This window comes from Macaca nemestrina, chromosome 11 (assembly GCF_043159975.1).
Source record: "Macaca nemestrina isolate mMacNem1 chromosome 11, mMacNem.hap1, whole genome shotgun sequence".
In the NCBI taxonomy this organism is placed as follows: Eukaryota; Metazoa; Chordata; class Mammalia; order Primates; family Cercopithecidae; genus Macaca; species Macaca nemestrina.
Window position 1 is genome coordinate 25,882,122 of NC_092135.1, and position 72,089 is coordinate 25,954,210.

A 72,089-nucleotide genomic window follows, 5' to 3' on the forward strand; every position below is an offset into this window, starting at 1 on the left:
GATCCTCGAAATACACATGTAACTCTGTGAGATGAATTCACAGAACACTAAGCAGTTTCTCAGAAAGCTTCTTTCCAGATTTCATCTGAGGATATTTCCTTTTACACCATAGCCCTCTAAGGGCTTCCAAATATCACTTTGCCAATTCCACAAGATCTGTCTTAGCGAAAGGCTTCTAGAGGGGAAAGCTGTAACTCTGTGAGATGATTTCACAGAACACAAAGAAGTTTCTCAGAAAGCTTCTTTCTCTTTGTTATCGGAGGATATTTCCTTTGGCCCTATAGTCTTCAAAGGGATCCGAAATATCTGTTCTCAGATTCCACAGAAAGAAGGCTAGCAAAGAGATCCTCGAAATACACATGTAACTCTGTGAGATGAATTAACAGAACACTAAGCAGTTTCTCAGAAAGCTTCTTTCCAGATTTCATCTGAGGTTATTTCCTTTTTCACCCTAGCCCTCTATGGGCTTCCAAATATCACTTTGCCTATTCCACAAGAACTGTCTTAGCGAAAGGCTTCTTCAGGGGAAAGCTGTAACTCTGTGAGATGATTTCACAGAACACAAAGAAGTTTCTCAGAAAGCTTCTTTCTCTTTGTTATCGGAGGATATTTCCTTTGGCCCTATAGTCTTCAAAGGGATCCGAAATATCTGTTCTCAGATTTCACAGAAATAGGGCTAGCAAAGAGATCCTCGAAATGCACATGTAACTCTGTGAGATGAATTAACAGAACACTAAGCAGTTTCTCAGAAAGCTTCTTTCCAGATTTCATCTGAGGATATTTCCTTTTTCACCAGAGCCCTCTATGGGCTTCCAAATATCACTTTGCCAATTCCACAAGAACTGTCTTAGCGAAAGGCTTCTTCAGGGGAAAGCTGTAACTCTGTGAGATGATTTCACAGAACACAAAGAAGTTTCTCAGAAAGCTTCTTTCTCTTTGTTATCGGAGGATATTTCCTTTGGCCCTATAGTCTTCAAAGGGATCCGACATATCTGTTCTCAGATTCCACAGAAAGAAGGCTAGCAAAGAGATCCTCGAAATACACATGTAACTCTGTGAGATGAATTAACAGAACACTAAGCAGTTTCTCAGAAAGCTTCTTTCCAGATTTCATCTGAGGATATTTCCTTTTTCACAATAGCCCTCTATGGGCTACCAAATACCACTTTGCCAATTCCACAAGAACTGTCTTAGCGAAAGTCTTCTTCAGGGGAAAGCTGTAACTCTGTGAGAAGATTTCACAGAACACAAAGAAGTTTCTCAGAAAGCTTCTTTCTCTTTGTTATCGGAGGATATTTCCTTTGGCCCAATAGTCTTCAAAGGGATCCGAAATATCTGTTCTCAGATTCCACAGAAATAAGGCTAGCAAAGAGATCCTCGAAATACACATGTAACTCTGTGAGATGAATTAACAGAACACTAAGCAGTTTCTCAGAAAGCTTCTTGCCAGATTTCATCTGAGGATATTTCCTTTTTCACCATAGCCCTCTATGGGCTTCCAAATATCACTTTGCCAATTCCACAAGACCTGTCTTAGCGAAAGGCTTCTTCAGGGGAAAGCTGTAACTCTGTGAGGTGATTTCACAGAACACAAAGAAGTTTCTCAGAAAGCTTCTTTCTCTTTGTTATCGGAGGATATTTCCTTTGGCCCTATAGTCTTGAAAGGGAACCGAAATAACTGTTCTCAGATTCCAGAGAAAGAAGGCTAGCAAAGAGATCCTCGAAATACACATGTAACTCTGTGAGATGAATTCACAGAACACCAAGCAGTTTCTCAGAAAGCTTCTTTGCCGATTTCATCTGAGGATATTTCCTTTTTCAACATAGCCCTCTATGGGCTTCCAAATATCACTTTGCCAATTCCACAAGAACTGTCTTTGCGAAAGGCTTCTTCAGGAGAAAGCTGTAACTCTGTGAGATGATTAAATAGAACACAAAGAAGTTTCTCAGAAAGCTTCTTTCTCTTTGTTATCGGAGAATATTTCCTTTGGCCCTATAGTCTTCAAAGGGATACGAAATATCTGTTCTCGGATTCCACAGAAATAAGGCTAGCAAAGAGATCCTCGAAATACACATGTAACTCTGTGAGATGAATTAACAAAACACTAAGCAGTTTCTCAGAAAGCTTCTTGCCAGATTTCATCTGACGATATTTCCTTTTTCACCATAGCCCTCTATGGGCTTCCAAATATCACTTTGCCAATTCCACAAGACCTGTCTTAGCGAAAGGCTTCTTCAGGGGAAAGCTGTAACTCTGTGAGATGATTTCACAGAACACAAAGAAGTTTCTCAGAAAGCTTCTTTCTCTTTGTTATCGGAGGATATTTTCTTTGGCCCTATAGTCTTCAAAGGGAACCGAAATAACTGTTCTCAGATTCCACAGAAAGAAGGCTAGAATAGAGATCCTGGAAATGCACATGTAACTCTGTGAGATGAATTCACAGAACACCAAGCAGTTTCTCAGAAAGCTTCTTTGCAGATTTCATCTGAGGATATTTCCTTTTTCAACATAGCCCTCTATGGGCTTCCAAATATCACTTTGCCAATTCCACAGGAACTGTCTTTGCGAAAGGCTTCTTCTGAAGAAAGCTGTAACTCTGTGAGATGATTAAATAGAACACAAAGAAGTTTCTCAGAAAGCTTCTTTCTCTGTGTTATCCGAGGATATTTCCTTTGGCCCTATTGCCTTCAAAGGGATCCAAAATATCTGTTCTCAGATTCCACAGAAATAGGGCTAGCAAAGAGATCCTCGAAATACACATGTAACTCTGTGAGTTGAAGTAACAGAACACTAAGCAGTTTCGCAGAAAGCTTCTTTCCAGATTTCATCTGACGATATTTCCTTTTTCACCATAGCCCTCTATGGGCTTCCAAATATCACTTTGCCAATTCCACAAGAACTGTCTTAGCGAAAGGCTTCTTGAGGGGAAAGCTGTAACTCTGTGAGATGATTTCACAGAACACAAAGAAGTTTCCCAGAAAGCTTCTTTCTCTTTTGTTATCGGAGGATATTTCCTTTCGCCCTGTAGTCTTCAAAGGGATCCGAAATATCTGTTCTCAGATTCCACAGAAATAAGGCTAGCAAAGAGATCCTCGAAATACACATGTAACTCTGTGAGATGAATTCACAGAACACTAAGCAGTTTCGCAGAAAGCTTCTTTCCAGATTTCATCTGAGGATATTTCCTTTTTCACCATAGCCCTCTATGGGCTTCCAAATATCACTTTGCCAATTCCACAAGACCTGTCTTAGCGAAAGGCTTCTTCAGGGGAAAGCTGTATCTCTGTGAGATGATTTCACAGAACACAAAGAAGTTTCTCAGAAAGCTTCTTTCTCTTTGTTATCGGAGGATATTTCCTTTGGCCCTATAGTCTTCAAAGGGAACCGAAATAACTCTTCTCAGATTCCAGAGAAAGAAGGCTAGCAAAGAGATTCTCGAAATACGCATGTAACTCTGTGAGATGAATTCACAGAACACTAAGCAGTTTCTCAGAAAGCTTCTTTACAGATTTCATCTGAGGATATTTCCTTTTTCACCATAGCCCTCTATGGGCTTCCAAATATCACTTTGCCATTCCACAAGAACTGTCTTAGCGAAAGGCTTCTTCAGGGGAAAGCTGTAACTCTGTGAGATGATTTCACAGAACACAAAGAAGTTTCTCAGAAAGCTTCTTTCTCTTTGTTATCAGAGGATATTTCCTTTGGACCTATAGTCTGCAAAGGGAACCGAAATATCTGTTCTCAGATTCCACAGAATGAAGGATAGCAAAGAGATCCTCGAAATACTCATGTAACTCTGTTAGATGAATTCACACAACACTAAGCGGTTTCTCAGAAAGCTTCTTTCCAGATTTCATCTGATGATATTTACTTTTTCACCGTGGCCCTCTATGGGCTTCCAAATATCACTTTGACAATTCCACAAGAACTGTCTTAGCGAAAGGCTTCTTGAGGGGAAAGCTGTAACTCTGTGAGATGTTTCAACAGAACACAAAGAAGTTTCTCAGAAAGCTTCTTTCTCCTTGTTATTGGAGGATATTTCCTTTGGCCCTATAGTCTTCAAAGGCATCGGAAATATCTGTTCTCAGATTCCACAGAAAGAAGGCTAGCAAAGAGATCCTCGAAATACACATGTAACTCAGTGAGATGAATTAACAGAACACTAAGCAGTTTCTCAGAAAGCTTCTTTCCAGATTTCATCTGAGAATATTTCCTTTTTCACCGTAGCCCTCTATGGGCTTCCAAATATCACTTTGCCAATTCCACAAGAACTGTCTTAGCGAAAGGCTTCTTTAGGGGAAAGCTGTAACTCAGTGAGATGATTTCACAGAACACAAAGAAGCTACTCATAAAGCTTCTTTCTCTTTGTTATCGGAGGATATTTCCTTTGGCCCTATAGTCTTCAAAGGGATCCGAAATATCTGTTCTCAGATTCCACAGAAATACGGCTAGCAAAGAGATCCTCGAAATACACATGTAACACTGTGAGATGAATTAACAGAACACTAAGTAGTTTCTCAGAAAGCTTCTTTCCAGAATTCATCTGAGGATATTTCCTTTTTCACCATAGCCCTCTATGGGCTTCCAAATATCACTTTTCCAATTCCGCAAGAACTGTCTTAGCGAAAGGCTTCTTGAGGGGAAAGCTGTAACTCTGTGAGATGATTTCACAGAACGCAAAGAAGTTTCTCAGAAAGCTTCTTTCTCTTTCTTATCGGAGGATATCTCCTTTGGCCCTATAGTCTTCAAAGGGAACCGAAATAACTGTTCTCAGATTCCAGAGAAAGAAGGCTAGCAAAGAGATCCTCGAAATACACATGTAACTCTGTGAGATGAATTCACAGAACACCAAGCAGTTTCTCAGAAAGCTTCTTTGCAGATTTCATCTGAGGATATTTCCTTTTTCAACAGAGCCCTCTATGGGCTTCCAAATATCACTTTTCCAATTCCACAAGAACTGTCTTTGCGAAAGGATTCTTCAGGGGAAAGCTGTAACTCTGTGAGACGATTAAATAGAACACAAAGAAGTTTCTTAGAAAGCTTCTTTCTCTTTGTTATCGGAGGGTATTTCCTTTGGCCCTATAGTCTTCACCGGGATCCGAAATATCTGTTCTCAGGTTCCACAGAAAGAAGGCTAGCAAAGAGATCCTCGAAATACACATGTAACTCTGTGACATGAATTAACAGAACACTAAGCAGTTTCTCAGAAAGCTTCTTTCCAGATTTCATCTGAGGATATTTCCTTTTTCACCATAGACCTCTATGGGCTTCCAAATATCACTTTGCCAATTCCACAAGAACTGTCTTAGCGAAAGGCTTCTTGAGGGGAAAGCTGTAACTCTCTGAGATGATTTCACAGGACACAAAGAAGTTTCTCAGAAAGCTTCTTTCTCTTTGTTATCCGAGGATATTTCCTTTGGCCCTATTGCCTTCAAAGGGATCCAAAATATCTCTTCTCAGATTCCACAGAAATAGGGCTAGCAAAGAGATCCTCGAAATACACATGTAACTCTGTGAGTTGAATTCACAGAACACTAAGCAGTTTCGCAGAAAGCTTCTTTCCAGATTTCATCTGACGATATTTCCTTTTTCACCATAGCCCTCTATGGCCTTCCAAATATCACTTTGCCAATTCCACAAGAACTGTCTTAGTGAAAGGCTTCTTGAGGGGAAAGCTGTAACTCTGTGAGATGATTTCACAGAACACTAAGAAGTTTCTCAGAAAGCTTCTTTCTCTTTTGTTAACGGAGGATATTTCCTTTCGCCCTATAGTCTTCAAAGGGATCCGAAATATCTGTTCTCAGATTCCACAGAAAGAAGGCTAGCAAAGAGATCCTCGAAATACACATGTAACTCTGTGAGATGAATTCACAGAACACTAAGCAGTTTCTCAGAAAGCTTCTTTCCAGATTTCATCTGAGGATATTTCCTTTTTCACCATAGCCCTCTATGGGCTTCCAAATATCACTTTGCCAATTCCACAAGACCTGTCTTAGCGAAAGGCTTCTTCAGGGGAAAGCTGTATCTCTGTGAGATGATTTCACAGAACACAAAGAAGTTTCTCCGAAAGCTTCTTTCTCTTTGTTATCGGAGGATATTTCCTTTGGCCCTATAGTCTTCAAAGGGAACCGAAATAACTGTTCTCAGATTCCAGAGAAAGAAGGCTAGCAAAGAGATCCTCGAAATACACATGTAACTCTGTGAGATGAATTCACAGAACACTAAGCAGTTTCTCAGAAAGCTTCTTTCCAGATTTCATCTGAGGATATTTCCTTTTTCACCATAGCCCTCTATGGGCTTCCAAATATCACTTTGCCAATTAAACAAGAACTGTCTTAGAGAAAGGCTTCTTCAGGGGAAAGCTGTAACTCTGTGAGATGATTTCCCAGAACACAAAGAAGTTTCTCAGAAAGCTTCTTTCTCTTTGTTATAAGAGGATATTTCCTTTGGCCCTATAGTCTTCAAAGGGAACCGAAATATCTGTTCTCAGATTCCACAGAAAGAAGGATAGCAAAGAGATCCTCGAAATACTCATGTTACTCTGTGAGATGAATTCACACAACACTAAGCAGTTTCTCAGAAAGCTTCTTTTCAGATTTCATCTGATGATATTTACTTTTTCACTGTAGCCCTCTATGGGCTTCCAAATATCACTTTGCCAATTCCACAAGAACTGTCTTAGCGAAAGGCTTCTTTAGGGGAAAGCTGTAACTCAGTGAGATGATTTCACAGAACACAAAGAAGCTTCTCAGAAAGCTTCTTTCTCTTTGTTATCGGAGGATATTTCCTTTGGCCCTATAGTCTTCAAAGGGATCCGAAATATCTGTTCTCAGATTCCACAGAAATACGGCCAGCAAAGAGATCCTCGAAATACACATGTAACTCTGTGAGATGAATTAACAGAACACTAAGTAGTTTCTCAGAAAGCTTCCTTCCAGAATTCATCTGAGGATATTTCCTTTTTCACCATAGCCCTCTATGGGCTTCCAAATATCACTTTGCCAATTCCACAAGAACTGTCTTAGCGAAAGGCTTCTTGAGGGGAAAGCTGTAACTCTGTGAGATGATTTCACAGAACACAAAGAAGTTTCTCTGAAAGCTTCTTTCTCTTTGTTATCGGAGGATATCTCCTTTGGCCCTATAGTCTTCAAAGGGAACCGAAATAACTGCTCTCAGATTCCAGAGAAAGAAGGCTAGCAAAGAGATCCTCGAAATACACATGTAACTCTGTGAGATGAATTCACAGAACACCAAGCAGTTTCTCAGAAAGCTTCTTTGCAGATTACATCTGAGGATATTTCCTTTTTCACCATAGCCCTCTATGGGCTTCCAAATATCACTATGCCAATTCCACAAGAAGTGTCTTTGCGAAAGGCTTCTTCAGGGGAAAGCTGTAACTCGTTGAGACGATTAAATAGAACACAAAGAAGTTTCTCAGAAAGCTTCTTTCTCTTTGTTATCGGAGGATATTTCCTTTGGCCCTATAGTTTTTTTCAAAGGGATCCGAAATATCTGCTCTCAGATTCCACAGAAAGAAGGCTAGCAAAGAGATCCTCGAAATACACATGTAACTCTGTGAGATGAATTCACAGAACACTAAGCAGTTTCTCAGAAAGCTTCTTTCCAGATTTCATCTGAGGATATTTCCTTTTACACCATAGCCCTCTAAGGGCTTCCAAATATCACTTTGCCAATTCCACAAGTTCTGTCTTAGCGAAAGGCTTCTAGAGGGGAAAGCTGTAACTCTGTGACATGATTTCACAGAACACAAAGAAGTTTCTCAGAAAGCTTCTTTCTCTTTGTTATCGGAGGATATTTCCTTTGGCCCTATAGTCTTCAAAGGGATCCGAAATATCTGTTTTCAGATTCCACAGAAATAAGGCTAGCAAAGAGATCCTCGAAATACACATGTAACTCTGTGAGATGAATTAACAGAACACTAAGCAGTTTCTCAGAAAGCTTCTTGCCAGATTTCATCTGACGATATTTCCTTTTTCACCATAGCCCTCTATGGGCTTCCAAATATCACTTTGCCAATTCCACAAGACCCGTCTTAGCGAAAGGCTTCCTCAGGGGAAAGCTGTAACTCTGTGAGATGATTTCACAGAACACAAAGAAGTTTCTCAGAAAGCTTCTTTCTCTTTGTTATCGGAGGATATTTCCTTTGGCCCTATAGTCTTCAAAGGGAACCGAAATAACTGTTCTCAGATTCCACAGAAAGAAGGCTGGCATAGAGATCCTGGAAATACACGTGTAACTCTGTGAGATGAATTCACAGAACACCAAGCAGTTTCTCAGAAAGCTTCTTTGCAGATTTCATCTGAGGATATTTCCTTTTTCAACATAGCCCTCTATGGGCTTCCAAATATCACTTTGCCAATTCCACAGGAACTGTCTTTGCGAAAGGCTTCTTCAGAAGAAAGCTGTAACTCTGCGAGATGATTAAATAGAACACAAAGAAGTTTCTCAGAAAGCTTCTTTCTCTTTGTTATCGGAGGATATTTCCTTTGGCCCTACAGTCTTCAACGGGATCCGAAATATCTGTTCTCAGATTCCACAGAAAGAAGGCTAGCAAAGAGATCCTCGAAATACACATGTAACTCTGTGACATGAATTAACAGAACACTAAGCAGTTTCTCAGAAAGCTTCTTTCCAGATTTCATCTGAGGATATTTCCTTTTTCACCATAGCCCTCTATGGGCTTCCAAATATCACTTTGCCAATTCCACAAGAACTGTCTTAGCGAAAGGCTTCTTGAGGGGAAAGCTGTAACTCTGTGAGATGATTTCACAGAACACAAAGAAGTTTCTCAGAAAGCTTCTTTCTCTTTGTTATCGGAGGATATTTCCATTGGCCCTATAGTCTTCAAAGGGATCCGAAATATCTGTTCTCAGATTTCACAGAAATAGGGCTAGCAAAGAGATCCTCGAAATGCACATGTAACTCTGTGAGATGAATTAACAGAACACTAAGCAGTTTCTCAGAAAGCTTCTTTCCAGATTTCATCTGAGGATATTTCCTTTTTCACCAGAGCCCTCTATGGGCTTCCAAATATCACTTTGCCAATTCCACAAGAACTGTCTTAGCGAAAGGCTTCTTCAGGGGAAAGCTGTAACTCTGTGAGATGATTTCACAGAACACAAAGAAGTTTCTCAGAAAGCTTCTTTCTCTTTTTTATCGGAGGATATTTCCTTTGGCCCTATAGTCTTCAAAGGGATCCGAAATATCTGTTCTCAGATTCCACAGAAAGAAGGCTAGCAAAGAGATCCGCGAAATACACATGTAACTCTGTGAGAAGAATTAACAGAACACTAAGCAGTTTCTCAGAAAGCTTCTTTCCAGATTTCATCTGAGGATATTTCCTTTTTCACAATAGCCCTCTTTGGGCTACCAAATATCACTTTGCCAATTCCACAAGAACTGTCTTAGCGAAAGGCTTCTTGAGGGGAAAGCTGTAACTCTGTGAGATGATTTCACAGAACACAAAGAAGTTTCTCAGAAAGCTTCTTTCTCTTTGTTATCGGAGGATATTTCCTTTGGCCCTATAGTCTTCAAAGGGATCCGAAATATCTCTTCTCAGATTCCACAGAAAGAAGGCTAGCAAAGAGATCCTCGAAATACACATGTAACTCTGTGAGAAGAATTAACAGAACACTAAGCAGTTTCTCAGAAAGCTTCTTTACAGATTTCATCTGAGGACATTTCCTTTTTCACAATAGCCCTCTATGGGCTACCAAATATCACTTTGCCAATTCCACAAGAACTGTCTTAGCGAAAGGCTTCCTCAGGGGAAAGCTGTAACTCTGTGAGATGATTTCACAGAACACAAAGAAGTTTCTCAGAAAGCTTCTTTCTCTTTGTTATCGGAGGATATTTCCTTTGGCCCTATAGTCTTCAAAGGGATCCGAAATATCTGCTCTCAGATTCCACAGAAATAAGGCTAGCAAAGAGATCCTCGAAATACACATGTAACTCTGTGAGATGAATTCACAGAACACTAAGCAGTTTCTCAGAAAGCTTCTTTCCAGATTTCATCTGAGGATATTTCCTTTTTCACCATAGCCCTCTGTGGGCTTCCAAATATCACTTTGCCAATTCCACAAGACCTGTCTTAGCGAAAGGCTTCTTCAGGGGAAAGCTGTATCTCTGTGAGATGATTTCACAGAACACAAAGAAGTTTCTCAGAAAGCTTCTTTCTCTTTGTTATCGGAGGATATTTCCTTTGGCCCTATAGTCTTCAAAGGGAACCGAAATAACTGTTCTCAGATTCCAGAGAAAGAAGGCTAGCAAAGAGATCCTCGAAATACACATGTAACTCTGTGAGATGAATTCACAGAACACTAAGCAGTTTCTCAGAAAGCTTCTTTCCAGATTTCATCTGAGGATATTTCCTTTTTCACCATAGCCCCCTATGGGCTTCCAAATATCACTTTGCCAATTCCACAAGAACTGTCTTAGAGAAAGGCTTCTTCAGGGGAAAGCTGTAACTCTGTGAGATGATTTCACAGAACACAAAGAAGTTTCTCAGAAAGCTTCTTTCTCTTTGTTATCAGAGGATATTTCCTTTGGCCCTGTAGTCTTCAAAGGGAACCGAAATATCTGTTCTCAGATTCCACAGAAAGAAGGATAGCAAAGAGATCCTCGAAATACTCATGTTACTCTGTGAGATGAATTCACACAACACTAAGCAGTTTCTCAGAAAGCTTCTTTCCAGATTTCATCTGATGATATTTACTTTTTCACTGTAGCCCTCTATGGGCTTCCAAATATCACTTTGCCAGTTCCACAAGAACTGTCTTAGCGAAAGGCTTCTTTAGGGGAAAGCTGTAACTCAGTGAGATGATTTCACAGAACACAAAGAAGCTTCTCAGAAAGCTTCTTTCTCTTTGTTATCGCAGGATATTTCCTTTGGCCCTATAGTCTTCAAAGGGATCCGAAATATCTGTTCTCAGATTCCACAGAAATACGGCCAGCAAAGAGATCCTCGAAATACACATGTAACTCTGTGAGATGAATTAACAGAACACTAAGTAGTTTCTCAGAAAGCTTCCTTCCAGAATTCATCTGAGGATATTTCCTTTTTCACCATAGCCCTCTATGGGCTTCCAAATATCACTTTGCCAATTCCACAAGAACTGTCTTAGCGAAAGGCTTCTTGAGGGGAAAGCTGTAACTCTGTGAGATGATTTCACAGAACACAAAGAAGTTTCTCAGAAAGCTTCTTTCTCTTTGTTATCGGAGGATATCTCCTTTGGCCCTATAGTCTTCAAAGGGAACCGAAATAACTGTTCTCAGATTCCAGAGAAAGAAGGCTAGCAAAGAGATCCTCGAAATACACATGTAACTCTGTGAGATGAATTCACAGAACACCAAGCAGTTTCTCAGAAAGCTTCTTTGCAGATTACATCTGAGGATATTTCCTTTTTCAACATAGCCCTCTATGGGCTTCCAAATATCACTATGCCAATTCCACAAGAACTGTCTTTGCGAAAGGCTTCTTGAGGGGAAAGCTGTAACTCGGTGAGACGATTAAATAGAACACAAAGAAGTTTCTCAGAAAGCTTCTTTCTCTTTGTTATCGGAGGATATTACCTTTGGCCCCATAGTTTTTTTCAAAGGGATCCGAAATATCTGCTCTCAGATTCCACAGAAAGAAGGCTAGCAAAGAGATCCTCGAAATACACATGTAACTCTGTGAGATGAATTCACAGAACACTAAGCAGTTTCTCAGAAAGCTTCTTTCCAGATTTCATCTGAGGATATTTCCTTTTTCACCATAGCCCTCTAAGGGCTTCCAAATATCACTTTGCCAATTCCACAAGATCTGTCTTAGCGAAAGGCTTCTAGAGGGGAAAGCTGTAACTCTGTGAGATGATTTCACAGAACACAAAGAAGTTTCTCAGAAAGCTTCTTTCTCTTTGTTATCGGAGGATATTTCCTTTGGCCCTATAGTCTTCAAAGGGATCCGAAATATCTGTTCTCAGATTCCACAGAAATAAGGCTAACAAAGAGATCCTCGAAATACACATGTAACTCTGTGAGATGAATTAACAGAACACTAAGCAGTTTCTCAGAAAGCTTCTTTCCAGATTTCATCTGACGATATTTCCTTTTTCACCATAGCCCTCTATTGGCTTCCAAATATCACTTTGCCAATTCCACAAGACCCGTCTTAGCGAAAGGCTTCTTCAGGGGAAAGCTGTAACTCTGTGAGATGATTTCACAGAACACAAAGAAGTTTCTCAGAAAGCTTCTTTCTCTTTGTTATCGGATGATATTTCCTTTGGCCCTATAGTCTTCAACGGGATCCGAAATATCTGTTCTCAGATTCCACAGAAAGAAGGCTAGCAAAGAGATCCTCGAAATACACATGTAACTCTGTGACATGAATTAACAGAACACTAAGCAGTTTCTCAGAAAGCTTCTTCCCAGATTTCATCTGAGGATATTTCCTTTTTCACCATAGCCCTCTATGGGCTTCCAAATATCACTTTGCCAATTCCACAAGAACTGTCTTAGCGAAAGGCTTCTTGAGGGGAAAGCTGTAACTCTGTGAGATGATTTCACAGAACACAAAGAAGTTTCTCAGAAAGCTTCTTTCTCTTTGTTATCAGAGGATATTTCCTTTGGCCCTATAGTCTTCAAAGGGATCCGAAATATCTGTTCTCAGATTTCACAGAAATAGGGCTAGCAAAGAGATCCTCGAAATGCACATGTAACTCTGTGAGATGAATTAACAGAACACTAAGCAGTTTCTCAGAAAGCTTCTTTCCAGATTTCATCTGAGGATATTTCCTTTTTCACCAGAGCCCTCTATGGGCTTCCAAATATCACTTTGCCAATTCCACAAGAACTGTCTTAGCGAAAGGCTTCTTCAGGGGAAAGCTGTAACTCTGTGAGATGATTTCACAGAACACAAAGAAGTTTCTCAGAAAGCTTCTTTCTCTTTGTTATCGGAGGATATTTCCTTTGGCCCTATAGTCTTCAAAGGGATCCGAAATATCTGTTCTCAGATTCCACAGAAAGAAGGCTAGCAAAGAGTTCCGCGAAATACACATGTAACTCTGTGAGAAGAATTAACAGAACACTAAGCAGTTTCTCAGAAAGCTTCTTTCCAGATTTCATCTGAGGATATTTCCTTTTTCACAATAGCCCTCTTTGGGCTACCAAATATCACTTTGCCAATTCCACAAGAACTGTCTTAGCGAAAGGCTTCTTCAGGGGAAAGCTGTAACTCTGTGAGATGATTTCACAGAACACAAAGAAGTTTCTCAGAAAGCTTCTTTCTCTTTGTTATCGGAGGATATTTCCTTCGGCCCTATAGTCTTCAAAGGGATCCGAAATATCTGTTCTCAGATTCCACAGAAAGAAGGCTAGCAAAGAGATCCTCGAAATACACATGTAACTCTGTGAGAAGAATTAACAGAACACTAAGCAGTTTCTCAGAAAGCTTCTTTACAGATTTCATCTGAGGATATTTCCTTTTTCACAATAGCCCTCTATGGGCTACCAAATATCACTTTGCCAATTCCACAAGAACTGTCTTAGCGAAAGGCTTCTTCAGGGGAAAGCTGTAACTCTGTGAGATGATTTCACAGAACACAAAGAAGTTTCTCAGAAAGCTTCTTTCTCTTTGTTATCGGAGGATATTTCCTTTGGCCCTATAGTCTTCAAAGGGATCCGAAATATCTGCTCTCAGATTCCACAGAAATAAGGCTAGCAAAGACATCCTCGAAATACACATGTAACTCTGTGAGATGAATTCACAGAACACTAAGCAGTTTCTCAGAAAGCTTCTTTCCAGATTTCATCTGAGGATATTTCCTTTTTCACCATAGCCCTCTATGGGCTTCCAAATATCACTTTGCCAATTCCACAAGACCTGTCTTAGCGAAAGGCTTCTTCAGGGGAAAGCTGTATCTCTGTGAGATGATTTCATAGAACACAAAGAAGTTTCTCAGAAAGCTTCTTTCTCTTTGTTATCGGAGGATATTTCCTTTGGCCCTATAGTCTTCAAAGGGAACCGAAATAACTGTTCTCAGATTCCAGAGAAAGAAGGCTAGCAAAGAGATCCTCGAAATACACATGTAACTCTGTGAGATGAATTCACAGAACACTAAGCAGTTTCTCAGAAAGCTTCTTTCCAGATTTCATCTGAGGATATTTCCTTTTTCACCATAGCCCTCTATGGGCTTCCAAATATCACTTTGCCAATTCCACAAGAACTGTCTTAGAGAAAGGCTTCTTCAGGGGAAAGCTGTAACTCTGTGAGATGATTTCACAGAACACAAAGAAGTTTCTCAGAAAGCTTCTTTCTCTTTGTTATCAGAGGATATTTCCTTTGGCCCTATAGTCTTCAAAGGGAACCGAAATATCTGTTCTCAGATTCCACAGAAAGAAGGATAGCAAAGAGATCCTCGAAATACTCATGTTACTCTGTGAGATGAATTCACACAACACTAAGCAGTTTCTCAGAAAGCTTCTTCCCAGATTTCATCTGAGGATATTTCCTTTTTCACCATAGCCCTCTATGGGCTTCCAAATATCACTTTGCCAATTCCATAAGAACTGTCTTAGCGAAAGGCTTCTTGAGGGGAAAGCTGTAACTCTGTGAGATGATTTCACAGAACACAAAGAAGTTTCTCAGAAAGCTTCTTTCTCTTTGTTATCAGAGGATATTTCCTTTGGCCCTATAGTCTTCAAAGGGATCCGAAATATCTGTTCTCAGATTTCACAGAAATAGGGCTAGCAAAGAGATCCTCGAAATGCACATGTAACTCTGTGAGATGAATTAACAGAACACTAAGCAGTTTCTCAGAAAGCTTCTTTCCAGATTTCATCTGAGGATATTTCCTTTTTCACCAGAGCCCTCTATGGGCTTCCAAATATCACTTTGCCAATTCCACAAGAACTGTCTTAGCGAAAGGCTTCTTCAGGGGAAAGCTGTAACTCTGTGAGATGATTTCACAGAACACAAAGAAGTTTCTCAGAAAGCTTCTTTCTCTTTGTTATCGGAGGATATTTCCTTTGGCCCTATAGTCTTCAAAGGGATCCGAAATATCTGTTCTCAGATTCCACAGAAAGAAGGCTAGCAAAGAGATCCGCGAAATACACATGTAACTCTGTGAGAAGAATTAACAGAACATTAAGCAGTTTCTCAGAAAGCTTCTTTCCAGATTTCATCTGAGGATATTTCCTTTTTCACAATAGCCCTCTTGGGGCTACCAAATATCACTTTGCCAATTCCACAAGAACTGTCTTAGCGAAAGGCTTCTTCAGGGGAAAGCTGTAACTCTGTGAGATGATTTCACAGAACACAAAGAAGTTTCTCAGAAAGCTTCTTTCTCTTTGTTATCGGAGGATATTTCCTTCGGCCCTATAGTCTTCAAAGGGATCCGAAATATCTGTTCTCAGATTCCACAGAAAGAAGGCTAGCAAAGAGATCCTCGAAATACACATGTAACTCTGTGAGAAGAATTAACAGAACACTAAGCAGTTTCTCAGAAAGCTTCTTTACAGATTTCATCTGAAGATATTTCCTTTTTCACAATAGCCCTCTATGGGCTACCAAATATCACTTTGCCAATTCCACAAGAACTGTCTTAGCGAAAGGCTTCTTCAGGGGAAAGCTGTAACTCTGTGAGATGATTTCACAGAACACAAAGAAGTTTCTCAGAAAGCTTCTTTCTCTTTGTTATCGGAGGATATTTCCTTTGGCCCTATAGTCTTCAAAGGGATCCGAAATATCTGCTCTCAGATTCCACAGAAAGAAGGCTAGCAAAGAGATCCTCGAAATACACATGTAACTCTGTGAGATGAATTCACAGAACACTAAGCAGTTTCTCAGAAAGCTTCTTTCCAGATTTCATCTGAGGATATTTCCTTTTTCACCATAGCCCTCTATGGGCTTCCAAATATCACTTTGCCAATTCCACAAGACCTGTCTTAGCGAAAGGCTTCTTCAGGGGAAAGCTGTATCTCTGTGAGATGATTTCATAGAACACAAAGAAGTTTCTCAGAAAGCTTCTTTCTCTTTGTTATCGGATGATATTTCCTTTGGCCCTATAGTCTTCAAAGGGAACCGAAATAACTGTTCTCAGATTCCAGAGAAAGAAGGCTAGCAAAGAGATCCTCGAAATACACATGTAACTCTGTGAGATGAATTCACAGAACACTAAGCAGTTTCTCAGAAAGCTTCTTTCCAGATTTCATCTGAGGATATTTCCTTTTTCACCATAGCCCTCTATGGGCTTCCAAATATCACTTTGCCAATTCCACAAGAACTGTCTTAGAGAAAGGCTTCTTCAGGGGAAAGCTGTAACTCTGTGAGATGATTTCACAGAACACAAAGAAGTTTCTCAGAAAGCTTCTTTCTCTTTGTTATCAGAGGATATTTCCTTTGGCCCTATAGTCTTCAAAGGGAACCGAAATATCTGTTCTCAGATTCCACAGAAAGAAGGATAGCAAAGAGATCCTCGAAATACTCATGTTACTCTGTGAGATGAATTCACACAACACTAAGCAGTTTCTCAGAAAGCTTCTTTCCAGATTTCATCTGATGATATTTACTTTTTCACTGTAGCCCTCTATGGGCTTCCAAATATCACTTTGCCAATTCCACAAGAACTGTCTTAGCGAAAGGCTTCTTTAGGGGAAAGCTGTAACTCAGTGAGATGATTTCACAGAACACAAAGAAGCTTCTCAGAAAGCTTCTTTCTCTTTGTTATCGGAGGATATTTCCTTTGGCCCTATAGTCTTCAAAGGGATCCGAAATATCTGTTCTCAGATTCCACAGAAATACGGCCAGCAAAGAGATCCTCGAAATACACATGTAACTCTGTGAGATGAATTAACAGAACACTAAGTAGTTTCTCAGAAAGCTTCCTTCCAGAATTCATCTGAGGATATTTCCTTTTTCACCATAGCCCTCTATGGGCTTCCAAATATCACTTTGCCAATTCCACAAGAACTGTCTTAGCGAAAGGCTTCTTGAGGGGAAAGGTGTAACTCTGTGAGATGATTTCACAGAACACAAAGAAGTTTCTCAGAAAGCTTCGTTCTCTTTCTTATCGGAGGATATCTCCTTTGGCCCTATAGTCTTCAAAGGGAATCGAAATAACTGTTCTCAGATTCCAGAGAAAGAAGGCTAGCAAAGAGATCCTTGAAATACACATGTAACTCTGTGAGATGAATTCACAGAACACCAAGCAGTTTCTCAGAAAGCTTCTTTGCAGATTTCATCTGAGGATATTTCCTTTTTCAACATAGCCCTCTATGGGCTTCCAAATATCACTATGCCAATTCCACAAGAACTGTCTTTGCGAAAGCCTTCTTCAGGGGAAAGCTGTAACTCGGTGAGACGATTAAATAGAACACAAAGAAGTTTCTCAGAAAGCTTCTTTCTCTTTGTTATCAGAGGATATTTCCTTTGGCCCTATAGTTTTTTTCAAAGGGATCCGAAATATCTGCTCTCAGATTCCACAGAAAGAAGGCTAGCAAAGAGATCCTCGAAATACTCATGTAACTCTGTGAGATGAATTCACAGAACACTAAGCAGTTTCTCAGAAAGCTTCTTGCCAGATTTCACTGACGATATTTCCTTTTACACCATAGCCCTCTAAGGGCTTCCAAATATCACTTTGCCAATTCCACAAGATCTGTCTTAGCGAAAGGCTTCTAGAGGGGAAAGCTGTAACTCTGTGAGATGATTTCACAGAACACAAAGAAGTTTCTCAGAAAGATTCTTTCTCTTTGTTATCGGAGGATATTTCCTTTGGCCCTATAGTCTTCAAAGGGATCCGAAATATCTGTTCTCAGATTCCACAGAAATAAGGCTATCAAAGAGATCCTCGAAATACACAAGTAACTCTGTGAGATGAATTAACAGAACACTAAGCAGTTTCTCAGAAAGCTTCTTGCCAGATTTCATCTGACGATATTTCCTTTTTCACCATAGCCCTCTAAGGGCTTCCAAATATCACTTTGCCAATTCCACAAGACCCGTCTTAGCGAAAGGCTTCTTCAGGGGAAAGCTGTAACTCTGTGAGATGATTTCACAGAACACAAAGAAGTTTCTCAGAAAGCTTCTTTCTCTTTGTTATCGGAGGATATTTCCTTTGGCCCTATAGTCTTCAAAGGGAACCGAAATAACTGTTCTAGATTCCACAGAAAGAAGGCTAGCATAGAGATCCTGGAAATACACATGTAACTCTGTGAGATGAATTCACAGAACACCAAGCAGTTTCTCAGAAAGCTTCTTTGCAGATTTCATCTGAGGATATTTCCTTTTTCTACATAGCCCTCTATGGGCTTCCAAATATCAATTTGCCAATTCCACAGGAACTGTCTTTGCGAAAGGCTTCTTCAGAAGAAAGCTGTAACTCTGTGAGATGATTAAATAGAACACAAAGAAGTTTCTCAGAAAGCTTCTTTCTCTTTGTTATCGGAGGATATTTCCTTTGGCCCTATAGTCTTCAACGGGATCCGAAATATCTGTTCTCAGATTCCACAGAAATAAGGCTAGCAAAGAGATCCTCGAAATACACATGTAACTCTGTGACATGAATTAACAGAACACTAAGCAGTTTCTCAGAAAGCTTCTTTCCAGATTTCATCTGAGGATATTTCCTTTTTCACCATTGCCTTCTATGGGCTTCCAAATATCACTTTGCCAATTCCACAAGAACTGTCTTAGCGAAAGACTTCTTCAGGGGAAAGCTGTAACTCTGTGAGATGATTTCACAGAACACAAAGAAGTTTCTCAGAAAGCTTCTTTCTCTTTGTTATCGGAGGATATTTCCTTTGGCCCTATAGTCTTCAAAGGGATCCGAAATATCTGTTCTCAGATTTCACAGAAATAGGGCTAGCAAAGAGATCCTCGAAATGCACATGTAACTCTGTGAGATGAATTAACAGAACACTAAGCAGTTTCTCAGAAAGCTTCTTTCCAGATTTCATCTGAGGATATTTCCTTTTTCACCAGAGCCCTCTATGGGCTTCCAAATATCACTTTGCCAATTCCACAAGAACTGTCTTAGCGAAAGGCTTCTTCAGGGGAAAGCTGTAACTCTGTGAGATGATTTCACAGAACACAAAGAAGTTTCTCAGAAAGCTTCTTTCTCTTTGTTATCGGAGGATATTTCCTTTGGCCCTATAGTCTTCAAAGGGATCCGAAATATCTGTTCTCAGATTCCACAGAAAGAAGGCTAGCAAAGAGATCCTCGAAATACACATGTAACGCTGTGAGAAGAATTAACAGAACACTAAGCAGTTTCTCAGAAAGCTTCTTTACAGATTTCATCTGAGGATATTTCTTTTTTCACAATAGCCCTCTATGGGCTACCAAATATCACTTTGCCAATTCCACAAGAACTGTCTTAGCGAAAGGCTTCTTGAGGGGAAAGCTGTAACTCTGTGAGATGATTTCACAGAACACAAAGAAGTTTCTCAGAAAGCTTCTTTCTCTTTGTTATCGGAGGATATTTCCTTTGGCCCTATAGTCTTCAAAGGGATCCGAAATATCTGTTCTCAGATTCCACAGAAATAAGGCTAGCAAAGAGATCCTCGAAATACACATGTAACTCTGTGAGATTAATTCACAGAACACTAAGCAGTTTCTCAGAAAGCTTCTTTCCAGATTTCATCTGAGGATATTTCCTTTTTCACCATACACCTCTATGGGCTTCCAAATATCACTTTGCCAATTCCACAAGACCTGTCTTAGCGAAAGGCTTCTTCAGGGGAAAGCTGTATCTCTGTGAGATGATTTCACAGAACACAAAGAAGTTTCTCAAAAAGCTTATTTCTCTTTGTTATCGGAGGATATTTCCTTTGGCCCTATAGTCTTCATAGGGAACCGAAATAACTGTTCTCAGATTCCAGAGAAAGAAGGCTAGCAAAGAGATCCTCGAAATACACATGTAACTCTGTGAGATGAATTCACAGAACACTAAGCAGTTTCTCAGAAAGCTTCTTTCCAGATTTCATCTGAGGATATTTCCTTTTTCACCATAGCCCTCTATGGGCTTCCAAATATCACTTTGCCAATTCCACAAGAACTGTCTTAGAGAAAGGCTTCTTCAGGGGAAAGCTGTAACTCTGTGAGATGATTTCACAGAACACAAAGAAGTTTCTCAGAAAGCTTCTTTCTCTTTGTTATCAGAGGATATTTCCTTTGGCCCTATAGTCTTCAAAGGGAACCGAAATATCTGTTCTCAGATTCCACAGAAAGAAGGATAGCAAAGAGATCCTCGAAATACTCATGTTACTCTGTGAGATGAATTCACACAACACTAAGCAGTTTCTCAGAAAGCTTCTTTCCAGATTTCATCTGATGATATTTCCTTTTTCACTGTAGCCCTCTATGGGCTTCCAAATATCACTTTGCCAATTCCACAAGAACTGTCTTAGCGAAAGGCTTCTTTAGGGGAAAGCTGTAACTCAGTGAGATGATTTCACAGAACACAAAGAAGCTTCTCAGAAAGCTTCTTTCTCTTTGTTATCGGAGGATATTTCCTTTGGCCCTACAGTCTTCAAAGGGATCCGAAATATCTGTTCTCAGATTCCACAGAAATACGGCCAGCAAAGAGATCCTCGAAATACACATGTAACTCTGTGAGATGAATTAACAGAACACTAAGTAGTTTCTCAGAAAGCTTCCTCTCAGAATTCATCTGAGGATATTTCCTTTTTCACCATAGCCCTCTATGGGCTTCCAAATATCACTTTGCCAATTCCACAAGAACTGTCTTAGCGAAAGGCTTCTTGAGGGGAAAGCTGTAACTCTGTGAGATGATTTCACAGAACACAAAGAAGTTTCTCAGAAAGCTTCTTTCTCTTTGTTATCGGAGGATATCTCCTTTGGCCCTATAGTCTTCAAAGGGAACCGAAATAACTGTTCTCAGATTCCAGAGAAAGAAGGCTAGCAAAGAGATCCTCGAAATAAACATGTAACTCTGTGAGATGAATTCACAGAACACCAAGCAGTTTCTCAGAAAGCTTCTTTGCAGATTTCATCTGAGGATATTTCCTTTTTCAACATAGCCCTCTATGGGCTTCCAAATATCACTTTGCCAATTCCACAAGAACTGTCTTTGCGAAAGGCTTCTTCAGGGGAAAGCTGTAACTCGGTGAGACGATTAAATAGAACACAAAGAAGTTTCTCAGAAATCTTCTTTCTCTTTGTTATCGGAGGATATTTCCTTTGGCCCTATAGTTTTTTTCAAAGGGATCCGAAATATCTGCTCTCAGATTCCACAGAAAGAAGGCTAGCAAAGAGATCCTCGAAATACACATGGAAATCTGTGAGATGAATTCACAGAACACTAAGCAGTTTCTCAGAAAGCTTCTTTCCAGATTTCATCTGAGGATATTTCCTTTTAAACCATAGCCCTCTAAGGGCTTCCAAATATCACTTTGCCAATTCCACAAGGTCTGTCTTAGCGAAAGGCTTCTTGAGGGGAAAGCTGTAACTCTGTGAGATGATTTCACAGAACACAAAGAAGTTTCTCAGAAAGCTTCTTTCTCTTTTTTATCCGAGGATATTTCCTTTGGCCCTATTGCCTTCAAAGGGATCCAAAATATCTGTTCTCAGATTCCACAGAAATAGGGCTAGCAAAGAGATCCTCGAAATACACATGTAACTCTGTGACATGAATTAACAGAACACTAAGCAGTTTCGCAGAAAACTTCTTTCCAGATTTCATCTGAGGATATTTCCTTTTTCACCAAGCCCTCTATGGGCTTCCAAATATCACTTTGCCAATTCCACAAGAACTGTCTTAGCGAAAGGCTTCTTGAGGGGAAAGCTGTAACTCTGTGAGATGATTTCACAGAACACAAAGAAGTTTCTCAGAAAGCTTCTTTCTCTTTTTTATCCGAGGATATTTCCTTTGGCCCTATTGCCTTCAAAGGGATCCAAAATATCTGTTCTCAGATTCCACAGAAATAGGGCTAGCAAAGAGATCCTCGAAATACACATGTAACTCTGTGAGTTGAATTCACAGAACACTAAGCAGTTTCGCAGAAAGCTTCTTTCCAGATTTCATCTGACGATATTTCCTTTTTCACCATAGCCCTCTATGGCCTTCGAAATATCACTTTGCCAATTCCACAAGAACTGTCTTAGTGAAAGGCTTCTTGAGGGGAAAGCTGTAACTCTGTGAGATGATTTCACAGAACACTAAGAAGTTTCTCAGAAAGCTTCTTTCTCTTTTGTTAACGGAGGATATTTCCTTTCGCCCTATAGTCTTCAAAGGGATCCGAAATATCTGTTCTCAGATTCCACAGAAATAAGGCTAGCAAAGAGATCCTCAAAATACACATGTAACTCTGTGAGATGAATTCACAGAACACTAAGCACTTTCTCAGAAAGCTTCTTTCCAGATTTCATCTGAGGATATTTCCTTTTTCACCATAGCCCTCTATGGGCTTCCAAATATCACTTTGCCAATTCCACAAGACCTGTCTTAGCGAAAGGCTTCTTCAGGGGAAAGCTGTATCTCTGTGAGATGATTTCACAGAACACAAAGAAGTTTCTCAGAAAGCTTCTTTCTCTTTGTTATCGGAGGATATTTCCTTTGGCCCTATAGTCTTCAAAGGGAACCGAAATAACTGTTCTCAGATTCCAGAGAAAGAAGGCTAGCAAAGAGATCCTCGAAATACACATGTAACTCTGTGAGATAAATTCACAGAACACTAAGCAGTTTCTCAGAAAGCTTCTTTACAGATTTCATCTGAGGATATTTCCTTTTTCACCATAGCCCTCTATGAGCTTCCAAATATCACTTTGCCAATTCCACAAGAACTGTCTTAGAGAAAGTCTTCTTCAGGGGAATGCTGTAACTCTGTGAGATGATTTCACAGAACACAAAGAAGTTTCTCAGAAAGCTTCTTTCTCTTTGTTATCAGAGGATATTTCCTTTGGCCCTATAGTCTTCAAAGGGAACTGAAATATCTGTTCTCAGATTCCACAGAAAGAAGGATAGCAAAGAGATCCTCGAAATACTCATGTAACTCTGTTAGATGAATTCACCCAATACTAAGCAGTTTCTCAGAAAGCTTCTTTCCAGATTTCATCTGATGATATTTACTTTTTCACCGTAGCCCTCTATGGGCTTCCAAATATCACTTTGCCAATTCCACAAGAACTGTCTTAGCGAAAGGCTTCTTGAGGGGAAAGCAGTAACTCTGTGGGATGATTCAACAGAACACAAAAAGTTTCTCAGAAAGCTTCTTTCTCTTTGTTATTGGAGGATATTTGCTTTGGCCCTATAGTCTTCAAAGGCATCGGAAATATCTGTTCTCAGATTCCACAGAAAGAAGGCTAGCAAAGAGATCCTCGAAATACACATGTAACTCAGTGAGATGAATTAACAGAACACTAAGCAGTTTCTCAGAAAGCTTCTTCCCAGATTTCATCTGAGAATATTTCCTTTTTCACCATAGCCCTCTATGGGCTTCCAAATATCACTTTGCCAATTCCACAAGAACTGTCTTAGCGAAAGGCTTCTTTAGGGGAAAGCTGTAACTCAGTGAGATGATTTCACAGAACACAAAGAAGCTACTCATAAAGCTTCTTTCTCTTTGTTATCGGAGGATATTTCCTTTGGCCCTATAGTCTTCAAAGGGATCCGAAATATCTGTTCGCAGATTCCACAGAAATACGCCTAGCAAACAGATCCTCGAAATACACATGTAACTCTGTGAGATGAATTTACAGAACACTAAGTATTTTCTCAGAAAGCTTCTTTCCAGAATTCATCTGAGGATATTTCCTTTTTCACCATAGCCCTCTATGGGCTTCCAAATATCACTTTGCCAATTCCGCAAGAACTGTCTTAGCGAAAGGCTTCTTGAGGGGAAAGCTGTAACTCTGTGAGATGATTTCACAGAACACAAAGAAGTTTCTCAGGGAGCTTCTTCCTCTTTCTTATCGGAGGATATCTCCTTTGGCCTTATAGTCTTCAAAGGGAACCGAAATAACTGTTCTCAGATTCCAGAGAAAGAAGGCTAGCAAAGAGATCCTCGAAATACACATGTAACTCTGAGAGATGAATTCACAGAACACCAAGCAGTTTCTCAGAAAGCTTCTTTGCAGATTTCATCTGAGGATATTTCCTTTTTCAACATAGCCCTCTAAGGGCTTCCAAATATCACTTTTCCAATTCCACAAGAACTGTCTTTGCGAAAGGATTCTTCAGGGGAAAGCTGTAACTCTGTGATACGATTAAATAGAACACAAAGAAGTTTCTCAGAAAGCTTCTTTCTCTTTGTTATCGGAGGGTATTTCCTTTGGCCCTATAGTCTTCAACGGGATCCGAAATATCTGTTCTCAGATTCCACAGAAAGAAGGCTAGCAAAGAGATCCTCGAAATACACATGTAACTCTGTGACATGAATTAACAGAACACTAAGCAGTTTCTCAGAAAGCTTCTTTCCAGATTTCATCTGAGGATATTTCCTTTTTCACCAAAGCCCTCTATGGGCTTCCAAATATCACTTTGCCAATTCCACAAGAACTGTCTTAGCGAAAGGCTTCTTGAGGGGAAAGCTGTAACTCTGTGAGATGATTTCACAGAACACAAAGAAGTTTCTCAGAAAGCTTCTTTCTCTTTGTTATCCGAGGATATTTCCTTTGGCCCTATTGCCTTCAAAGGGATCCAAAATATCTGTTCTCAGATTCCACAGAAATAGGGCTAGCAAAGAGATCCTCGAAATACACATGTAACTCTGTGAGTTGAATTCACAGAACACTAAGCAGTTTCGCAGAAAGCTTCTTTCCAGATTTCATCTGACGATATTTCCTTTTTCACCATAGCCCTCTATGGACTTCGAAATATCACTTTGCCAATTCCACAAGAACTGTCTTAGTGAAAGGCTTCTTGAGGGGAAAGCTGTAACTCTGTGAGATGATTTCACAGAACACTAAGAAGTTTCTCAGAAAGCTTCTTTCTCTTTTGTTAACGGAGGTTATTTCCTTTCGCCCTATAGTCTTCAAAGGGATCCGAAATATCTGTTCTCAGATTCCACAGAAATAAGGCTAGCAAAGAGATCCTCGAAATACACATGTAACTCTGTGAGATGAATTCACAGAACACTAAGCACTTTCTCAGAAAGCTTCTTTCCAGATTTCATCTGAGGATATTTCCTTTTTCACCATAGCCCTCTATGGGCTTCCAAATATCACTTTGCCAATTCCACAAGACCTGTCTTAGCGAAAGGCTTTTTCAGGGGAAAGCTGTATCTCTGTGAGATGATTTCACAGAACACAAAGAAGTTTCTCAGAAAGCTTCTTTCTCTTTGTTATCGGAGGATATTTCCTTTGGCCCTATAGTCTTCAAAGGGAACCGAAATAACTGTTCTCAGATTCCAGAGAAAGAAGGCTAGCAAAGAGATCCTCGAAATACACATGTAACTCTGTGAGATAAATTCACAGAACACTAAGCAGTTTCTCAGAAAGCTTCTTTACAGATTTCATCTGAGGATATTTCCTTTTTTACCATAGCCCTCTATGGGCTTCCAAATATCACTTTGCCAATTCCACAAGAACTGTCTTAGAGAAAGGCTTCTTCAGGGGAAAGCTGTAACTCTGTGAGATGATTTCACAGAACACAAAGAAGTTTCTCAGAAAGCTTCTTTCTCTTTGTTATCAGAGGATATTTCCTTTGGCCCTATAGTCTTCAAAGGGAACCGAAATATCTGTTCTCAGATTCCACAGAAAGAAGGATAGCAAAGAGATCCTCGAAATACTCATGTTACTCTGTGAGATGAATTCACACAACACTAAGCAGTTTCTCAGAAAGCTTCTTTCCAGATTTCATCTGATGATATTTATTTTTTCACTGTAGCCCTCTATGGGCTTCCAAATATCACTTTGCCAATTCCACAAGAACTGTCTTAGCGAAAGGCTTCTTTAGGGGAAAGCTGTAACTCAGTGAGATGATTTCACAGAACACAAAGAAGCTTCTCAGAAAGCTTCTTTCTCTTTGTTATCGGAGGATATTTCCTTTGGCCCTATAGTCTTCAAAGGGATCCGAAATATCTGTTCTCAGATTCCACAGAAATACGGCAAGCAAAGAGATCCTCGAAATACACATGTAACTCTGTGAGATGAATTAACAGAACATTAAGTAGTTTCTCAGAAAGCTTCCTTCCAGAATTCATCTGAGGATATTTCCTTTTACACCATAGCCCTCTAAGGGCTTCCAAATATCACTTTGCCAATTCCACATGATCTGTCTTAGCGAAAGGCTTCTAGAGGGGAAAGCTGTAACTCTGTGAGATGATTTCACAGAACACAAAGAAGTTTCTCAGAAAGCTTCTTTCTCTTTGTTATCGGAGGATATTTCCTTTGGCCCTATAGTCTTCAAAGGGATGCGAAATATCTGTTCTCAGATTCCACAGAAATAAGGCTAGCAAAGAGATCCTCGAAATACACATGTAACTCTGTGAGATGAATTAACAGAACACTAAGCAGTTTCTCAGAAATCTTCTTGCCAGATTTCATCTGACGATATTTCCTTTTTCACCATAGCCCTCTAAGGGCTTCCAAATATCACTTTGCCAATTCCACATGACCCGTCTTAGCGAAAGGCTTCTTCAGGGGAAAGCTGTAACTCTGTGAGATGATTTCACAGAACACAAAGAAGTTTCTCAGAAAGCTTCTTTCTCTTTGTTATCAGAGGATATTTCCTTTGGCCCTATAGTCTTCAAAGGGAACCGAAATATCTGTTCTCAGATTCCACAGAAAGAAGGATAGCAAAGAGATCCTCGAAATACTCATGTAACTCTGTTAGATGAATTCACCCAATACTAAGCAGTTTCTCAGAAAGCTTCTTTCCAGATTTCATCTGATGATATTTACTTTTTCACCGTAGCCCTCTATGGGCTTCCAAATATCACTTTGCCAATTCCACAAGAACTGTCTTAGCGAAAGGCTTCTTGAGGGGAAAGCAGTAACTCTGTGGGATGATTCAACAGAACACAAAAAGTTTCTCAGAAAGCTTCTTTCTCTTTGTTATTGGAGGATATTTGCTTTGGCCCTATAGTCTTCAAAGGCATCGGAAATATCTGTTCTCAGATTCCACAGAAAGAAGGCTAGCAAAGAGATCCTCGAAATACACATGTAACTCAGTGAGATGAATTAACAGAACACTAAGCAGTTTCTCAGAAAGCTTCTTCCCAGATTTCATCTGAGAATATTTCCTTTTTCACCATAGCCCTCTATGGGCTTCCAAATATCACTTTGCCAATTCCACAGGAACTGTCTTTGCGAAAGGCTTCTTCAGAAGAAAGCTGTAACTCTGTGAGATGATTAAATAGAACACAAAGAAGTTTCTCAGAAAGCTTCTTTCTCTTTGTTATCGGAGGATATTTCCTTTGGCCCTATAGTCTTCAACGGGATCCGAAATATCTGTTCTCAGATTCCACAGAAAGAAGGCTAGCAAAGAGATCCTCGAAATACACATGTAACTCTGTGACATGAATTAACAGAACACTAAGCAGTTTCTCAGAAAGCTTCTTTCCAGATTTCATCTGAGGATATTTCCTTTTTCACCATAGCCCTCTATGGGCTTCCAAATATCACTTTGCCAATTCCACAAGAACTGTCTTAGCGAAAGGCTTCTTGAGGGGAAAGCTGTAACCCTGTGAGATGATTTCACAGAACACAAAGAAGTTTCTCAGAAAGCTTCTTTCTCTTTGTTATCGGAGGATATTTCCTTTGGCCCTATAGTCTTCAAAGGGAACCGAAATATCTGTTCTCAGATTTCACAGAAATAGGGCTAGCAAAGAGATCCTCGAAATGCACATGTAACTCTGTGAGATGAATTAACAGAACACTAAGCAGTTTCTCAGAAAGCTTCTTTCCAGATTTCATCTGAGGATATTTCCTTTTTCACCAGAGCCCTTTATGGGCTTCCAAATATCACTTTGCCAATTCCACAAGAACTGTCTTAGCGAAAGGCTTCTTCAGGGGAAAGCTGTAACTCTGTGAGATGATTTCACAGAACACAAAGAAGTTTCTCAGAAAGCTTCTTTCTCTTTGTTATCGGAGGACATTTCCTTTGGCCCTATAGTCTTCAAAGGGATCCGAAATATCTGTTCTCAGATTCCACAGAAAGAAGGCTAGCAAAGAGATCCTCGAAATACACATGTAACTCTGTGAGAAGAATTAACAGAACACTAAGCAGTTTCTCAGAAAGCTTCTTTCCAGATTTCATCTGAGGATATTTCGTTTTTCACAATAGCCCTCTATGGGCTACCAAATATCACTTTGCCAATTCCACAAGAACTGTCTTAGCGAAAGGCTTCTTCAGGGGAAAGCTGTAACTCTGTGAGATGATTTCACAGAACACAAAGAAGTTTCTCAGAAAGCTTCTTTCTCTTTGTTATCGGAGGATATTTCCTTTGGCCCTATAGTCTTCAAAGGGATCCGAAATATCTGTTCTCAGATTCCACAGAAGGAAGGCTAGCAAAGAGATCCTCGAAATACACATGTAACTCTGTGAGAAGAATTAACAGAACACTAAGCAGTTTCTCAGAAAGCTTCTTTCCAGATTTCATCTGAGGATATTTCCTTTTTCACAATAGCCCTCTATGGGCTACCAAATATCACTTTGCCAATTCCACAAGAACTGTCTTAGCGAAAGGCTTCTTCAGGGGAAAGCTGTAACTCTGTGAGATGATTACACAGAACACAAAGAAGTTTCTCAGAAAGCTTTTTTCTCTTTGTTATCGGAGAATATTTCCTTTGGCCCTATAGTCTTCAAAGGGATCCGAAATATCTGTTCTCAGATTCCACAGAAATAAGGCTAGCAAAGAGATCCTCGAAATACACATGTAACTCTGTGAGATGAATTCAGAGAACACTAAGCAGTTTCTCAGAAAGCTTCTTTCCAGATTTCATCTGAGGATATTTCCTTTTTCACCATAGCCCTCTATGGGATTCCAAATATCACTTTGCCAATTCCACAAGACCTGTCTTAGCGAAAGGCTTTTTCAGGGGAAAGCTGTATCTCTGTGAGATGATTTCACAGAACACAAAGAAGTTTCTCAGAAAGCTTCTTTCTCTTTGTTATCGGAGGATATTTCCTTTGGCCATATAGTCTTCAAAGGGAACCGAAATAACTGTTCTCAGATTCCAGAGAAAGAAGGCTAGCAAAGAGATCCTCGAAATACACATATAACTCTGTGAGATGAATTCACAGAACACTAAGCAGTTTCTCAGAAAGCTTCTTTCCAGATTTCATCTGAGGATATTTCCTTTTTCACCATAGCCCTCTACGGGCTTCCAAATATCACTTTGCCAATTCCACAAGAACTGTCTTAGCGAAAGGCTTCTTCAGGGGAAAGCTGTAACTCTGTGAGATGATTTCACAGAACACAAAGAAGTTTCTCAGAAAGCTTCTTTCTCTTTGTTATCGGAGGATATTTCCTTTGGCCCTATAGTCCTCAAAGGGATCCGAAATATCTGTTCTCAGATTCCACAGAAAGAAGGCTAGCAAAGAGATCCTCGAAATACACATGTAACTCTGTGAGATGAATTAATAGAACACTAAGCAGTTTCTCAGAAAGCTTCTTTCCAGATTTCATATGAGGATATTTCCTTTTTCACCATAGCCCTCTATGGGCTTCCAAATATCAGTTTGCCAATTCCACAAGACCTGTCTCAGAGAAAGGCTTCTTCAGGGGAAAGCTGTACCTCTGTGAGATGATTAAATAGAACACAAAGAAGTTTCTCAGAAAGCTTCTTTCTCTTTGTTATCGGAGGATATTCCCTTTGGCCCCATAGTCTTCAAAGGGATCCGAAATATCTGTTCTCAGATTCCACAGAAATACGGCTAGCAAAGAGATCCTCGAAATACACATGTAACACTGTGACATGAATTAACAGAACACTAAGCAGTTTCGCAGAAAGCTTCTTTCCAGATTTAATCTGACGATATTTCCTTTTTCACCATAGCCCTCTAAGGGCTTCCAAATATCACTTTGCCAATTCCACAAGAACTGTCTTAGCGAAAGGCTTCTTGAGGGGAAAGCTGTAACTCTGAGAGATGATTTCACAGAACACAAAGAAGTTTCTCAGAAAGATTCTTTCTCTTTGTTATCGGAGGATATTTCCTTTGGCCCTATAGTCTTCAAAGGGATCCGAAATATCTGTTCTCAGATTCCACAGAAAGAAGGCAAGCAAAGAGATCCTCGAAATACACATGTAACTCTGTGAGATGAATTCACAGAACACTAAGCAGTTTCTCAGAAAGCTTCTTTCCAGATTTTATCTAAGGATATTTCCTTTTTCACCATAGCCTTCTATGGGCTTCCAAATATCACTTTGCCAATTCCACAAGAACTGTCTTAGCGAAAGGCTTCTTCAGGGGAAAGCTGTAACTCTGTGAGATGATTTCACAGAACACAAAGAAGTTTCTCAGAAAGCTTCTTTATCTTTGTTATCGGAGGATATTTCCTTTGGCCCTATAGTCTTCAAAGGGATCCGAAATATCTGTTCTCAGATTCTAAAGAAATAGGACTAGCAAAGAGATCCTCGAAATACACATGTAACTCTGTGAGATGAATTAACAGAACACTAAGCAGTTTCACAGAAAGCTTCTTTCCAGATTTCATCTGAGGATATTTCCTTTTTCACCATAGCCCTCTATGGGCTTCCAAATATCACTTTGCCAATTCCACAAGAACTGTCTTAGCGAAAGGCTTCTTGAGGGGAAAGCTGTAACTCTGTGAGATGATTTCACAGAACACAAAGAAGTTTCTCAGAAAGCTTCTTTCTCTTTGTTATCGGAGGATATTTCCTTTGGCCCTATAGTCTTCAAAGGGATCCGAAATATCTGTTCTCAGATTCCACAGAAATAAGGCTAGCAAAGAGATCCTCGAAATACACATGTAACTCTGTGAGATGAATTAACAGAACACTAAGCAGTTTCTCAGAAAGCTTCTTGCCAGATTTCATCTGACGATATTTACTTTTTCACCATAGCCCTCTATGGGCTTCCAAATATCACTTTGCCAATTCCACAAGACCCGTCTTAGGGTAAGGCTTCTTCAGGGGAAAGCTGTAACTCTGTCAGATATTTTCACAGAACACAAAGAAGTTTCTCAGAAAGCTTCTTTCTCTTTGTTATCGGAGGATATTTCCTTTGGCCCTATAGTCTTCAAAGGGAACCGAAATAACTGTTCTCAGATTCCACGGAAAGAAGGCTAGCATAGAGATCCTGGAAATACACATGTAACTCTGTGAGATGAATTCACAGAACACCAAGCAGTTTCTCAGAAAGCTTCTTTGCAGATTTCATCTGAGGATATTTCCTTTTTCAACATAGCCCTCTATGGGCTTCCAAATATCACTTTGCCAATTCCATAGGAACTGTCTTTGCGAAAGGCTTCTTCAGAAGAAAGCTGTAACTCTGTGAGATGGTTTCACAGAACACAAAGAAGTTTCTCAGAAAGCTTCTTTCTCTTTGTTATCCGAGGATATTTCCTTTGGCCCTATTGCCTTCAAAGGGATCCAAAATATCTGTTCTCAGATTCCACAGAAATAGGGCTAGCAAAGAGATCCTCGAAATACACATGTAACTCTGTGAGTTGAAGTAACAGAACACTAAGCAGTTTCGCAGAAAGCTTCTTTCCAGATTTCATCTGACGATATTTCCTTTTTCACCATAGCCCTCTATGGGCTTCCAAATATCACTTTGCCAATTCCACAAGAACTGTCTTAGCGAAAGGCTTCTTGAGGGGAAAGCTGTAACTCTGTGAGATGATTTCACAGAACACAAAGAAGTTTCCCAGAAAGCTTCTTTCTCTTTTGTTATCGGAGGATATTTCCTTTCGCCCTATAGTCTTCAAAGGGATCCGAAATATCTGTTCTCAGATTCCACAGAAATAAGGCTAGCAAAGAGATCCTCGAAATACACATGTAACTCTGTGAGATGAATTCACAGAACACTAAGCAGTTTCGCAGAAAGCTTCTTTCCAGATTTCATCTGAGGATATTTCCTTTTTCACCATAGCCCTCTATGGGCTTCCAAATATCACTTTGCCAATTCCACAAGACCTGTCTTAGCGAAAGGCTTCTTCAGGGGAAAGCTGTATCTCTGTGAGATGATTTCACAGAACACAAAGAAGTTTCTCAGAAAGCTTCTTTCTCTTTGTTATCGGAGTATATTTCCTTTGGCCCTATAGTCTTCAAAGGGAACCGAAATAACTGTTCTCAGATTCCAGAGAAAGAAGGCTAGCAAAGAGATTCTCGAAATACACATGTAACTCTGTGAGATGAATTCACAGAACACTAAGCAGTTTCTCAGAAAGCTTCTTTCCAGATTTCATCTGAGGATATTTCCTTTTTCAGCATAGCCCTCTATGGGCTTCCAAATATCACTTTGCCATTCCACAAGAACTGTCTTAGCGAAAGGCTTCTTCAGGGGAAAGCTGTAACTCTGGGAGATGATTTCACAGAACACAAAGAAGTTTCTCAGAAAGCTTCTTTCTCTTTGTTATCAGAGGATATTTCCTTTGGCCCTATAGTCTGCAAAGGGAACCGAAATATCTGTTCTCAGATTCCACAGAAAGAAGGATAGCAAAGAGATCCTCGAAATACTCATGTAACTCTGTTAGATGAATTCACACAACATTAAGCAGTTTCTCAGAAAGCTTCTTTCCAGATTTCATCTGATGATATTTACTTTTTCAACGTAGCCCTCTATGGGCTTCCAAATATCACTTTGCCAATTCCACAAGAACTGTCTTAGCGAAAGGCTTCTTGAGGGGAAAGCTGTAACTCTGTGAGATGATTCAACAGAACACAAAAAGTTTCTCAGAAAGCTTCTTTCTCTTTGTTATTGGAGGATATTTCCTTTGGCCCTATAGTCTTCAAAGGCATTGGAAATATCTGTTCTCAGATTCCACAGAAATACGGCTAGCAAAGAGATCCTCAAAATACACATGTAACTCTGTGAGATGAATTAACAGAACATTAAGCAGTTTCTCAGAAAGCTTCTTTCCAGAATTCATCTGAGGATATTTCCTTTTTCACCATAGCCCTCTATGGGCTTCCAAATATCACTTTGCCAATTCCGCAAGAACTGTCTTAGCGAAAGGCTTCTTGAGGGGAAAGCTGTAACTCTGTGAGATGATTTCACAGAATACAAAGAAGTTTCTCAGAAAGCTTCTTTCTCTTTCTTATCGGAGGATATCTCCTTTGGCCCTATAGTCTTCAAAGGGAACCGAAATAACTGTTCTCAGATTCCAGAGAAAGAAGGCTAGCAAAGAGATCCTCGAAATACACATGTAACACTGTGAGATGAATTCACAGAACACCAAGCAGTTTCTCAGAAAGCTTCTTTGCAGATTTCATCTGAGGATATTTCCTTTTTCAACATAGCCCTCTATGGGCTTTCAAATATCACTTTTCCAATTCCACAAGAACTGTCTTTGCGAAAGGATTCTTCAGGGGAAAGCTGTAACTCTGTGAGACGGTTAAATAGAACACAAAGAAGTTTCTCAGAAAGCTTCTTTCTCTTTGTTATCGGAGGGTATTTCCTTTGGCCCTATAGTCTTCAACGGGATCCGAAATATCTGTTCTCAGATTCCACAGAAAGAAGGCTAGCAAAGAGATCCTCGAAATACACATGTAACTCTGTGACATGAATTAACAGAACACTAAGCAGTTTCTCAGAAAGCTTCTTTCCAGATTTCATCTGAGGATATTTCCTTTTTCACCATAGCCCTCTATGGGCTTCCAAATATCACTTTGCCAATTCCACAAGAACTGTCTTAGCGAAAGGCTTCTTGAGGGGAAAGCTGTAACTCTGTGAGATGATTTCACAGAACACAAAGATGTTTCCCAGAAAGCATCTTTCTCTTTTGTTATCGGAGGATATTTCCTTTCGCCCTATAGTCTTCAAAGGGATCCGAAATATCTGTTCTCAGATTCCACAGAAATAAGGCTAGCAAAGAGATCCTCGAAATACACATGTAACTCTGTGAGATGAATTCACAGAACACTAAGCAGTTTCGCAGAAAGCTTCTTTCCAGATTTCATCTGAGGATATTTCCTTTTTCACCATAGCCCTCTATGGGCTTCCAAATATCACTTTGCCAATTCCACAAGACCTGTCTTAGCGAAAGGCTTCTTGAGGGGAAAGCTGTATCTCTGTGAGATGATTTCACAGAACACAAAGAAGTTTCTCAGAAAGCTTCTTTCTCTTTGTTATCGGAGTATATTTCCTTTGGCCCTATAGTCTTCAAGGGGAACCGAAATAACTGTTCTCAGATTCCAGAGAAAGAAGGCTAGCAAAGAGATTCTCGAAATACACATGTAACTCTGTGAGATGAATTCACAGAACACTAAGCAGTTTCTCAGAAAGCTTCTTTCCAGATTTCATCTGAGGATATTTCCTTTTTCACCATAGCCCTCTATGGGCTTCCAAATATCACTTTGCCATTCCACAAGAACTGTCTTAGCGAAAGGCTTCTTCAGGGGAAAGCTGTAACTCTGGGAGATGATTTCACAGAACACAAAGAAGTTTCTCAGAAAGCTTCTTTCTCTTTGTTATCAGAGGATATTTCCTTTGGCCCTATAGTCTGCAAAGGGAACCGAAATATCTGTTCTCAGATTCCACAGAAAGAAGGATAGCAAAGAGATCCTCGAAATACTCATGTAACTCTGTTAGATGAATTCACACAACACTAAGCAGTTTCTCAGAAAGCTTCTTTCCAGATTTCATCTGATGATATTTACTTTTTCACCGTAGCCCTCTATGGGCTTCCAAATATCACTTTGCCAATTCCACAAGAACTGTCTTAGCGAAAGGCTTCTTGAGGGGAAAGCTGTAACTCTGTGAGATGATTCAACAGAACACAAAAAGTTTCTCAGAAAGCTTCTTTCTCTTTGTTATTGGAGGATATTTCCTTTGGCCCTATAGTCTTCAAAGGCATTGGAAATATCTGTTCTCAGATTCCACAGAAATACGGCTAGCAAAGAGATCCTCAAAACACACATGTAACTCTGTGAGATGAATTAACAGAACATTAAGCAGTTTCTCAGAAAGCTTCTTTCCAGAATTCATCTGAGGATATTTCCTTTTTCACCATAGCCCTCTATGGGCTTCCAAATATCACTTTGCCAATTCCGCAAGAACTGTCTTAGCGAAAGGCTTCTTGAGGGGAAAGCTGTAACTCTGTGAGATGATTTCACAGAATACAAAGAAGTTTCTCAGAAAGCTTCTTTCTCTTTCTTATCGGAGGATATCTCCTTTGGCCCTATAGTCTTCAAAGGGAACCGAAATAACTGTTCTCAGATTCCAGAGAAAGAAGGCTAGCAAAGAGATCCTCGAAATACACATGTAACACTGTGAGATGAATTCACAGAACACCAAGCAGTTTCTCAGAAAGCTTCTTTGCAGATTTCATCTGAGGATATTTCCTTTTTCAACATAGCCCTCTATGGGCTTTCAAATATCACTTTTCCAATTCCACAAGAACTGTCTTTGCGAAAGGATTCTTCAGGGGAAAGCTGTAACTCTGTGAGACGATTAAATAGAACACAAAGAAGTTTCTCAGAAAGCTTCTTTCTCTTTGTTATCGGAGGGTATTTCCTTTGGCCCTATAGTCTTCAACGGGATCCGAAATATCTGTTCTCAGATTCCACAGAAAGAAGGCTAGCAAAGAGATCCTCGAAATACACATGTAACTCTGTGACATGAATTAACAGAACACTAAGCAATTTCTCAGAAAGCTTCTTTCCAGATTTCATCTGAGGATATTTCCTTTTTCACCATAGCCCTCTATGGGCTTCCAAATATCACTTTGCCAATTCCACAAGAACTGTCTTAGCGAAAGGCTTCTTGAGGGGAAAGCTGTAACTCTGTGAGATGATTTCACAGAACACAAAGAAGTTTCTCAGAAAGCTTCTTTCTCTTTTGTTAACGGAGGATATTTCCTTTGGCCCTATAGTCTTCAAAGGGATCCGAAATATCTGTTCTCAGATTCCACAGAAATAAGGCTAGCAAAGAGATCCTCGAAATACACATGTAACTCTGTGAGATGAATTCACAGAACACTAAGCAGTTTCTCAGAAAGCTTCTTTCCAGATTTCATCTGAGGATATTTCCTTTTTCACCATAGCCCTCTATGGGCTTCCAAATATCACTTTGCCAATTCCACAAGACCTGTCTTAGCGAAAGGCTTCTTCAGGGGAAAGCTGTATCTCTGTGAGATGATTTCACAGAACACAAAGTAGTTTCTCAGAAAGCTTCTTTCTCTTTGTTATCGGAGGATATTTCCTTTGGCCCTATAGTCTTCAAAGGGAACCGAAATAACTGTTCTCAGATTCCAGAGAAAGAAGGCTAGCAAAGAGATCCTCGAAATACACATGTAACTCTGTGAGATGAATTCACAGAACACTAAGCAGTTTCTCAGAAAGCTTCTTTACAGATTTCATCTGAGGATATTTCCTTTTTCACCAGAGCCCTCTATGGGCTTCCAAATATCACTTTGCCAATTCCACAAGAACTGTCTTTGCGAAAGACTTCTTCAGGGGAAAGCTGTAACACGGTGAGACGATTAAATACAACACAAAGAAGTTTCTCAGAAAGCTTCTTTCTCTTTGTTATCGGAGGATATTTCCTTTGGCCCTATAGTTTTCAAAGGGATCCGAAATATCTGCTCTCAGATTCCACAGAAAGAAGGCTAGCAAAGAGATCCTCGAAATACACATGTAACTCTGTGAGATGAATTAACAGAACACTAAGCAGTTTCTCAGAAAGCTTCTTTCCAGATTTCATCTGAGGATATTTCCTTTTACACCATAGCCCTCTAAGGGCTTCCAAATATCACTTTGCCAATTCCACAATATCTGTCTTAGCGAAAGGCTTCTAGAGGGGAAAGCTGTAACTCTGTGAGATGATTTCACAGAACACAAAGAAGTTTCTCAGAAAGCTTCTTTCTCTTTGTTATCGGAGGATATTTCCTTTGCCCTATAGTCTTCAAAGGATCCGAAATATCTGTTCTCAGATTCCACAGAAAGAAGGCTAGCAAAGAGATCCTCGAAAATACACATGTAATTCTGTGAGGTGAATTCACAGAACACTAAGCAGTTTCTCAGAAAGCTTCTTTACAGACTTCATCTGAGGTTATTTCCTTTTTCACCATAGCCCTCTATGGGCTTCCAAATATCACTTTGCCAATTCCACAAGAACTGTCTTAGCGAAAGGCTTCTTGAGAGGAAAGCTGTAACTCTGTGAGATGATTTCACAGAACACAAAGAAGTTTCTCAGAAAGCTTCTTTCTCTTTGTTATCGGAGGATATTTCCTTTGTCCCTATAGTCTTCAAAGGGATCCGAAATATCTGTTCTCAGATTCCACAGAAAGAAGGCTAGGAAAGAGATCCTCGAAATACCCATGTAACTCTGTGAGATGAATTAACAGAACACTAAGCAGTTTCTCAGAAAGCTTCTTTCCAGATTTCATCTGAGGATATTTTCTTTTTCACCATAGCCCTCTATGGGCTTCCAAATATCACTTTGCGAATTCCACGAAAACTGTCTTCTCGAAACGCTTCTTGAGGGGAAAGCTGTAACTCTGTGAGATGATTTCACAGAACACAAAGAAGTTTCTAAGAAAGCTTCTTTCTCTTTGTTATCGGAGGTTATTTCCTTTGGCCCTATAGTCTTCAACGGGATCCGAAATATCTGTTCTCAGATTCCACAGAGAGAGGGCTAGCAAAGAGATCCTCGAAATACACATGTAACTCCGTGACATGAATTAACAGAACACTAAGCAGTTTCTCAGAAAGCTTCTTTCCAGGTTTCATCTTAGGATATTTCCTTTTTCACCAGAGCCCCCTATGGGCTTCCAAATATCACTTTGCCAATTCCACAAGACCCGTCTTAGCGAAAGGCTTCTTCAGGGGAAAGCTGTAACTCTGTGAGATGATTTCACAGAACACAAAGAAGTTTCTCAGAAAGCTTCTTTCTCTTTGTTATCGGAGGATATTTCCTTTGGCCCTATAGTCTTCAAAGGGATCCGAAATATCTGTTCTCAGATTCCACAGAAAGAAGGCTAGCAAAGAGATCCTCGAAATACACATGTAACTCTGTGAGATAAATTCACAGAACACTAAGCAGTTTCTCAGAAAGCTTCTTTCCAGATTTCATCTGAGGATATTTCCTTTTTCACAATAGCCCTCAATGGGCTACCAAATATCACTTTGCCAATTCTACAAGAACTGTCTTAGCGAAAGGCTTCTTCAGGGGAAAGCTGTAACTCTGTGAGGTGATTTCACAGAACACAAAGAAGTTTCTCAGAAAGCTTCTTTCTCTTTGTTATCGGAGGATATTTCCTTTGGCCCTATAGTCTTCAAAGGGATCCGAAATATCTGTTCTCAGATTCCACAGAAAGAAGGCTAGCAAAGAGATCCTCGAAATACACATGTAACTCTGTGAGAAGAATTAACAGAACACTAAGCAGTTTCTCAGAAAGCTTCTTTCCAGATTTCATCTGAGGATATTTCCTTTTTCACAATAGCCCTCTATGGGCTACCAAATATCACTTTGCCAATTCCACAAGAACTGTCTTAGCGAAAGGCTTCTTCAGGGGAAAGCTGTAACTCTGTGAGATGATTTCACAGAACACAAAGAAGTTTCTCAGAAAGCTTCTTTCTCTTTGTTATCGGAGGATATTTCCTTTGGCCCTATAGTCTTCAAAGGGATCCGAAATATCTGTTCTCAGATTCCACAGAAATAAGGCTAGCAAAGAGATCCTCGAAATACACATGTAACTCTGTGAGATGAATTCACAGAACACTAAGCAGTTTCTCAGAAAGCTTCTTTTCAGATTTCATCTGAGGATATTTCCTTTTTCACCATAGCCCTCTATGGGCTTCCAAATATCACTTTGCCAATTCCACAAGACCTGTCTTAGCGAAAGGCTTTTTCAGGGGAAAGCTGTATCTCTGTGAGATGATTTCACAGAACACAAAGAAGTTTCTCAGAAAGCTTCTTTCTCTTTGTTATCGGAGGATATTTCCTTTGGCCCTATAGTCTTCAAAGGGAACCGAAATAACTGTTCTCAGATTCCAGAGAAAGAAGGCTAGCAAAGAGATGCTCGAAATACACATGTAACTCTGTGAGATGAATTCACAGAACACTAAGCAGTTTCTCAGAAAGCTTCTTTACAGATTTCATCTGAGGATATTTCCTTTTTCACCATAGCCCTCTACGGGCTTCCAAATATCACTTTGCCAATTCCACAAGAACTGTCTTAGTGAAAGGCTTCTTGAGGGGAAAGCTGTAACTCTGTGAGATGATTTCACAGAACACTAAGAAGTTTCTCAGAAAGCTTCTTTCTCTTTTGTTAACGGAGGATATTTCCTTTCGCCCTATAGTCTTCAAAGGGATCCGAAATATCTGTCCTCAGATTCCACAGAAATAAGGCTAGCAAAGAGATCCTCGAAATACACATGTAACTCTGTGAGATGAATTCACAGAACACTAAGCAGTTTCTCAGAAAGCTTCTTTCCAGATTTCATCTGAGGATATTTCCTTTTTCACCATAGCCCTCTATGGGCTTCCAAATATCACTTTGCCAATTCCACAAGACCTGTCTTAGCGAAAGGCTTCTTCAGGGGAAAGCTGTATCTCTGTGAGATGATTTCACGGAACACAAAGAAGTTTCTCAGAAAGCTTCTTTCTCTTTGTTATCGGAGGATATTTCCTTTGGCCCTATAGTCTTCAAAGGGAACCGAAATAACTGTTCTCAGATTCCAGAGAAAGAAGGCTAGCAAAGAGATCCTCGAAATACACATGTAACTCTGTGAGATGAATTCACAGAACACCAAGCAGTTTCTCAGAAAGCTTCTTTGCAGATTTCATCTGAGGATATTTCCTTTTTCACCATAGCCCTCTATGGGCTTCCAAATATCACTTTGCCAATTCCACAAGAACTGTCTTTGCGAAAGACTTCTTCAGGGGAAAGCTGTAACTCGGTGAGACGATTAAATAGAACACAAAGAAGTTTCTCAGAAAGCTTCTTTCTCTTTGTTATCGGAGGATATTTCCTTTGGCCCTATAGTTTTCAAAGGGATCCGAAATATCTGCTCTCAGATTCCACAGAAAGAAGGCTAGCAAAGAGATCCTCGAAATACACATGTAACTCTGTGAGATGAATTCACAGAACACTAAGCAGTTTCTCAGAAAGCTTCTTTCCAGATTTAATCTGAGGATATTTCCTTTTACACCATAGCCCTCTAAGGGTTCCAAATATCACTTTGCCAATTCCACAATATCTGTCTTAGCGAAAGGCTTCTAGAGGGGAAAGCTGTAACTCTGTGAGATGATTTCACAGAACACAAAGAAGTTTCTCAGAAAGCTTCTTTCTCTTTGTTATCGGAGGATATTTCCTTTGCCCTATAGTCTTCAAAGGATCCGAAATATCTGTTCTCAGATTCCACAGAAAGAAGGCTAGCAAAGAGATACTCGAAAATACACATGTAATTCTGTGAGGTGAATTCACAGAACACTAAGCAGTTTCTCAGAAAGCTTCTTTACAGATTTCATCTGAGGTTATTTCCTTTTTCACCATAGCCCTCTATGGGCTTCCAAATATCACTTTGCCAATTCCACAAGAACTGTCTTAGCGAAAGGCTTCTTGAGAGGAAAGCTGTAACTCTGTGAGATGATTTCACCGAACACAAAGAAGTTTCTCAGAAAGCTTCTTTCTCTTTGTTATCGGAGGATATTTCCTTTGTCCCTATAGTCTTCAAATGGATCCGAAATATCGGTTCTCAGATTCCACAGAAATACGGCTAGCAAAGAGATCCTCAAAATACACATGTAACTCTGTGAGATGAATTAACAGAACACTAAGAAGTTTCTCAGAAAGCTTCTTTCCAGATTTCATCTGAGGATATTTCCTTTTTCATCATTGCCGTCTATGGGCTTCCCAATATCACTTTTCCAATTCCACAAGAACTGTCTTAGCGAAAGGCTTCTTCAGGGGAAAGCTGTAACTCTGTGAGATGATTTCACAGAACACAAAGAAGTTTCTCAGAAAGCTTCTTTCTATTTGCTATCGGAGGATATTTCCTTTGGCCCTATAGTCTTCAAAGGGATCCGAAATATCTGTTCTCAGATTCCACAGAAAGAAGGCTAGGAAAGAGATCCTCGAAATACCCATGTAACTCTGTGAGATGAATTAACAGAACACTAAGCAGTTTCTCAGAAAGCTTCTTTCCAGATTTCATCTAAGGATATTTTCTTTTTCACCATAGCCCTCTATGGGCTTCCAAATATCACTTTGCGAATTCCACGAAAACTGTCTTCTCGAAACGCTTCTTGAGGGGAAAGCTGTAACTCTGTGAGATGATTTCACAGAACACAAAGAAGTTTCTAAGAAAGCTTCTTTCTCTTTGTTATCGGAGGATATTTCCTTTGGCCCTATAGTCTTCAAAGGGAACCGAAATAACTGTTCTCAGATTCCAGAGAAAGAAGGCTAGCAAAGAGATCCTCGAAATACACATGTAACTCTGTGAGATGAATTCACAGAACACCAAGCAGTTTCTCAGAAAGCTTCTTTCCAGATTTAATCTGAGGATATTTCCTTTTACACCATAGCCCTCTAAGGGTTCCAAATATCACTTTGCCAATTCCACAATATCTGTCTTAGCGAAAGGCTTCTAGAGGGGAAAGCTGTAACTCTGTGAGATGATTTCACAGAACACAAAGAAGTTTCTCAGAAAGCTTCTTTCTCTTTGTTATCGGAGGATATTTCCTTTGCCCTATAGTCTTCAAAGGATCCGAAATATCTGTTCTCAGATTCCACAGAAAGAAGGCTAGCAAAGAGATACTCGAAAATACACATGTAATTCTGTGAGGTGAATTCACAGAACACTAAGCAGTTTCTCAGAAAGCTTCTTTACAGATTTCATCTGAGGTTATTTCCTTTTTCACCATAGCCCACTATGGGCTTCCAAATATCACTTTGCCAATTCCACAAGAACTGTCTTAGCGAAAGGCTTCTTGAGAGGAAAGCTGTAACTCTGTGAGATGATTTCACAGAACACAAAGAAGTTTCTCAGAAAGCTTCTTTCTCTTTGTTATCGGAGGATATTTCCTTTGTCCCTATAGTCTTCAAATGGATCCGAAATATCGGTTCTCAGATTCCACAGAAATACGGCTAGCAAAGAGATCCTCAAAATACACATGTAACTCTGTGAGATGAATTAACAGAACACTAAGCAGTTTCTCAGAAAGCTTCTTTCCAGATTTCATCTGAGGATATTTCCTTTTTCATCATTGCCGTCTATGGGCTTCCCAATATCACTTTTCCAATTCCACAAGAACTGTCTTAGCGAAAGGCTTCTTCAGGGGAAAGCTGTAACTCTGTGAGATGATTTCACAGAACACAAAGAAGTTTCTCAGAAAGCTTCTTTCTATTTGCTATCGGAGGATATTTCCTTTGGCCCTATAGTCTTCAAAGGGATCCGAAATATCTGTTCTCAGATTCCACAGAAAGAAGGCTAGGAAAGAGATCCTCGAAATACCCATGTAACTCTGTGAGATGAATTAACAGAACACTAAGCAGTTTCTCAGAAAGCTTCTTTCCAGATTTCATCTGAGGATATTTCCTTTTTCACCATAGCCCTCTATGGGCTTCCAAATATCACTTTGCCAATTCCACAAGAACTGTCTTAGCGAAAGGCTTCTTCAGGGGAAAGCTGTAACTCTGTGAGATGATTTCACAGAACACAAAGAAGTTTCTCAGAAAGCTTCTTTCTCTTTGTTATCGGAGGATATTTCCTTTGGCCCTATAGTCCTCAAAGGGATCCGAAATATCTGTTCTCAGATTCCACAGAAAGAAGGCTAGCAAAGAGATCCTCGAAATACACATGTAACTCTGTGAGATGAATTAATAGAACACTAAGCAGTTTCTCAGAAAGCTTCTTTCCAGATTTCATCTGAGGATATTTCCTTTTTCACCATAGCCCTCTATGGGCTTCCAAATATCACTTTGCCAATCCCACAAGACCTGTCTCAGAGAAAAGCTTCTTCAGGGGAAAGATGTAACTCTGTGAGATGATTAAATAGAACACAAAGAAGTTTCTCAGAAAGCTTCTTTCTCTTTGTTATCGGAGGATATTCCCTTTGGCCCCATAGTCTTCAAAGGGATCCGAAATATCTGTTCTGAGATTCCACAGAAAGAAGGTTACAAAGAAATCCTCGAAATACACATGTAACTCTGTGACATGAATTAACAGAACACTAAGCAGTTTCACAGAAAGCTTCTTTCCAGATTTCATCTGAGGATATTTCCTTTTTCACCATAGCCCTCTATGGGCTTCCAAATATCACTTTGCCAATTCCAAAAGAACTGTCTTAACGAAAGGCTTCTTGAAGGGAAAGCTGTAACTCTGTGAGATGATTTCACAGAACACAAAGAAGTTTCTCAGAAAGCTTCTTTCTCTTTGTTATCGGAGGATATTTCCTTTGGCCCTATAGCCTTCAAAGGGATCCAAAATATCTGTTCTCAGATTCCACAGAAATAGGGCTAGCAAAGAGATCTTCGAAATACACATGTAACACTGTGACATGAATTAACAGAACACTAAGCAGTTTCGCAGAAAGCTTCTTTCCAGATTTCATCTGAGGATATTTCCTTTTTCACCATAGCCCTCTATGGGCTTCCAAATATCACTTTGCCAATTCCACAAGAACTGTCTTAGCGAAAGGCTTCTTGAGGGGAAAGCTGTAACTCTGTGAGATGATTTAACAGAACACAAAGAAGTTTCTCAGAAAGCTTCTTTCTCTTTGTTATCGGAGGATATTTCCTTTGGCCCTATAGTCTTCAAAGGGATCCGAAATATCTGTTCTCAGATTCCACAGAAATACGGCTAGCAAAGAGATCCTCGAAATACACATGTAACTCTGTGAGATGAAATAACAGAACACTAAGCAGTTTCGCAGAAAGCTTCTTTCCAGATTTTATCTAAGGATATTTCCTTTTTCACCGTAGCCCTCTATGGGCTTCCAAATATCACTTTGCCAATTCCACAAGAACTGTCTTAGCGAAAGGCTTCTTGAGGGGAAAGCTGTAACTCTGTGAGATGATTTCACAGAACACAAAGAAGTTTCTCAGAAAGCTTCTTTCTCTTTGTTATCGGAGGATATTTCCTTTGGCCCTATAGTCTTCAAAGGGATCCGAAATATCTGTTCTCAGATTCTAAAGAAATAGGACTAGCAAAGAGATCCTCGAAATACACATGTAACTCTGTGAGATGAATTCTCAGAACACTAAGCAGTTTCTCAGAAAGCTTCTTTCCAGTTTTTATCTAAGGATATTTCCTTTTTCACCATAGACTTCTAGGGGCTTCCAAATATTATTTTGCCAATTCCACAAGAACTGTCTTAGCGAAAGGCTTCTTCAGGGGAAAGCTGTAACTCTGTGAGATGATTTCAAAGAACACAAAGAAGTTTCTCAGAAAGCTTCTTTCTCTTTGTTATCGGAGGATATTTCCTTTGGCCCTATAGTCTTCAAAGGGATCCGAAATATCTGTTCTCAGATTCTAAAGAAATAGGACTAGCAAAGAGATCCTCGAAATACACATGTAACTCTGTGAGATGAATTAACAGAACACTAAGCAGTTTCTCAGAAAGCTTCTTTCCAGATTTCATCTGAGGATATTTCCTTTTTCACCAGAGCCCTCTATGGGCTTCCAAATATCACTTTGCCAATTCCACAAGAACTGTCTTAGCGAAAGGCTTCTTGAGGGGAAAGCTGTAACTCTGTGAGATGATTTCACAGAACACAAGGAAGTTTCTCAGAAAGCTTCTTTCTCTTTGTTATCGGAGGATATTTCCTTTGGCCCTATAGTCTTCAAAGGGATCCGAAATATCTGTTCTCAGATTCCACAGAAAGAAGGCTAGCAAAGAGATCCTCGAAATACACATGTAACTCTGTGAGATGAATTAACAGAACACTAAGCAGTTTCTCAGAAAGCTTCTTTCCAGATTTCATCTGAGGATATTTCCTTTTTCACCATAGCCCTCTATGGGCTTCCAAATATCACTTTGCCAATTCCACAAGAACTGTCTTAGCGAAAGGCTTCTTCAGGGGAAAGCTGTAACTCTGTGAGATGATTTCACAGAACACAAAGAAGTTTCTCAGAAAGCTTCTTTCTCTTTGTTATCGGAGGATATTTTCTTTGGCCCTATAGTCCTCAAAGGGATCCGAAATATCTGTTCTCAGATTCCACAGAAATAAGGCTAGCAAAGAGATCCTCGAAATACACATGTAACTCTGTGAGATGAATTAATAGAACACTAAGCAGTTTCTCAGAAAGCTTCTTTCCAGATTTCATCTGAGGATATTTCCTTTTTCACCATAGCCCTCTATGGGCTTCCACATATCTCTTTGCCAATTCCACAAGACCTGTCTCAGAGAAAGGCTTCTTCAGGGGAAAGCTGTAACTCTGTGAGATGATTAAATAGAACACAAAGAAGTTTCTCAGAAAGCTTGTTTCTCTTTGTTATCGGAGGATATTCCCTTTGGCCCTGTAGTCTTCAAATGGATACGAAATATCTGTTCTCAGATTCCACAGAAAGAAGGCTAGCAAAGAAATCCTCGAAATACACATGTAACTCTGTGACATGAATTAACAGAACACTAAGCAGTTTCTCAGAAAGCTTCTTTCCAGATTTCATCTTAGGATATTTCCTTTTTCACCATATCCCTCTATGGGCTTCCAAATATCACTTTGCCAATTCCACAAGACCTGTCTCAGAGAAAAGCTTCTTCAGGGGAAAGATGTAACTCTGTGAGATGATTAAATAGAACACAAAGAAGTTTCTCAGAAAGCTTCTTTCTCTTTGTTATCGGAGGATATTCCCTTTGGCCCCATAGTCTTCAAAGGGATCCGAAATATCTGTTCTGAGATTCCACAGAAAGAAGGCTAGCAAAGAAATCCTCGAAATACACATGTAACTCTGTGACATGAATTAACAGAACACTAAGCAGTTTCACAGAAAGCTTCTTTCCAGATTTCATCTGAGGATATTTCCTTTTTCACCATAGCCCTCTATGGGCTTCCAAATATCACTTTGCCAATTCCAAAAGAACTGTCTTAACGAAAGGCTTCTTGAAGGGAAAGCTGTAACTCTGTGAGATGACTTCACAGAACACAAAGAAGTTTCTCAGAAAGCTTCTTTCTCTTTGTTATCGGAGGATATTTCCTTTGGCCCTATAGCCTTCAAAGGGATCCAAAATATCTGTTCTCAGATTCCACAGAAATAGGGCTAGCAAAGAGATCTTCGAAATACACATGTAACACTGTGACATGAATTAACAGAACACTAAGCAGTTTCGCAGAAAGCTTCTTTCCAGATTTCATCTGAGGATATTTCCTTTTTCACCATAGCCCTCTATGGGCTTCCAAATATCACTTTGCCAATTCCACAAGAACTGTCTTAGCGAAAGGCTTCTTGAGGGGAAAGCTGTAACTCTGTGAGATGATTTAACAGAACACAAAGAAGTTTCTCAGAAAGCTTCTTTCTCTTTGTTATCGGAGGATATTTCCTTTGGCCCTATAGTCTTCAAAGGGATCCGAAATATCTGTTCTCAGATTCCACAGAAAGAAGGCTAGCAAAGAGATCCTCGAAATACACATGTAACTCTGTGAGATGAAATAACAGAACACTAAGCAGTTTCGCAGAAAGCTTCTTTCCAGATTTTATCTAAGGATATTTCCTTTTTCACCGTAGCCCTCTATGGGCTTCCAAATATCACTTTGCCAATTCCACAAGAACTGTCTTAGCGAAAGGCTTCTTGAGGGGAAAGCTGTAACTCTGTGAGATGATTTCACAGAACACAAAGAAGTTTCTCAGAAAGCTTCTTTCTCTTTGTTATCGGAGGATATTTCCTTTGGCCCTATAGTCTTCAAAGGGATCCGAAATATCTGTTCTCAGATTCTAAAGAAATAGGACTAGCAAAGAGATCCTCGAAATACACATGTAACTCTGTGAGATGAATTCTCAGAACACTAAGCAGTTTCTCAGAAAGCTTCTTTCCAGTTTTTATCTAAGGATATTTCCTTTTTCACCATAGCCCTCCATGGGCTTCCAAATATCACTTTGCCAATTCCACAAGAACTGTCTTAGCGAAAGGCTTCTTGAGGGGAAAGCTGTAACTCTGTGAGATGATTTCACAGAACACAAAGAAGTTTCTCAGAAAGCTTCTTTCTCTTTGTTATCGGAGGATATTTCCTTTGCCCTATAGTCTTCAAAGGATCCGAAATATCTGTTCTCAGATTCCACAGAAAGAAGGCTAGCAAAGAGATACTCGAAAATACACATGTAATTCTGTGAGGTGAATTCACAGAACACTAAGCAGTTTCTCAGAAAGCTTCTTTACAGATTTCATCTGAGGTTATTTCCTTTTTCACCATAGCCCACTATGGGCTTCCAAATATCACTTTGCCAATTCCACAAGAACTGTCTTAGCGAAAGGCTTCTTGAGAGGAAAGCTGTAACTCTGTGAGATGATTTCACAGAACACAAAGAAGTTTCTCAGAAAGCTTCTTTCTCTTTGTTATCGGAGGATATTTCCTTTGTCCCTATAGTCTTCAAATGGATCCGAAATATCGGTTCTCAGATTCCACAGAAATACGGCTAGCAAAGAGATCCTCAAAATACACATGTAACTCTGTGAGATGAATTAACAGAACACTAAGCAGTTTCTCAGAAAGCTTCTTTCCAGATTTCATCTGAGGATATTTCCTTTTTCATCATTGCCGTCTATGGGCTTCCCAATATCACTTTTCCAATTCCACAAGAACTGTCTTAGCGAAAGGCTTCTTCAGGGGAAAGCTGTAACTCTGTGAGATGATTTCACAGAACACAAAGAAGTTTCTCAGAAAGCTTCTTTCTATTTGCTATCGGAGGATATTTCCTTTGGCCCTATAGTCTTCAAAGGGATCCGAAATATCTGTTCTCAGATTCCACAGAAAGAAGGCTAGGAAAGAGATCCTCGAAATACCCATGTAACTCTGTGAGATGAATTAACAGAACACTAAGCAGTTTCTCAGAAAGCTTCTTTCCAGATTTCATCTGAGGATATTTCCTTTTTCACCATAGCCCTCTATGGGCTTCCAAATATCACTTTGCCAATTCCACAAGAACTGTCTTAGCGAAAGGCTTCTTCAGGGGAAAGCTGTAACTCTGTGAGATGATTTCACAGAACACAAAGAAGTTTCTCAGAAAGCTTCTTTCTCTTTGTTATCGGAGGATATTTCCTTTGGCCCTATAGTCCTCAAAGGGATCCGAAATATCTGTTCTCAGATTCCACAGAAAGAAGGCTAGCAAAGAGATCCTCGAAATACACATGTAACTCTGTGAGATGAATTAATAGAACACTAAGCAGTTTCTCAGAAAGCTTCTTTCCAGATTTCATCTGAGGATATTTCCTTTTTCACCATAGCCCTCTATGGGCTTCCAAATATCACTTTGCCAATCCCACAAGACCTGTCTCAGAGAAAAGCTTCTTCAGGGGAAAGATGTAACTCTGTGAGATGATTAAATAGAACACAAAGAAGTTTCTCAGAAAGCTTCTTTCTCTTTGTTATCGGAGGATATTCCCTTTGGCCCCATAGTCTTCAAAGGGATCCGAAATATCTGTTCTCAGATTCCACAGAAAGAAGGTTACAAAGAAATCCTCGAAATACACATGTAACTCTGTGACATGAATTAACAGAACACTAAGCAGTTTCACAGAAAGCTTCTTTCCAGATTTCATCTGAGGATATTTCCTTTTTCACCATAGCCCTCTATGGGCTTCCAAATATCACTTTGCCAATTCCAAAAGAACTGTCTTAACGAAAGGCTTCTTGAAGGGAAAGCTGTAACTCTGTGAGATGATTTCACAGAACACAAAGAAGTTTCTCAGAAAGCTTCTTTCTCTTTGTTATCGGAGGATATTTCCTTTGGCCCTATAGCCTTCAAAGGGATCCAAAATATCTGTTCTCAGATTCCACAGAAATAGGGCTAGCAAAGAGATCTTCGAAATACACATGTAACACTGTGACATGAATTAACAGAACACTAAGCAGTTTCGCAGAAAGCTTCTTTCCAGATTTCATCTGAGGATATTTCCTTTTTCACCATAGCCCTCTATGGGCTTCCAAATATCACTTTGCCAATTCCACAAGAACTGTCTTAGCGAAAGGCTTCTTGAGGGGAAAGCTGTAACTCTGTGAGATGATTTAACAGAACACAAAGAAGTTTCTCAGAAAGCTTCTTTCTCTTTGTTATCGGAGGATATTTCCTTTGGCCCTATAGTCTTCAAAGGGATCCGAAATATCTGTTCTCAGATTCCACAGAAATACGGCTAGCAAAGAGATCCTCGAAATACACATGTAACTCTGTGAGATGAAATAACAGAACACTAAGCAGTTTCGCAGAAAGCTTCTTTCCAGATTTTATCTAAGGATATTTCCTTTTTCACCGTAGCCCTCTATGGGCTTCCAAATATCACTTTGCCAATTCCACAAGAACTGTCTTAGCGAAAGGCTTCTTGAGGGGAAAGCTGTAACTCTGTGAGATGATTTCACAGAACACAAAGAAGTTTCTCAGAAAGCTTCTTTCTCTTTGTTATCGGAGGATATTTCCTTTGGCCCTATAGTCTTCAAAGGGATCCGAAATATCTGTTCTCAGATTCTAAAGAAATAGGACTAGCAAAGAGATCCTCGAAATACACATGTAACTCTGTGAGATGAATTCTCAGAACACTAAGCAGTTTCTCAGAAAGCTTCTTTCCAGTTTTTATCTAAGGATATTTCCTTTTTCACCATAGACTTCTAGGGGCTTCCAAATATTATTTTGCCAATTCCACAAGAACTGTCTTAGCGAAAGGCTTCTTCAGGGGAAAGCTGTAACTCTGTGAGATGATTTCAAAGAACACAAAGAAGTTTCTCAGAAAGCTTCTTTCTCTTTGTTATCGGAGGATATTTCCTTTGGCCCTATAGTCTTCAAAGGGATCCGAAATATCTGTTCTCAGATTCTAAAGAAATAGGACTAGCAAAGAGATCCTCGAAATACACATGTAACTCTGTGAGATGAATTAACAGAACACTAAGCAGTTTCTCAGAAAGCTTCTTTCCAGATTTCATCTGAGGATATTTCCTTTTTCACCAGAGCCCTCTATGGGCTTCCAAATATCACTTTGCCAATTCCACAAGAACTGTCTTAGCGAAAGGCTTCTTGAGGGGAAAGCTGTAACTCTGTGAGATGATTTCACAGAACACAAGGAAGTTTCTCAGAAAGCTTCTTTCTCTTTGTTATCGGAGGATATTTCCTTTGGCCCTATAGTCTTTAAAGGGATCCGAAATATCTGTTCTCAGATTCCACAGAAAGAAGGCTAGCAAAGAGATCCTCGAAATACACATGTAACTCTGTGAGATGAATTAACAGAACACTAAGCAGTTTCTCAGAAAGCTTCTTTCCAGATTTCATCTGAGGATATTTCCTTTTTCACCATAGCCCTCTATGGGCTTCCAAATATCACTTTGCCAATTCCACAAGAACTGTCTTAGCGAAAGGCTTCTTCAGGGGAAAGCTGTAACTCTGTGAGATGATTTCACAGAACACAAAGAAGTTTCTCAGAAAGCTTCTTTCTCTTTGTTATCGGAGGATATTTTCTTTGGCCCTATAGTCCTCAAAGGGATCCGAAATATCTGTTCTCAGATTCCACAGAAATAAGGCTAGCAAAGAGATCCTCGAAATACACATGTAACTCTGTGAGATGAATTAATAGAACACTAAGCAGTTTCTCAGAAAGCTTCTTTCCAGATTTCATCTGAGGATATTTCCTTTTTCACCATAGCCCTCTATGGGCTTCCACATATCTCTTTGCCAATTCCACAAGACCTGTCTCAGAGAAAGGCTTCTTCAGGGGAAAGCTGTAACTCTGTGAGATGATTAAATAGAACACAAAGAAGTTTCTCAGAAAGCTTGTTTCTCTTTGTTATCGGAGGATATTCCCTTTGGCCCTGTAGTCTTCAAATGGATACGAAATATCTGTTCTCAGATTCCACAGAAAGAAGGCTAGCAAAGAAATCCTCGAAATACACATGTAACTCTGTGACATGAATTAACAGAACACTAAGCAGTTTCTCAGAAAGCTTCTTTCCAGATTTCATCTTAGGATATTTCCTTTTTCACCATATCCCTCTATGGGCTTCCAAATATCACTTTGCCAATTCCACAAGACCTGTCTCAGAGAAAAGCTTCTTCAGGGGAAAGATGTAACTCTGTGAGATGATTAAATAGAACACAAAGAAGTTTCTCAGAAAGCTTCTTTCTCTTTGTTATCGGAGGATATTCCCTTTGGCCCCATAGTCTTCAAAGGGATCCGAAATATCTGTTCTGAGATTCCACAGAAAGAAGGCTAGCAAAGAAATCCTCGAAATACACATGTAACTCTGTGACATGAATTAACAGAACACTAAGCAGTTTCACAGAAAGCTTCTTTCCAGATTTCATCTGAGGATATTTCCTTTTTCACCATAGCCCTCTATGGGCTTCCAAATATCACTTTGCCAATTCCAAAAGAACTGTCTTAACGAAAGGCTTCTTGAAGGGAAAGCTGTAACTCTGTGAGATGACTTCACAGAACACAAAGAAGTTTCTCAGAAAGCTTCTTTCTCTTTGTTATCGGAGGATATTTCCTTTGGCCCTATAGCCTTCAAAGGGATCCAAAATATCTGTTCTCAGATTCCACAGAAATAGGGCTAGCAAAGAGATCTTCGAAATACACATGTAACACTGTGACATGAATTAACAGAACACTAAGCAGTTTCGCAGAAAGCTTCTTTCCAGATTTCATCTGAGGATATTTCCTTTTTCACCATAGCCCTCTATGGGCTTCCAAATATCACTTTGCCAATTCCACAAGAACTGTCTTAGCGAAAGGCTTCTTGAGGGGAAAGCTGTAACTCTGTGAGATGATTTAACAGAACACAAAGAAGTTTCTCAGAAAGCTTCTTTCTCTTTGTTATCGGAGGATATTTCCTTTGGCCCTATAGTCTTCAAAGGGATCCGAAATATCTGTTCTCAGATTCCACAGAAATACGGCTAGCAAAGAGATCCTCGAAATACACATGTAACTCTGTGAGATGAAATAACAGAACACTAAGCAGTTTCGCAGAAAGCTTCTTTCCAGATTTTATCTAAGGATATTTCCTTTTTCACCGTAGCCCTCTATGGGCTTCCAAATATCACTTTGCCAATTCCACAAGAACTGTCTTAGCGAAAGGCTTCTTGAGGGGAAAGCTGTAACTCTGTGAGATGATTTCACAGAACACAAAGAAGTTTCTCAGAAAGCTTCTTTCTCTTTGTTATCGGAGGATATTTCCTTTGGCCCTATAGTCTTCAAAGGGATCCGAAATATCTGTTCTCAGATTCTAAAGAAATAGGACTAGCAAAGAGATCCTCGAAATACACATGTAACTCTGTGAGATGAATTCTCAGAACACTAAGCAGTTTCTCAGAAAGCTTCTTTCCAGTTTTTATCTAAGGATATTTCCTTTTTCACCATAGACTTCTAGGGGCTTCCAAATATTATTTTGCCAATTCCACAAGAACTGTCTTAGCGAAAGGCTTCTTCAGGGGAAAGCTGTAACTCTGTGAGATGATTTCAAAGAACACAAAGAAGTTTCTCAGAAAGCTTCTTTCTCTTTGTTATCGGAGGATATTTCCTTTGGCCCTATAGTCTTCAAAGGGATCCGAAATATCTGTTCTCAGATTCTAAAGAAATAGGACTAGCAAAGAGATCCTCGAAATACACATGTAACTCTGTGAGATGAATTAACAGAACACTAAGCAGTTTCTCAGAAAGCTTCTTTCCAGATTTCATCTGAGGATATTTCCTTTTTCACCAGAGCCCTCTATGGGCTTCCAAATATCACTTTGCCAATTCCACAAGAACTGTCTTAGCGAAAGGCTTCTTGAGGGGAAAGCTGTAACTCTGTGAGATGATTTCACAGAACACAAGGAAGTTTCTCAGAAAGCTTCTTTCTCTTTGTTATCGGAGGATATTTCCTTTGGCCCTATAGTCTTCAAAGGGATCCGAAATATCTGTTCTCAGATTCCACAGAAAGAAGGCTAGCAAAGAGATCCTCGAAATACACATGTAACTCTGTGAGATGAATTAACAGAACACTAAGCAGTTTCTCAGAAAGCTTCTTTCCAGATTTCATCTGAGGATATTTCCTTTTTCACCATAGCCCTCTATGGGCTTCCAAATATCACTTTGCCAATTCCACAAGAACTGTCTTAGCGAAAGGCTTCTTCAGGGGAAAGCTGTAACTCTGTGAGATGATTTCACAGAACACAAAGAAGTTTCTCAGAAAGCTTCTTTCTCTTTGTTATCGGAGGATATTTTCTTTGGCCCTATAGTCCTCAAAGGGATCCGAAATATCTGTTCTCAGATTCCACAGAAATAAGGCTAGCAAAGAGATCCTCGAAATACACATGTAACACTGTGAGATGAATTAATAGAACACTAAGCAGTTTCTCAGAAAGCTTCTTTCCAGATTTCATCTGAGGATATTTCCTTTTTCACCATAGCCCTCTATGGGCTTCCACATATCTCTTTGCCAATTCCACAAGACCTGTCTCAGAGAAAGGCTTCTTCAGGGGAAAGCTGTAACTCTGTGAGATGATTAAATAGAACACAAAGAAGTTTCTCAGAAAGCTTCTTTCTCTTTGTTATCGGAGGATATTCCCTTTGGCCCCATAGTCTTCAAAGGGATCCGAAATATCTGTTCTCAGATTCCACAGAAATACGGCTAGCAAAGAGATCCTCGAAATACACATGTAACACTGTGACATGAATTAACAGAACACTAAGCAGTTTCGCAGAAAGCTTCTTTCCAGATTTAATCTGACGATATTTCCTTTTTCACCATAGCCCTCTATGGGCTTCCAAATATCACCTTGCCAATTCCACAAGAACTGTCTTAGCGAAAGGCTTCTTGAGGGGAAAGCTGTAACTCTGAGAGATGATTTCACAGAACACAAAGAAGTTTCTCAGAAAGATTCTTTCTCTTTGTTATCGGAGGATATTTCCTTTGGCCCTATAGTCTTCGAAGGGATCCGAAATATCTGTTCTCAGATTCCACAGAAAGAAGGCAAGCAAAGAGATCCTCGAAATACACATGTAACTCTGTGAGTTGAATTCACAGAACACTAAGCAGTTTCTCAGAAAGCTTCTTTCCAGATTTTATCTAAGGATATTTCCTTTTTCACCATAGCCTTCTATGGGCTTCCAAATATCATTTTGCCAATTCCACAAGAACTGTCTTAGCGAAAGGCTTCTTCAGGGGAAAGCTGTAACTCTGTGAGATGATTTCACAGAACACAAAGAAGTTTCTCAGAAAGCTTCTTTATCTTTGTTATCGGAGGATATTTCCTTTGGCCATATAGTCTTCAAAGGGATCCGAAATATCTGTTCTCAGATTCTAAAGAAATAGGACTAGCAAAGAGATCCTCGAAATACACATGTAACTCTGTGAGATGAATTAACAGAACACTAAGCAGTTTCACAGAAAGCTTCTTTCCAGATTTCATCTGAGGATATTTCCTTTTTCACCAGAGCCCTCTATGGGCTTCCAAATATCACTTTGCCAATTCCACAAGAACTGTCTTAACGAAAGGCTTCTTGAGGGGAAAGCTGTAACTCTGTGAGATGATTTCACAGAACACAAAGAAGTTTCTCAGAAAGCTTCTTTCTCTTTGTTATCGGAGGATATATCCTTTGGCCCTATAGTTTTCAATGGGATCCGAAATATCTGCTCTCAGATTGTACAGAAAGAAGGCTAGCAAAGAGATCCTCGAAATACACATGTAACTCTGTGAGATGAATTAACAGAACACTAAGCAGTTTCTCAGAAAACTTCTTTCCAGATTTCATCTGAGGATATTTCCTTTTACACCATAGCCCTCTAAGGGCTTCCAAATATCACTTTGCCAATTCCACAAGATCTGTCATAGCGAAAGGCTTCTTGAGGGGAAAGCTGTAACTCTGTGAGATGATTTCACAGAACACAAAGAAGTTTCTCAGAAAGCTTCTTTCTCTTTGTTATCGGAGGATATTTCCTTTGGCCCTATAGTCTTCAAATGGATCCGAAATATCTGTTCTCAGATTCCACAGAAATACGACTAGGAAAGAGATCCTCGAAATACACATGTAACTCTGTGAGATGAATTAACAGAACACTAAGCAGTTTCTCAGAAAGATTCTTTCCAGATTTCATCTGAGGATATTTCCTTTTTCATCATAGCCGTCTATGGGCTTCCAAATATCACTTTTCCAATTCCACAAGAACTGTCTTAGCGAAAGGCTTCTTCAGGGGAAAGCTGTAACTCTGTGAGATGATTTCACAGAACACAAAGAAGTTTCTCAGAAAGCTTCTTTATCTTTGCTATCGGAGGATATTTCCTTTGGCCCTATAGTCTTCAAAGGGATCCGAAATATCTGTTCTCAGATTCCACAGAAAGAAGGCTAGGAAAGAGATCCTCGAAATACCCATGTAACTCTGTGAGATGAATTAACAGAACACTAAGCAGTTTCTCAGAAAGCTTCTTTCCAGATTTCATCTGAGAATATTTTCTTTTTCACCATAGCCCTCTATGGGCTTCCAAATATCACTTTGTCAATTACACAAAAACTGTCTTATCGAAAGGCTTCTTGAGGGGAAAGCTGTAACTCTGTGAGATGATTTCACAGAACACAAAGAAGTTTCTCAGAAAGCTTCTTTCTCTTTGTTATCGGAGGATACTTCCTTTGGCCCTATAGTCTTCAACGGGATCCGAAATATCTGTTCTCAGATTCCACAGAAAGAAGGCTAGCAAAGAGATCCTCGAAATACACATGTAACTCCGTGACATGAATTAACAGAACACTAAGCAGTTTCTCAGAAAGCTTCTTTCCAGATTTTATCTGAGGATATTTCCTTTTTCACCAGAGCCCTCTATGGGCTTCCAAATATCACTTTGCCAATTCCACAAGAACTGTCTTAGCGAAAGGCTTCTTCAGGGGAAAGCTGTAACTCTGTGAGATGATTTCACAGAACACAAAGAAGTTTCTCAGAAAGCTTTTTTCTCTTTGTTATCCGAGGATATTATCTTTGGCCCTATAGCCTTCAAAGGGATCCAAAATATCTGTTCTCAGATTCCACAGAAATAGGGCTAGCAAAGAGATCCTCGAAATACACATGTAACTCTGTGAGATGAATTAACAGAACACTAAGCAGTTTCTCAGAAAGCTTCTTTCCAGATTTCACCTGACGATATTTCCTTTTTCACCATAGCCCTCTATGGGCTTCCAAATATCACTTTGCCAATTCCACAAGAACTGTCTTAGCGAAAGGCTTCTTGAGGGGAAAGCTGTAACTCTGTGAGATGATTTCACAGAACACAAAGAAGTTTCTCCGAAAGCTTCTTTCTCTTTGTTATCGGAGGATATTTCCTTTGGCCCTATAGTCTTCAAAGGGATCCGAAATATCTGTTCTCAGATTCCACAGAAAGAAGGCTAGGAAAGATATCCTCGAAATACACTTGTAACTCTGTGAGATGAATTCACAGAACACTAAGCAGTTTCTCAGAAAGCTTCTTTCCAGATTTCATCTGATGATATTTACTTTTTCACCATAGCCCTCTATGGGCTTTCAAATATCACTTTGCCAATTCCACAAGAACTATCTTAGCGAAAGGCTTCTTGAGGGGAAAGCTGTAACTCTGTGAGATGATTTCACAGAACACAAAGAAGTTTCTCAGAAAGCTTCTTTCTCTTTGTTATCGGAGGATATTTCCTTTGGCCCTATAGTCTTCAAAGGGATCCGAAATATTTGTTCTCAGATTTCACAGAAATAGGGCTAGCAAAGAGATCCTCGAAATACACATGTAACTCTGTGAGATGAATTAACAGAACACTAAGCAGTTTCTCAGAAAGCTTCTTTCCAGATTTCATCTGAGGATATTTCCTTTTTCACCAGAGCCCTCTATGGGCTTCCAAATATCACTTTACCAATTCCATAAGACCTGTCTTAGCGAAAGGCTTCTTGAGGGGAAAGCTGTAACTCTGTGAGATGATTTCACAGAACACAAAGAAGTTTCTCAGAAAGCTTCTTTCTCTTTGTTATCGGAGGATATTTCCTTTGGCCCTATAGTCTTCAAAGGGATCCGAAATATCTGTTCTCAGATTCCACAGAAATAGGGCTAGCAAAGAGATCCTCGAAATACACATGTAACTCTGTGAGATAAATTCACAGAACACTAAGCACTTTCTCAGAAAGCTTCTTTCCAGATTTCATCTGAGGATATTTCCTTTTTCACCATAGCCCTCTATGGGCTTCCAAATATCACTTTGCCAATTCCACAAGAACTGTCTTAGCGAAAGGCTTCTTCAGGGGAAAGCTGTAACTCTGTGAGATGATTTCACAGAACACAAAGAAGTTTCTCAGAAAGCTTCTTTCTCTTTGTTATCGGAGGATATTTCCTTTGGCCCTATAGTCTTCAACGGGATCCGAAATATCTGTTCTCAGATTCCACAGAGAGAAGGCTAGCAAAAAATCCTCGAAATACACATGTAACTCTGTGACATGAATTAACAGAACACTGAGCAGTTTCTCAGAAAGCTTCTTTCCAGATTTCATCTGAGGATACTTCCGTTTTCAACATAGCCCTCTATGGGCTTCCAAATATCACTTTGCCAATTCCACAAGAACTGTCTTAGCGAAAGGCTTCTTGAGGGGAAATCTGTAACTCTGTGAGATGATTTCACAGAACACAAAGAAGTTTCTCAGAAAGCTTCTTTCTCTTTGTTATTCGAGGATATTTCCTTTGGCCCTATAGCCTTCAAAGGGATCCAAAATATCTGTCTCATTTTCCACAGAAATAGTGCTAGCAAGAGATCCTCGAAATACACATGTAACTCTGTGAGATGAATTAACAGAACACTAAGCAGTTTCGCAGAAAGCTTCTTTCCAGATTTCATCTGACGATATTTCCTTTTTCACCATAGCCCTCTATGGGCTTTCAAATATCACTTTGCCAATTCCACAAGAACTATCTTAGCGAAACGCTTCTTGAGGGGAAAGCTGTAACTCTGTGAGATGATTTCACAGAACACAAAGAAGTTTCTCAGAAAGCTTCTTTCTCTTTGTTATCCGAGGATATTTCCTTTGGCCCTATAGCCTTCAAAGGGATCCAAAATAACTGTTCTCAGATTCCACAGAAATACGGCTAGCAAAGAGATCCTCGAAATACACATGTAACACTGTGACATGAATTAACAGAACACTAAGCAGTTTCTCAGAAAGCTTCTTTCCAGATTTAATCTGACGATATTTCCTTTTTCACCATAGCCCTCTATGGGCTTCCAAATATCACTTTGCCAATTCCACAAGAACTGTCTTAGCGAAAGGCTTCTTGAGGGGAAAGCTGTAACTCTGTGAGATGATTTCACAGAACACAAAGAAGTTTCTCAGAAAGCTTCTTTCTCTTTGTTATCGGAGGATATTTCTTTGGCCCTATAGTCTTCAAAGGGATCCGAAATATCTGTTCTCAGATTCCACAGAAGTACGGCTAGCAAAGAGATCCTCGAAACACACATGTAACTCTGTGAGATGAATTAACAGAACACTAAGCAGTTTCGCAGAAATCTTCTTTTCAGATTTTATCTAAGGATATTTCCTTTTTCACCGTAGCCCTCTATGGGCTTCCAAATATCACTTTGCCAATTCCACAAGAACTGTCTTAGCGAAAGGCTTCTTGAGGGGAAAGCTGTAACTCTGTGAGATGATTTCACAGAACACAAAGAAGTTTCTCAGAAAGCTTCTTTCTCTTTGTTATCGGAGGATATTTCCTTTGGCCCTATAGTCTTCAAATGGATCCGAAATATCTGTTCTCAGATTCTAAAGAAATAGGACTAGCAAAGAGATCCTCGAAATACACATGTAACTCTGTGAGATAAATTCACAGAACACTAAGCAGTTTCTCAGAAAGCTTCTTTCCAGATTTTATCTAAGGATATTTCCTTTTTCACCATAGCCCTCTATGGGCTTCCAAATATCACTTTGCCAATTCCACAAGAACTGTCTTAGCGAAAGGCTTCTTGAGGGGAAAGCTGTAACTCTGTGAGATGATTTCACAGAACACAAAGAAGTTTCTCAGAAAGCTTCTTTCTCTTTGTTATCGGAGGATATTTCCTTTGGCCCTATAGTCTTCAACGGGATCCGAAATATCTGTTCTCAGATTCCACAGAAAGAAGGCTAGCAAAGAAATCCTCGAAATACACATGTAAATCTGTGACATGAATTAACAGAACACTAAGCAGTTTCTCAGAAAGCTTCTTTCCAGATTTCATCTGAGGATATTTCCTTTTTCACCATAGCCCTCTATGGGCTTCCAAATATCACTTTGCCAATTCCACAAGAACTGTCTTAGCGAAAGGCTTCTTGAGGGGAAATCTATAATTCAGTGAGATGATTTCACAGAACACAAAGAAGTTTCTCAGAAAGCTTCTTTCTCTTTGTTATTCGAGGATATTTCCTTTGGCCCTATAGCCTTCAAAGGGATCCAAAATATCTATCTCAGATTCCACAGAAATAGTGCTAACAAGAGATCCTCGAAATACACATGTAACTCTGTGAGATGAATTAACAGAACACTAAGCAGTTTCGCAGAAAGCTTCTTTCCAGATTTCATCTGACGATATTTCCTTTTTCACCAGAGCCCTCTATGGGCTTTCAAATATCACTTTGCCATTTCCACAAGAACTATCTCAGCGAAAGACTTCTTGAGGGGAAAGCTGTAACTCTGTGAGATGATTTCACAGAACACAAAGGAGTTTCTCAGAAAGCTTCTTTCTCTTTGTTATCGGAGGATATTTCCTTTGGCCCTATAGTCTTCAAAGGGATCCGAAATATCTGTTCTCAGATTTCACAGAAATAGGGCTAGCAAAGAGATCCTCGAAATACACATGTAACTCTGTGAGATGAATTAACAGAACACTAAGCAGTTTCTCAGAAAGCTTCTTTCCAGATTTCATCTGAGGATATATCCTTTTTCACCAGAGCCCTCTATGGGCTTCCAAATATCACTTTACCAATTCCACAAGACCTGTCTTAGCGAAAGGCTTCTTGATGGGAAAGCTGTAACTCTGTGAGATGATTTCACAGAACACAAAGTAGTTTCTCAGAAAGCTTCTTTCTCTTTGTTATCGGAGGATATTTCCTTTGGCCCTATAGTGATCAAAGGGAACCGAAATATCTGTTCTCAGATCCCACAGAAAGAAGGCTAGCAAAGAGATCCTCGAAATACACATGTAAGTCTGTGAGATGAATTCACAGAACACTAAGCATTTTCTCAGAAAGCTTATTTCCAGATTTCATCAGATGATATTTACTTTTTCACCAGAGCCCTCTATGGGCTTCCAAATATCACTTTGCCAATTCCACAAGAACTGTCTTAGCGAAAGGCTTCTTGAGGGGAAAGCTGTAACTCTGTGAGATGATTTCACAGAACACAAAGAAGTTTCTCAGAAAGCTTCTTTCTCTTTGTTATCAGAGGTATTTCCTTTGGCCCTATAGTCTTCAAAGGGATCCGAAATATCTTTTCTCAGATTCCACAGAAATAGGGCTAGCAAAGAGATCCTCGAAATACACATGTAACTCTGTGAGATGAATTAACAGAACACTAAGCAGTTTCTCAGAAAGCTTCTTTCCAGATTTCATCTGAGGATATATCCTTTTTCACCAGAGCCCTCTATGGGCTTCCAAATATCACTTTACCAATTCCACAAGACCTGTCTTAGCGAAAGGCTTCTTGAGGGGAAAGCTGTAACTCTGTGAGATGATTTCACAGAACACAAAGAAGTTTCTCAGAAAGCTTCTTTCTCTTTGTTATCGGAGGATATTTCCTTTGGCCCTATAGTCTTCAAAGGGATCCGAAATATCTGTTCTCAGATTCTAAAGAAATAGGACTAGCAAAGAGATCCTCGAAATACACATGTAACTCTGTGAGATGAATTCTCAGAACACTAAGCAGTTTCTCAGAAAGCTTCTTTCCAGTTTTTATCTAAGGATATTTCCTTTTTCACCATAGACTTCTATGGGCTTCCAAATATTATTTTGCCAATTCCACAAGAACTGTCTTAGCGAAAGGCTTCTTCAGGGGAAAGCTGTAACTCTGTGAGATGATTTCAAAGAACACAAAGAAGTTTCTCAGAAAGCTTCTTTCTCTTTGTTATCGGAGGATATTTCCTTTGGCCCTATAGTCTTCAAAGGGATCCGAAATATCTGTTCTCAGATTCTAAAGAAATAGGACTAGCAAAGAGATCCTCGAAATACACATGTAACTCTGTGAGATGAATTAACAGAACACTAAGCAGTTTCTCAGAAAGCTTCTTTCCAGATTTCATCTGAGGATATTTCCTTTTTCACCAGAGCCCTCTATGGGCTTCCAAATATCACTTTGCCAATTCCACAAGAACTGTCTTAGCGAAAGGCTTCTTGAGGGGAAAGCTGTAACTCTGTGAGATGATTTCACAGAACACAAGGAAGTTTCTCAGAAAGCTTCTTTCTCTTTGTTATCGGAGGATATTTCCTTTGGCCCTATAGTCTTCAAAGGGATCCGAAATATCTGTTCTCTGATTCCACAGAAAGAAGGCTAGCAAAGAGATCCTCGAAATACACATGTAACTCTGTGAGATGAATTCACAGAACACTAAGCAGTTTCTCAGAAAGCTTCTTTCCAGATTTCATCTGAGGATATTTCCTTTTTCACCATAGCCCTCTATGGGCTTCCAAATATCACTTTGCCAATTCCACAAAAACTGTCTTAGCGAAAGGCTTCTTCAGGGGAAAGCTGTAACTCTGTGAGATGATTTCACAGAACACAAAGAAGTTTCTCAGAAAGCTTCTTTCTCTTTGTTATCGGAGGATATTTTCTTTGGCCCTATAGTCCTCAAAGGGATCCGAAATATCTGTTCTCAGATTCCACAGAAATAAGGCTAGCAAAGAGATCCTCGAAATACACATGTAACTCTGTGAGATGAATTAATAGAACACTAAGCAGTTTCTCAGAAAGCTTCTTTCCAGATTTCATCTGAGGATATTTCCTTTTTCACCATAGCCCTCTATGGGCTTCCACATATCTCTTTGCCAATTCCACAAGACCTGTCTCAGAGAAAGGCTTCTTCAGGGGAAAGCTGTAACTCTGTGAGATGATTAAATAGAACACAAAGAAGTTTCTCAGAAAGCTTCTTTCTCTTTGTATCGGAGGATATTCCCTTTGGCCCTATAGTCTTCAAATGGATACGAAATATCTGTTCTCAGATTCCACAGAAAGAAGGCTAGCAAAGAAATCCTCGAAATACACATGTAACTCTGTGACATGAATTAACAGAACACTAAGCAGTTTCTCAGAAAGCTTCTTTCCAGATTTCATCTGAGGATATTTCCTTTTTCACCATATCCCTCTATGGGCTTCCAAATATCACTTTGCCAATTCCACAAGAACTGTCTTAGCGAAAGGCTTCTTCAGGGGAAAGCTGTAACTCTGTGAGATGATTTCACAGAACACAAAGAAGTTTCTCAGAAAGCTTCTTTCTCTTCGTTATCGGAGGATATTTCCTTTGGCCCTATAGTCTTCAAAGGGATCCGAAATATCTGTTCTCAGATTCTAAAGAAATAGGACTAGCAAAGAGATCCTCGAAATACACATGTAACTCTGTGAGATGAATTAACAGAACACTAAGCAGTTTCACAGAAAGCTTCTTTCCAGATTTCATCTGAGGATATTTCCTTTTTCACCAGAGCCCTCTATGGGCTTCCAAATATCACTTTGCCAATTCCACAAGAACTGTCTTAGCGAAAGGCTTCTTGAGGGGAAAGCTGTAACTCTGTGAGATGATTTCACAGAACACAAAGAAGTTTCTCAGAAAGCTTCTTTCTCTTTGTTATCGGAGGATATATCCTTTGGCCCTATAGTTTTCAATGGGATCCGAAATATCTGCTCTCAGATTGTACAGAAAGAAGGCTAGCAAAGAGATCCTCGAAATACACATGTAACTCTGTGAGATGAATTAACAGAACACTAAGCAGTTTCTCAGAAAACTTCTTTCCAGATTTCATCTGAGGATATTTCCTTTTACACCATAGTCCTCTAAGGGCTTCCAAATATCACTTTGCCAATTCCACAAGATCTGTCATAGCGAAAGGCTTCTTGAGGGGAAAGCTGTAACTCTGTGAGATGATTTCACAGAACACAAAGAAGTTTCTCAGAAAGCTTCTTTCTCTTTGTTATCGGAGGATATTTCCTTTGGCCCTATAGTCTTCAAATGGATCCGAAATATCTGTTCTCAGATTCCACAGAAATACGACTAGCAAAGAGATCCTCGAAATACACATGTAACTCTGTGAGATGAATTAACAGAACACTAAGCAGTTTCTCAGAAAGATTCTTTCCAGATTTCATCTGAGGATATTTCCTTTTTCATCATAGCCATCTATGGGCTTCCAAATATCACTTTTCCAATTCCACAAGAACTGTCTTAGCGAAAGGCTTCTTCAGGGGAAAGCTGTAACTCTGTGAGATGATTTCACAGAACACAAAGAAGTTTCTCAGAAAGCTTCTTTCTCTTTGCTATCGGAGGATATTTCCTTTGGCCCTATAGTCTTCAAAGGGATCCGAAATATCTGTTCTCAGATTCCACAGAAAGAAGGCTAGGAAAGAGATCCTCGAAATACCCATGTAACTCTGTGAGATGAATTAACAGAACACTAAGCAGTTTCTCAGAAAGCTTCTTTCCAGATTTCATCTGAGAATATTTTCTTTTTCACCATAGCCCTCTATGGGCTTCCAAATATCACTTTGACAATTACACAAAAACTGTCTTATCGAAAGGCTTCTTGAGGGGAAAGCTGTAACTCTGTGAGATGATTTCACAGAACACAAAGAAGTTTCTCAGAAAGCTTCTTTCTCTTTGTTATCGGAGGATACTTCCTTTGGCCCTATAGTCTTCAACGGGATCCGAAATATCTGTTCTCAGATTCCACAGAAAGAAGGCTAGCAAAGAGATCCTCGAAATACACATGTAACTCCATGACATGAATTAACAGAACACTAAGCAGTTTCTCAGAAAGCTTCTTTCCAGATTTTATCTGAGGATATTTCCTTTTTCACCAGAGCCCTCTATGGGCTTCCAAATATCACTTTGCCAATTCCACAAGAACTGTCTTAGCGAAAGGCTTCTTCAGGGGAAAGCTGTAACACTGTGAGATGATTTCACAGAACACAAAGAAGTTTCTCAGAAAGCTTCTCTCTCTTTGTTATCCGAGGATATTATCTTTGGCCCTATAGCCTTCAAAGGGATCCAAAATATCTGTTCTCAGATTCCACAGAAATAGGGCTAGCAAAGAGATCCTCGAAATACACATGTAACTCTGTGAGATGAATTAACAGAACACTAAGCAGTTTCTCAGAAAGCTTCTTTCCAGATTTCACCTGACGATATTTCCTTTTTCACCATAGCCCTCTATGGGCTTCCAAATATCACTTTGCCAATTCCACAAGAACTGTCTTAGCGAAAGGCTTCTTGAGGGGAAAGCTGTAACTCTGTGAGATGATTTCACAGAACACAAAGAAGTTTCTCCGAAAGCTTCTTTCTCTTTGTTATCGGAGGATATTTCCTTTTGCCCTATAGTCTTCAAAGGGATCCGAAATATCAGTTCTCAGATTCCACAGAAAGAAGGCTAGGAAAGATATCCTCGAAATACACTTGTAACTCTGTGAGATGAATTCACAGAACACTAAGCAGTTTCTCAGAAAGCTTCTTTCCAGATTTCATCTGATGATATTTACTTTTTCACCATAGCCCTCTATGGGCTTTCAAATATCACTTTGCCAATTCCACAAGAACTATCTTAGCGAAAGGCTTCTTGAGGGGAAAGCTGTAACTCTGTGAGATGATTTCACAGAACACAAAGAAGTTTCTCAGAAAGCTTCTTTCTCTTTGTTATCGGAGGATATTTCCTTTGGCCCTATAGTCTTCAAAGGGATCCGAAATATCTGTTCTCAGATTTCACAGAAATAGGGCTAGCAAAGAGATCCTCGAAATACACATGTAACTCTGTGAGATGAATTAACAGAACACTAAGCAGTTTCTCAGAAAGCTTCTTTCCAGATTTCATCTGAGGATATTTCCTTTTTCACCAGAGCCCTCTATGGGCTTCCAAATATCACTTTACCAATTCCATAAGACCTGTCTTAGCGAAAGGCTTCTTGAGGGGAAAGCTGTAACTCTGTGAGATGATTTCACAGAACACAAAGAAGTTTCTCAGAAAGCTTCTTTCTCTTTGTTATCGGAGGATATTTCCTTTGGCCCTATAGTCTTCAAAGGGATCCGAAATATCTGTTCTCAGATTCCACAGAAATAGGGCTAGCAAAGAGATCCTCGAAATACACATGTAACTCTGTGAGATAAATTCACAGAACACTAAGCACTTTCTCAGAAAGCTTCTTTCCAGATTTCATCTGAGGATATTTCCTTTTTCACCATAGCCCTCTATGGGCTTCCAAATATCACTTTGCCAATTCCACAAGAACTGTCTTAGCGAAAGGCTTCTTGAGGGGAAAGCTGTAACTCTGTGAGATGATTTCACAGAACACAAAGAAGTTTCTCAGAAAGCTTCTTTCTCTTTGTTATCGGAGGATATTTCCTTTGGCCCTATAGTCTTCAACGGGATCCGAAATATCTGTTCTCAGATTCCACAGAGAGAAGGCTAGCAAAAAATCCTCGAAATACACATGTAACTCTGTGACATGAATTAACAGAACACTGAGCAGTTTCTCAGAAAGCTTCTTTCCAGATTTCATCTGAGGATACTTCCGTTTTCAACATAGCCCTCTATGGGCTTCCAAATATCACTTTGCCAATTCCACAAGAACTGTCTTAGCGAAAGGCTTCTTGAGGGGAAATCTGTAACTCTGTGAGATGATTTCACAGAACACAAAGAAGTTTCTCAGAAAGCTTCTTTCTCTTTGTTATTCGAGGATATTTCCTTTGGCCCTATAGCCTTCAAATGGATCCAAAATATCTGTCTCAGATTCCACAGAAATAGTGCTAGCAAGAGATCCTCGAAATACACATGTAACTCTGTGAGATGAATTAACAGAACACTAAGCAGTTTCGCAGAAAGCTTCTTTCCAGATTTCATCTGACGATATTTCCTTTTTCACCATAGCCCTCTATGGGCTTTCAAATATCACTTTGCCAATTCCACAAGAACTATCTTAGCGAAACGCTTCTTGAGGGGAAAGCTGTAACTCTGTGAGATGATTTCACAGAACACAAAGAAGTTTCTCAGAAAGCTTCTTTCTCTTTGTTATCCGAGGATATTTCCTTTGGCCCTATAGCCTTCAAAGGGATCCAAAATATCTGTTCTCAGATTCCACAGAAATACGGCTAGCAAAGAGATCCTCGAAATACACATGTAACACTGTGACATGAATTAACAGAACACTAAGCAGTTTCTCAGAAAGCTTCTTTCCAGATTTAATCTGACGATATTTCCTTTTTCACCTTAGCCCTCTATGGGCTTCCAAATATCACTTTGCCAATTCCACAAGAACTGTCTTAGCGAAAGGCTTCTTGAGGGGAAAGCTGTAACTCTGTGAGATGATTTCACAGAACACAAAGAAGTTTCTCAGAAAGCTTCTTTATCTTTGTTATCGGAGGATATTTCCTTTGGCCCTATAGTCTTCAAAGGGATCCGAAATATCTGTTCTCAGATTCTAAAGAAATAGGACTAGCAAAGAGATCCTCGAAATACACATGTAACTCTGTGAGATGAATTAACAGAACACTAAGCAGTTTCACAGAAAGCTTCTTTCCAGATTTCATCTGAGGATATTTCCTTTTTCACCAGAGCCCTCTATGGGCTTCCAAATATCACTTTGCCAATTCCACAAGAACTGTCTTAGCGAAAGGCTTCTTGAGGGGAAAGCTGTAACTCTGTGAGATGATTTCACAGAACACAAAGAAGTTTCTCAGAAAGCTTCTTTCTCTTTGTTATCGGAGGATATATCCTTTGGCCCTATAGTTTTCAATGGGATCCGAAATATCTGCTCTCAGATTGTACAGAAAGAAGGCTAGCAAAGAGATCCTCGAAATACACATGTAACTCTGTGAGATGAATTAACAGAACACTAAGCAGTTTCTCAGAAAACTTCTTTCCAGATTTCATCTGAGGATATTTCCTTTTACACCATAGCCCTCTAAGGGCTTCCAAATATCACTTTGCCAATTCCACAAGATCTGTCATAGCGAAAGGCTTCTTGAGGGGAAAGCTGTAACTCTGTGAGATGATTTCACAGAACACAAAGAAGTTTCTCAGAAAGCTTCTTTCTCTTTGTTATCGGAGGATATTTCCTTTGGCCCTATAGTCTTCAAATGGATCCGAAATATCTGTTCTCAGATTCCACAGAAATACGACTAGCAAAGAGATCCTCGAAATACACATGTAACTCTGTGAGATGAATTAACAGAACACTAAGCAGTTTCTCAGAAAGATTCTTTCCAGATTTCATCTGAGGATATTACCTTTTTCATCATAGCCGTCTATGGGCTTCCAAATATCACTTTTCCAATTCCACAAGAACTGTCTTAGCGAAAGGCTTCTTCAGGGGAAAGCTGTAACTCTGTGAGATGATTTCACAGAACACAAAGAAGTTTCTCAGAAAGCTTCTTTCTGTTTGCTATCGGAGGATATTTCCTTTGGCCCTATAGTCTTCAAAGGGATCCGAAATATCTGTTCTCAGATTCCACAGAAAGAAGGCTAGGAAAGAGATCCTCGAAATACCCATGTAACTCTGTGAGATGAATTAACAGAACACTAAGCAGTTTCTCAGAAAGCTTCTTTCCAGATTTCATCTGAGAATATTTTCTTTTTCACCATAGCCCTCTATGGGCTTCCAAATATCACTTTGACAATTACACAAAAACTGTCTTATCGAAAGGCTTCTTGAGGGGAAAGCTGTAACTCTGTGAGATGATTTCACAGAACACAAAGAAGTTTCTCAGAAAGCTTCTTTCTCTTTGTTATCGGAGGATACTTCCTTTGGCCCTATAGTCTTCAACGGGATCCGAAATATCTGTTCGCAGATTCCACAGAAAGAAGGCTAGCAAAGAGATCCTCGAAATACACATGTAACTCCGTGACATGAATTAACAGAACACTAAGCAGTTTCTCAGAAAGCTTCTTTCCAGATTTTATCTGAGGATATTTCCTTTTTCACCAGAGCCCTCTATGGGCTTCCAAATATCACTTTGCCAATTCCACAAGAACTGTCTTAGCGAAAGGCTTCTTCAGGGGAAAGCTGTAACTCTGTGAGCTGATTTCACAGAACACAAAGAAGTTTCTCAGAAAGCTTCTTTCTCTTTGTTATCCGAGGATATTATCTTTGGCCCTATAGCCTTCAAAGGGATCCAAAATATCTGTTCTCAGATTCCACAGAAATAGGGCTAGCAAAGAGATCCTCGAAATACACATGTAACTCTGTGAGATGAATTAACAGAACACTAAGCAGTTTCTCAGAAAGCTTCTTTCCAGATTTCACCTGACGATATTTCCTTTTTCACCATAGCCCTCTATGGGCTTCCAAATATCACTTTGCCAATTCCACAAGAACTGTCTTAGCGAAAGGCTTCTTGAGGGGAAAGCTGTAACTCTGTGAGATGATTTCACAGAACACAAAGAAGTTTCTCCGAAAGCTTCTTTCTCTTTGTTATCGGAGGATATTTCCTTTGGCCCTATAGTCTTCAAAGGGATCCGAAATATCTGTTCTCAGATTCCACAGAAAGAAGGCTAGGAAAGATATCCTCGAAATACACTTGTAACTCTGTGAGATGAATTCACAGAACACTAAGCAGTTTCTCAGAAAGCTTCTTTCCAGATTTCATCTGATGATATTTACTTTTTCACCATAGCCCTCTATGGGCTTTCAAATATCACTTTGCCAATTCCACAAGAACTATCTTAGCGAAAGGCTTCTTGAGGGGAAAGCTGTAACTCTGTGAGATGATTTCCCAGAACACAAAGAAGTTTCTCAGAAAGCTTCTTTCTCTTTGTTATCGGAGGATATTTCCTTTGGCCCTATAGTCTTCAAAGGGATCCGAAATATCTGTTCTCAGATTTCACAGAAATAGGGCTAGCAAAGAGATCCTCGAAATACACATGTAATTCTGTGAGATGAATTAACAGAACACTAAGCAGTTTCTCAGAAAGCTTCTTTCCAGATTTCATCTGAGGATATTTCCTTTTTCACCAGAGCCCTCTATGGGCTTCCAAATATCACTTTACCAATTCCATAAGACCTGTCTTAGCGAAAGGCTTCTTGAGGGGAAAGCTGTAACTCTGTGAGATGATTTCACAGAACACAAAGAAGTTTCTCAGAAAGCTTCTTTCTCTTTGTTATCGGAGGATATTTCCTTTGGCCCTATAGTCTTCAAAGGGATCCGAAATATCTGTTCTCAGATTCCACAGAAATAGGGCTAGCAAAGAGATCCTCGAAATACACATGTAACTCTGTGAGATAAATTCACAGAACACTAAGCACTTTCTCAGAAAGCTTCTTTCCAGATTTCATCTGAGGATATTTCCTTTTTCACCATAGCCCTCTATGGGCTTCCAAATATCACTTTGCCAATTCCACAAGAACTGTCTTAGCGAAAGGCTTCTTGAGGGGAAAGCTGTAACTCTGTGAGATGATTTCACAGAACACAAAGAAGTTTCTCAGAAAGCTTCTTTCTCTTTGTTATCGGAGGATATTTCCTTTGGCCCTATAGTCTTCAACGGGATCCGAAATATCTGTTCTCAGATTCCACAGAGAGAAAGCTAGGAAAAAATCCTCGAAATACACATGTAACTCTGTGACATGAATTAACAGAACACTGAGCAGTTTCTCAGAAAGCTTCTTTCCAGATTTCATCTGACGATATTTCCTTTTTCACCATAGCCCTCTATGGGCTTTCAAATATCACTTTGCCAATTCCACAAGAACTATCTTAGCGAAACGCTTCTTGAGGGGAAAGCTGTAACTCTGTGAGATGATTTCACAGAACACAAAGAAGTTTCTCAGAAAGCTTCTTTCTCTTTGTTATTCGAGGATATTTCCTTTGGCCCTATAGCCTTCAAATGGATCCAAAATATCTGTCTCAGATTCCACAGAAATAGTGCTAGCAAGAGATCCTCGAAATACACATGTAACTCTGTGAGATGAATTAACAGAACACTAAGCAGTTTCGCAGAAAGCTTCTTTCCAGATTTCATCTGACGATATTTCCTTTTTCACCATAGCCCTCTATGGGCTTTCAAATATCACTTTGCCAATTCCACAAGAACTATCTTAGCGAAACGCTTCTTGAGGGGAAAGCTGTAACTCTGTGAGATGATTTCACAGAACACAAAGAAGTTTCTCAGAAAGCTTCTTTCTCTTTGTTATCCGAGGATATTTCCTTTGGCCCTATAGCCTTCAAAGGGATCCAAAATATCTGTTCTCAGATTCCACAGAAATACGGCTAGCAAAGAGATCCTCGAAATACACATGTAGCACTGTGACATGAATTAACAGAACACTAAGCAGATTCTCAGAAAGCTTCTTTCCAGATTTAATCTGACGATATTTCCTTTTTCACCATAGCCCTCTTTGGGCTTCCAAATATCACTTTGCCAATTCCACAAGAACTGTCTTAGCGAAAGGCTTCTTGAGGGGAAAGCTGTAACTCTGTGAGATGATTTCACAGAACACAAAGAAGTTTCTCAGAAAGCTTCTTTCTCTTTGTTATCGGAGGATATTTCTTTGGCCCTATAGTCTTCAAAGGGATCCGAAATATCTGTTCTCAGATTCCACAGAAATACGGCTAGCAAAGAGATCCTCGAAATACACATGTAACTCTGTGAGATGAATTAACAGAACACTAAGCAGTTTCGCAGAAATCTTCTTTTCAGATTTTATCTAAGGATATTTCCTTTTTCACCGTAGCCCTCTATGGACTTCCAAATATCACTTTGCCAATTCCACAAGAACTGTCTTAGCGAAAGGCTTCTTGAGGGGAAAGCTGTAACTCTGTGAGATGATTTCACAGAACACAAAGAAGTTTCTCAGAAAGCTTCTTTCTCTTTGTTATCGGAGGATATTTCCTTTGGCCCTATAGTCTTCAAAGGGATCCGAAATATCTGTTCTCAGATTCTAAAGAAATAGGACTAGCAAAGAGATCCTCGAAATACACATGTAACTCTGTGAGATGAATTAACAGAACACTAAGCAGTTTCTCAGAAAGCTTCTTTCCAGATTTCATCTGAGGATATTTCCTTTTTCACCAGAGCCCTCTATGGGCTTCCATATATCACTTTGCCAATTACACAAGAACTGTCTTAGCGAAAGGCTTCTTGAGGGGAAAGCTGTAACTCTGGGAGATGATTTCACAGAACACGAAGAAGTTTCTCAGAAAGCTTCTTTCTCTTTGTTATCGGAGGATATTTCCTTTGGCCTTATAGTTTTCAAAGGGATCCGAAATATCTGTTCTCAGATTCCACAGAAAGAAGGCTAGCAAAGAGATCCTCGAAATACACATGTAACTCTGTGACATGAATTAACAGAACACTAAGCAGTTTCTCAGAAAACTTCTTTCCAGATTTCATCTGAGGATATTTCCTTTTACACCATAGCCCTCTAAGGGCTTCCAAATATCACTTTGTCAATTCCACAAGATCTGTCTTAGCGAAAGGCTTCTTGAGGGGAAAGCTGTAACTCTGTGAGATGATTTCACAGAACACAAAGAAGTTTCTCAGAAAGCTTCTTTCTCTTTGTTATCGGAGGATATTTCCTTTGGCCCTATAGTCTTCAAATGGATCCGAAATATCTGTTCTCATATTCCACAGAAATACGGCTAGCAAAGAGATACTCGAAATACACATGTAACTCTGTGAGATGAATTAACAGAACACTAAGCAGTTTCTCAGAAAGCTTCT